Source organism: Tachyglossus aculeatus, chromosome 5, assembly GCF_015852505.1.
Source record: "Tachyglossus aculeatus isolate mTacAcu1 chromosome 5, mTacAcu1.pri, whole genome shotgun sequence".
Classification (NCBI taxonomy): Eukaryota; Metazoa; Chordata; class Mammalia; order Monotremata; family Tachyglossidae; genus Tachyglossus; species Tachyglossus aculeatus.
The window spans coordinates 54,396,806-54,466,512 of NC_052070.1; the positions used below are offsets into that span (position 1 = coordinate 54,396,806).

At 52.9% G+C, this 69,707-nt stretch overlaps 3 protein-coding genes across 3 annotated transcripts; 1 reads left to right on the top strand and 2 right to left on the bottom strand.

The window, feature by feature from the left end:
• Positions 1-5,959: 5,959 nt before the first annotated feature.
• On the bottom strand, positions 5,960-12,675 carry HSPB7 (heat shock protein family B (small) member 7; the record flags this gene model as incomplete). Its single annotated transcript, XM_038746515.1, has 3 exons — positions 5,960-7,144; positions 11,043-11,176; positions 12,447-12,675. Coding segments are annotated over 3 exons (543 nt in total), but the record flags the coding sequence as incomplete, so codon positions are not given.
• A 10,159-nt stretch (positions 12,676-22,834) lies between these two features.
• LOC119928897 (chloride channel protein ClC-Ka-like) lies at positions 22,835-43,872 on the top strand. The gene is made up of 21 exons (XM_038747407.1): positions 22,835-22,918; positions 23,012-23,088; positions 23,418-23,548; positions 27,579-27,707; positions 27,990-28,118; positions 28,446-28,585; positions 28,785-28,862; positions 29,351-29,429; positions 29,872-29,997; positions 30,277-30,361; positions 30,865-30,966; positions 31,420-31,504; positions 32,472-32,645; positions 32,941-33,010; positions 33,504-33,614; positions 33,991-34,204; positions 36,305-36,438; positions 37,135-37,223; positions 41,457-41,540; positions 43,058-43,144; positions 43,506-43,872. Exons 1-21 carry the CDS (start codon positions 22,847-22,849, stop codon positions 43,551-43,553), a joined length of 2,244 nt encoding a protein of 747 aa, XP_038603335.1. The 5' UTR covers positions 22,835-22,846; the 3' UTR covers positions 43,554-43,872.
• Positions 43,873-46,056: 2,184 nt separating this feature from the next.
• FAM131C (family with sequence similarity 131 member C) lies at positions 46,057-64,860 on the bottom strand. The gene is made up of 7 exons (XM_038746892.1): positions 64,691-64,860; positions 51,611-51,726; positions 50,355-50,390; positions 49,695-49,788; positions 49,243-49,425; positions 48,770-48,904; positions 46,057-47,495 (listed from the first exon to the last, which is right to left on the bottom strand). The coding sequence occupies exons 1-7, from the start codon at positions 64,710-64,712 to the stop codon at positions 47,155-47,157; spliced, it is 927 nt and encodes a 308-aa protein (XP_038602820.1). The 5' UTR covers positions 64,713-64,860; the 3' UTR covers positions 46,057-47,154.
• Between the last annotated feature and the right edge of the window lie 4,847 nt (positions 64,861-69,707).

Here is a 69,707-nt window from a genome sequence, read left to right on the forward strand (position 1 = left end):
AGACTGTGAGCCCCACGTGGGACAACCTGATCACCCTGTATCCTCCCCAGCGCTTAGAACAGTGCTTTGCACATAGTAAGCGCTTAACAAATGCCTATTATTATTATTATTAGCTAGAAAATCCACATGCCCTGGCTCCTCCTGGCGAACTTCAGCCGCCTCGACCCCCTCACTCCTCCACTGCAGCTGAATGGGTTGAGAGGTTTGGGAGGTTCGCTGTGGGCAGGAAACGTGTCTGTGATATTGCTATATTGTGCTCTCCCAAGTGTTTAGTACAGTGCTCTGCACGCAGAAAGCGCTCAATAAATACCACTGATTGATTAGGGGCTCAGCTGGCTCCCGGGTTAGGGTCCCTCCAGGTCCTGAGGCAGGTTCAGGGGCTAAGGGGCCCCAAGGCCCAGCACGGCAGGGACACGCGCTCACCGAGTCTATATTTAACCAGGCCAGTCAGGGACCCGGTGGGGGAGAGTGGGGGGCGGGTGGGGGGAGGAGAGAGTCGAGAGAGGCACAAAGCGTCTCTTGGCTGGCGCTGGGAGCCTGTCTGGGTGGAGCTGACGCAAAGCTGTTCCTGAGGGCCCGGCCTGCCAGATCCTTCAGCCACAGAGGTCACCTTGGCGCGAGGGCCAGCAGAGAAGAAGGCCAGACCAACGGCTTCCCCCTCCTCCAAACCCTCCCGATCAGAGGCACCTGCTCCTTCTCCTTTCCTCCAGTTGGTCCCGGCTTCGTCCCCCCAAACCCCTCTCGGACAACTGGGCGAAGGCCCTGATTCTTCCCTGAGCCACTGGGGTGTCTGGACAAGAGCTGGGGATGAGAGCAGGGTGGAAGTGAGCAGTTGCTGGCTTTCCTTTTTTTATGGCATTTGTTAAATACTTACTATATACCAGGCACTGTATTAATAATAATAATAACGATGGCATTTGTTAAGCGCTTACTATGTGCAAAGCACTGTTCTAAGCACTGAGGAGGACACAAGGTAATCAGATAGTCCCACGTGGGGCTCACAGTCTTCACCCCCATTTTCCAGATGAGGTAACCAAGAAGTTAAGTGACTTGCCCAAAGTCACACAGCTGACAAGTGGCAAAGCCGGGATTTGAATTTATAACCTCTGATTCCCAAGCCCGTGCCCTTTCCATTGAGCCACGCTTCTTCCCTGTATTAAACACTGAGGTAGTCAGCTACAAATTAGTCAGGTTGGACACAGTCCACATAATAAAAATAATAGTAATTATAATATTTAAGTACTTATTATGTGCCAAACACTATACTAAGCACTGTGGTAGACACAATATAATTGGCTCTCACATGGGGGTCACTTTCTAAATTGGAGGGAGCACAGGTATTTAATCCCCATTTTGATGAGGTAACCATGGCACAGAGAAGTTAAGTGACTCGCCCAAAGTCACACAGCTGACAAGTGGCAGAGCCGGGATTTGAATTTATGACCTCTGATTCCCAAGCCCGTGCTCTTTCCATTGAGCCATGCTGCTTCTCTGTATTAAACACTGAGGTAGTCAGCTATAAATTAGTCAGGTTGGACACAGTCCACATAATAAAAATAATAGTAATTATAATATTTGTTAAGTACTTATTATGTGCCAAACACTATACTAAGCACTGTAGTAGACACAATATAATTGGCTCTCACATGGGGGTCACTTTCTAAATTGGAGGGAGCACAGGTATTTAATCCCCATTTTGCAGATGAGATAACTGAGGTACAGAGAAGTGAAGTGACTTGCCCAAGATGACCCAACAGACAAGCGGCAGGGCTGGAATTGGAACCCAGGTCCTTCTGACTCCAAGTCCCGTGCTCCCTCTGCTAGACCACATTGCTTCTCAATCAATCAATCAATCAATCAATTGTATTTATTGAGTGCTTACTATGTGCAGAGCACTGTACTAAGTGCTTGGGAAGTACAAGTTGGCAACATATAGAGACGGTCCCTGCCCAACAGTGGGCTCACAGTCTGGAAGGGGGAGACAGAGAACAAAACCAAACATATTAACAAAATAAAATAAATAGAATAGATATGTACAAGTAAAATAAATAAATAGAGTAATAAATATGTACAAACATATATACACGTGCTGTGGGGAAGGGAAGGAGGTAAGACGGGTGGGATTGAGAGGTGGACGAGAGGGAGAGGAAGGAGGGGGCTCAGTCTGGGAAGGCCACCTGGAGGAGGTGAGCTCTCAGTAGGACCTTGAAGGGACAGTACTAGAAGGGAAGCTTCTCCTATTGAATGCTTACTCCGTGGAGAGCACTGTGCTAAATGCCTAGGAGAGTATAATAGAATTAGTGGACATGATCCCTGCCCTCGAGGAGCTTATAGTCTGGCTGCGGAGACAGAGACCCCTGCTGAGATCCCTGTCCTCCCTCCCCAACGGGACGATGGCCACGCCTGGGTCTCGGGGATCGGCTGCGGGGTGGCGGCTCCCCTTCGGGTCGTGCTTTCTCCAAGGTCAGCCAGAGCTTGGAGAGCTCTTCAGAGGAAAGGGGGGCTTTGGGGGACTGGCCGGGCCTATGTTGTGAACCGGCTCTGGCGGGGGCAGACCCCCCGGAAACCAAGGAGGGTTTGCTGTGGCCAGGGCCTGCGGATCCCTCAGAAAATGGCTCTCTGTCGGCCGCTCCTGAGTCCCAGAGAGGGGAATGCCCAAGGCAGACCCTCTAAATGCCCCATCTTTCAGGGTCCCTAGGCTCCTCGCTCTCTCAACTGTATTGTCCCCTTCCTAGAGTTTCATACAAGTGCTAGGCACAAAGCCAGCACTCAATAAATAAATAATACCACTGATTGATTGGCTGATTGAGTGATTGATTGATTGATAGGCCTCCCAGGGCAGAATATGGGCTCATCCTAACTCCTAGGTCTCTTCTTCCCTCGCCCATTCAGGGGTTCTGCTGGGAGTGAGGCCGTGCCCTGGGACATACCAAATGATAACCTGTTGGAGCGTTTCCTGGATATCAGCCTCCCTTCTGGATAGGATCTGGTCTGGGCTGGCTGCAGTTAACCAGTCAATCATATTTATTGAGCACTTACCATGTGCAGAGCACTGTACTAAGTACTGCACTAAGCATAGTACTAAGCACTATGCCCTGCTAAGAAGCAGCATGACCTAGTGGATAGAGCATAAGCGTGGGAGTCAGAAAGAGCTGCGTTCTATTCCTGACTCTGCCACTTGTCTGCTGTGTGACCTTGGACAAGTCACTTCTCTGTACCTCGGTTACCTTTGTTATGGTATTTGTTAAGCATTCACTATTGTCTGGCACTGTACTAAGCACTGGGGTCGAGACAAGCTAATCAAGTTGGACGCAGTCCCTGTCCCACATGGAGCTCACAGTCTCAGTCCCCATTTTACAGCTGAGGTAACTGAGGCCCAGAGAAGTGAAGTGACTTGCCCAAGGTCACACAGCTGACAAGTGGTTCAGCGTGGCTCAGTGGAAAGAGCCCAGGCTTTGGAGTCAGAGGTCGTGGGTTCGAATCGCGGCTCTGCCACATGTCCGCTGTGTGACCTTGGGCAAGTCACTTCACTTCTCTGAACCTCAGTTACCTCATCTGTAAAATGGGGATTAAGACTGTGAGCCCCACGTGGGACAACTTGATCACCTTGTATTCCCACCCAGAGCTTAAAACAGTGCTTTGCACATAGTAAGCACTTGACAAATGCCATCAAAAAAAAAAAGTGGCTGAGTAGGGATTAGAACCCAGATCCTTCTGACTCCAGGCCTGTTCTCTATCCATTCTGACATGTTGCTCCTCAACTGTAAAATGGGGATTAAGACGGTGAGCCCCATGTGGGACATGGATGGTGTCCAACCTGATTGTCTTTTATCTACCCTAAATGCTTAGTACAGCGCCCGGTAAATGTAATTTTAAAAAATGGAGTTTGTAGTCTCCAGACCTTTGCGGGCACCAGACTCCGTCTCCTTAATTGAAAGTTTCAGGATCAGGACTTCAGGTTCCAAATGATGTTAGCACATTAGGGGTGGACTGAGTTCCGACTGACCTTAACCATTTACCTCTCACCCTTAAACCCAATCCTCACCCCAGCCCCTGTCCCAGCCCCGAGCCCGTGCAATGGACATTGTTGGCTGGGCCTGCCGTTTGGGTGCCGTTGAGACTGGGGGTTATTCTGGTCAGTCTGTGCCCATAGTGCTCTGCCTGGGGTTCATCAGCCCTGCCTCTGGGTCCCCAATCTTGCCCCAGGAGTGCTCCACATGTCATCTCTCAAGTAGGCATCTCCCTACCCCAGTCCCACTGAGGAAAGCCCAGAGAGCAATCCTGAAAGTCATCAGGGGATGGGCTGAGTGGCCTCGGGGTCTCAGAGTTAGCCGGCCCTTGCAGCCTCGGGCAATCAATCAATCAATCAATCGTATTTATTGAGCGTTTACTGTGTGCAGAGCACTGTACTAAGTGCTTGGGAAGTACAAGTTGGCAACATATAAAGACAGTCCCTACCGAACAGTGGGCTCACAGTCTAAAAGAGTGGGATCACAGTCTAAAAGGCATTAAGTACAGTGCCCTTCAAACAATAAGTGCTTAAGATTAAGAAATAATAATAATGTTCATATTTGTTAAGTGCTTACTATAAGCCAAGCACTGTTCTAAGCGTTGGGATAGATACAAGGTTATTAGGTTGTCCCACTTGGGGCTCACGGTCTTGATCCCCATTTTACAGATGAGGGAACAGAGGCACAGAGAAGTGAAGTGACTTGCCCAAAGTCACACAGCTGACAAGTGACGAGAAGCAGCATGGCTCAGTGGAAAGAGCCCGGGCTTTGAGTCAGAGGTCATGGGTTCAAATCCTGGCTCCGCCAATTGTCAGCTGTGTGACTGTGGGCAAGTCACTTCACTTCTCTGGTCCTCAGTTCCCTCATCTGTAAAATGAGGATTAAGTCTGTGAGCCCTCTGTGGGGCAACCTGATCACCTTGTATCCCCCAGCGCTTAGAACAATGCTTTGCACATAGTAAGTGCTTAACAAATACCATTATTATTATTATTATTAAGTGGCAGAGCCGGGATTAGAACCTACGACCTCTGGCTCCCAAGCCCGGGCTCTTTCCACTAAGCCATACAGTTACTATTATGACTGCTCCTGCCCCATCATCCCCTCCCTCTTCCAACTCACTGCTCGCTGTAGGGGCTTGCGTTGTTGGGAGTTGGCTTGCGGTCCGGGCTCTGCATACTTAAGCCCCAGGATGTTGGGTGATGACCCCACCCCTACCTCAGCCTGCTGCTCAGGCCCCCCACAAATAGCCCAAAGGAGGGAGTGAGTCACAGGGGCTGGAAATAGCCCTGTCTCATAGACAGCCCTTCCCGGGGGAGTGCACAAGGGACAGGGACGGATGCAGATCTAATGGCTGCCCATCAGACTGCCCAGACAGGGGGCAGGACGAGATCCCTTTGGAGGATCCCTTTCAGGCTGGGCAGGGCCGGGAGGGTGGGGACGGAGGTGGTCCTTCAGGCCGTGGGGACCCACTGCTGTGGAGGGCGAAAGTGGGATTGCTGGGGAGGGAAGGGCTTGCTGGATAGGAGTTGGAAGATGGGTGGCACCAGGGAGAATCAGGAGGAAGGAAAAGGCCATTCAGTAGGCAAGAGTCAAAGCCTCCTCAGAGAGATCCCTGGGGGGGCAGAGCGGCCCTGTGCTCCTGAGAAGACTCACAGATATTAGGAAGCTGACACTCTCTTTAGGCCCCCTCCCAGAGGTGGTCGCTGCTAAATGCCACCTTGTCTACCTCCCGGCCTGTCCTCCTGGACCATCCTCTGCCATTCCCAGGAGAGGGGATGAGGGGATTGATTGATTCATTCAAGTGAACTGGAGTCTGGGCGAGGGGCCTGTTGCGGTGGCTGGGGTTGGGGGTTTGAGGTAGGGCCCAGGATCCCTCCCCATGACCCAGTCAGCTCTTCCCACCAGACCCCTTCCTCTCTAGTCAATCCCCAAACCAGCAGACGGCAGACGACAGTGGTTACAAATAATTTATCAGGAAGCCACCAGAGAAATCCCATCTATATACAAACGCAACTCCAGCTCCAGGCCCCTGTTCCTCTGGTCCTCCCCAAGCACCCCCTAGGCCAAGGGGCCACTCCCATTTCCTCCGGGTCAGCCTGCAGGCCTCCTGCCCCTCTGGTTGTCCAGCTCCATGGGGCCTCATCCGCCTCCCCAACCACCCAAGCCTGGGGCAGCTCGGGACTGGACTTCTATTCACAGGGTCAAGATTTTGTCCTCGAGGCTCTGGCCTGGCCCAGGGCCGTTTCTGGGCAACCGGCCCCCTCTTTCCTTCCCACGACCCGGCAGCCCCATATCTCCCTTTTTCCATCCCCTCTCTCCCTACACTGGGGACAGATGAGGTCTCGCTCCTCCCCAGGGCCAAGGTCTTAGGGTAGCAAAGCCTTCTCTGACCATTTTCTTCATCTGTCATGCCCCCAAACCCCCATGATGCTGCAGGGAATGGACAAACCAAATGCTCTGGTGACTCGATGACAGCATCTGGGCCACTGGTTTCCTGTGCCCCTCCCCACCTCCCCCCGTCCCACTCCGACGCGGACTTCCTGGCCTGAGGACTCTCTTGCCACGGCTGTGGCTTGCAGTTCCTTGGTTCCCCAAGGATAACAATCAGCTTTAAGGTGTCTCCCCAGGCTGGAACTCAGCCTCAGCTCTGAGACAAGCTGGAGCCACACTGGCAGTAGGACCTGCTCCTGGGGACCTGGGCTGGGAGGAGGGCAAAGGGAAACAGAGTAGGACTCGACCCCCCTGACCCCGGGCCCACCTCCCCGGCCTCCTGGGGTCCCCACCAAGGGCTGCAGGAAGGTGGAGGGGGCCGGGAGTTGAGGACTGGGGAGGAGCCGATGGATCTGGAAGTCACAGTCAGAGGCAGGGAAGACAAAGATGGTGGCTTAGTTGACCCGGAGGAGGCTGTGGGGGTGGGGAGGGAGACACCCTGGGCTGGCCCAGTGAGGGGCTTCTCAGATTTTGATCTCAGTCCGGAAGGTCTGCTGCACGTGCTCTGGATGCGGGTGGCGCCGGGCCCGGACGGTGAGGGTCCCGTCCTCCCCCAGGGCCGAGGTCACTGATGTAGGGTCCACATCTTCAGGAAGCTGGCACTTATGGGTGAAAGTGTTCATGACCGTCCCGTCCGTGGCCAGCTGGGTCAGAGGGAGATGGAGGAGAGGGTCAGATCAGCCTCTGCCACCTCCCTGTCCCCGGGCTCCGGCTGCCCTCCTTCCTGCCCCCAATGGGTCCTATGGGGGGTTCAGCAGGGGCCAGAGAGAGGGCAGGGACCCCCAGGGATCCGTGCCCACACTGTCCCCCCCCTTTCTTGGGGGCCTGGCCTGCTGCCTAAACTATCCCGCCTTTGTGATCCAATCCCAGGCAGGATTAAGAGCCCCTCCCCCAACCAAGCCCCTCTCCATATCGCCCCCCACAGCCCCTCTGGCTCCCCCATTAACTGCTTCCCCCCCCACATTGGGAAGCCTGGATGGAAAAAGGAGGGGAGAGGGGTGCAGAAGCTCATTTCTGGACGATCGCCACCCACCCATCTCTCCTCTCCAGAGCCAGAGAGGTGGGCAGGGGAGATTCAGACAGTCTCCAGAGCTGGGCCGCCCCTCCCTGTGGCCATGGGCCAGGACATAGTGTTCCAGAGGTGGAAGCACAGTGTATGAGTCATGCTCTCCCTCCTGTCTGCCCATCCGCCGGCCATTAGGCAGCAGGGCTGGCCCTTCAGCCTGGAGCCCTCTGAAGGGACTACCCCCACCTGAGGAGCCCCTTCCACCTCCCCACCCCGGCCCACCCTCCATTCCGCCCAGCCTGGAGGATGGAGCCCAGGATCCTAGAGCCACAGAGCACGTCTCTCAGCCTAGAGACTCTCACCCCAAGAGCCTTTCTTCCACCCCAGGCCCACCGGGCAGCAAAACAGAGCTCTCCTGACTGCACACAACACTCAGAGGACCTTGGGAGCTGCACCCTGAAACAGGGGCACAGACCCAAGAAGCCCTGTGATGTTCAGAAGGCCGGTGGTGGCAGGTACAGGGGGTGGGGATTAGGGGATACCTGTGGCCCCGGGGTGCATCTGTAGCCATACCACCCTGAACACACTTGATCTCATCTGGTCTTGGAAGCTAAGCAGGGTCAGGCCTGATTTGTATTTGGAAGGGAGACTGCCAGGGAATACCGGTCGCTGTAAGCTTCCTCTAGCTCTGTGACTTTGGGCAAGTCACTTCACTTCTCTGTGCCTCAGTTACCTCATCTGTAAAATGGGGATTAAGCATCTGGAAAGCGGGGATTAAGACTGTGAGCCCTCTGTGAGGCAACCTGATGACCTTGTTTGTATCTCCCCGAGTGCTTAGAACAGTGCTTGGCACGTAGTAAGCGCTTAATGAATACCATCATTGTAAATACAAATGAATGAAGACTGTGAGCCCACTGTTGGGTACGGACCGTCTCTATATGTTGTCAACTTGTACTTCCCAAGCGCTTAGTACAGTGCTCTGCACACAGTAAGCGCTCAAAAAATACGATTGAATGAATGAATGACTGTGAGCCCCCCGTGGGACAACTTGATCACCTTGTAGCCTCCCCAGCGCTTAGAACAGTGCTTTGCACATAGCAAGCACTTAATAAATGCCATTATTATTATTATTATTAAACTCATCTTTTAGGCTGTCAGCTCATCCTCTAGACTGCTCATTGTGGGCAGGGAACGTGTCTACCAACTCTCTCATATTAATAATAATAATAATAATGACATTTATTAAGCACTTACTATGTGCAAAGCAGTGTTCAAAGCGCTGGGGAAGTTACAAGGTGATCAGTTTGTCCCACGGGGAGCTCACAGTCTTAATCCCCATTTTACAGATGAGGTAACTGAGGCACAGAGAAGTTAAGTGACTTGCCCAAAGTCACACAGCTGACAATTTGCGGAACTGGGATTTGAACCCATGACCTCTGACTCCAAAGCCCGTGCTCTTTCCACTGAGCCATGCTGCTTCTTCTTATTTTGTATTCTCTCAAGTGTTTCATGCAGTGCTTTGCACGCACCACTGATGGATGCATTGATGAGGGGAGCCCAGCTGGGCTGGAACCCCGGGAACCTGACTGGAGGCTGGGTTTGGCTTTGGGATGTCAGACTGGAGGCTCTCCCCCTTCTCCCGACGCCCCTGGGTTAGGGGTTTCCCTGGTCCTCTTCCCGGCTAGGGAGGCTCCCAAGATCTTACTCCAGACCAGAGGTCCGAGGAATAACCCCGGGACCGCTGCCACCTCCCCGCTCCTGCTGCTGTACCCCTACTTTCCCCCAGTCCTGGGTTTTACCCAGCAAAATTTAAAGCTGTAGGGAGGTGAGGCACCCGGCAGGACTGAGATGCAGCCTCAAGCCCTATAATTGGAATAGTAATAATAATAACATATTATTATATTGTTACCTGTTAAGCATTTACTCTCTACCAAACAATGTTCTAAGCGCTAGGGTAGATACAAGATAATCAGGTTGGACATAGTCTCTGTCCCACTCAGGGTTTCTAGTTTAAGTAGGAGGGAGAACAGGTATTGAATTCCCATTTTCCAGAGGAGAAAACTGAGGCCCAGAGAAGTGAAGTGAGTTGCCCCAGGTCACACAGCAGACAAGAGCAGAGTCGGGACTAGGACCCAGGTCCTCTGGCTCTCGGGTCCGTGTTCTTTCCATTAGGCCACACTGCTGTCACAGGGTACTGGTCATCAGTTTGTGGAGGTCAGGGGGTATGCCCTCACACCCCTTGGAATCACTGGGGAGACATCAGAGGGAGCCGCTTCCCAACTCCTCTGCTGCCAGGATGCTTTGGGGGATGGGAAAAGCAGAAAAAGGAGGAGGAGGGATTAACACTGGGGTGACCTAGAGGCTACCCCCTTCCTGGGGTGTGAAGATCGAAGAGGCATCTAAGGGGCCCGCATCCAGGAGTCCGTCTTTACAGGGACAGGGCAAGTGGACCAATCTAAGGTAAGATAGAGGCAGAACCCACCATATTGTCAGGAGGGAGGAGAAGTGGGAAAATGAGAAGCATTGTGACAGTGGAAAGTGCACAGGCCTGGGAGTTAGAGGACCTGGGTTCTAATCCCAGCTCTGCTACTTGCCTGCTCTGTGACTTTGGGCAAATCACTTCACTTCTCTGGGCCTCAGTTCCCTCTTCTGTAAAATGGGCATTAAATGCCCGTTCTCCCTCCTACTTCAACTGGGAGTCCCACATGGGACAGGGACTCTATCTGTCCTTATTATCCTGTATCTACCTCAGTGCTTAATATAGTACTACATGTATAGTCAACACTAAACAAATACCATAAAAAAACAAAACAAAACAAAAAAACAACTCCCTCTACACTCTGGTCCAGTTGTGTCTCCCATTCCCTTCCTCCTCTCTCTTCATCTTCCTCCCTCAGGCTTGCCTCCCCTCCTCTCCCTCCCTTCTGCTTCTTCTCTCTTTCTCTCACTTCCCCTGCTTCTCTTTTCCTCTCTGTCCCATCTTCTTCATCCTAGGAAGGAGGAGTCTCCAGAAAGGGGAGAAGGGAAGTCAGTACAGGAAATCACACTAGGAATTTAACAACAATAATAATGATAATGATAACGACGGTATTTGTTAAGCACTTACTATGTATCAAGCACTGTTCTAAGTGCTGGGGTAGAGACGTGCTAATCAGGCTGGACACAGTCCCTGTCCCACATGGGGCTTACCGTCTTAATCCCCATTTTACGGATGAGGTAACTGAGGCCCAGATAAGTGAAGCGACTTGCCCACAGTCACACAGTAGACAAGTGGTGGAGCCTGGATTAGAACCCAAGTCCTTTCGATTCCCAGACCCACGGTCTATGTATTAGACCACACTGGTTGGAATGATGAGGAGGGCAAGTCAAGTGAGGGTGGCAAGAGAGGTGAGTTTATAATGACTCAGGCTTGGGAAGGGAGGGAGGGTCACGGGGGCAGAGGTCGGGGGGGGGGTGTCGTAGGTGCAAGGGACCCCCTAGGCCTTGGGGGCAGCAGAGCTGGAGGGTCCTGGGGAAAGCAGCCGGAGAGCACTCACCTTCTCAGCTCGCACCTCGATCTGGTTGTTGGAGGTGGTGACGATGATGTCCTCGGGGGAGAAGTCACTCACGTCAACTGCAAACTGGTAGGTGTCCCCCAGGGCCTTGATGTTGCCAGTGTTCCCAGTTCGGGCTATGGGGGAGGGGGCAGAGTGAGGAGGGCGTGGGGTCCTGGGACTCATGCCCCCTTCCCAGGACAGGGCCCCTGGCATCCACCTCTCCCTGTCCCGCAGCCCCTGGCCTCCCTGGCTCCCTTGGCCCTGCCTGGGCCCCCCTTTGCCCCATATCATCCCCTGGTTCCCTTGGCCCCCCTGCTCTGGCTCAACCACTGGCTCTCTCCCCTGCCCGGTTGGCCCATGGCTGCTCTGCCCACTCAGTTTTCCCACACCTCGCTCCCTGCCTCCACCCTGGCTCGTAGGGTTTGCAAGGCTCTGTGCTTTCTCGTCCATCTGTGGGAGAGACCAGCTGCCCCTCCAAGCTTCCTCCTCCTCCTCCTCCTCCTCCTCCTCCTCCTCCACCTGAGCCCCAAACACCCTCAGGCCTGGGGCCAGCCAAGATGCTCAGGACTGCCCGCTTCCCATCCTTTGCCCTCAGCCAACTTGGTCCTCCACAAGAGCCCAGCAGCCAGACAAAGCCAGCCCTCTCCCTGTGTGCAGCTGGCGCGCCTGCTCACCCCACCCTGGGGGCCTCCGCTGGCTGAATCCAGCTCTGTAGTCCAGAGACACCCTCCAACCTCTTGTCCCTCTCGCCTTTTGCATCCTGTTCCTACCCCTAACTCCTGCCCCTCGCCTCCTGCCTCTCCCTCCTCCTGCCCCTCGAGTCTTCTGCCCCTTTGACTTTCTGCCCCTCCATCTCCTGCCTCTCCTAATAATGATGATAATAATGGTATTTGTTAAACGCTTACTATGTGCCAGGCACTGTACTAAGCGCTGGGGTGGATACAAGCAAATCAGGTTGGATACAGTCCCTTGTCCCACATGGGGCTCACAGTCTCAATCCCCGTTTTACAGATGAGGGGGCTTGACACCCGTCTACTTGTTTTGTTTTGTTGTCTGTCTCCCCCTTCTAGACTGTGAGCCCACTGTTGGGTAGGGACTGTCTCTGTATGTTGCCAACTTGTACTTCCCAAGTGCTTAGCACAGTGCTCGGCACACAGTAAGCGCTCAATAAATATGATTGAATGAATGAATGAAGCGACTTACCCAAGGTCACCCCTGCCCCTCCCATCTCCTGTCTCTCCTACCTTCTGCCCCTCCGGCCTTCCTGTCCCTCCAGCTTTCTACCCCTCCCGCCTCCTGCATCTCCCACCTCCAGCCTTTCCCGCTTCCCGCCCCTCCCAACTTGTGCCCTTCCAGCCTCCTGCTTGGGTGGCAGAGCTGGGTCCCTCGTCACCCCCCACTTGCCTGGGAAGCCCAGGGGCTCAGTCCGGGGCCTCATGAAATTGCCGAAATCCTCAGAGAACATGCTCAGGGCCTTCTCCATTGGCAGGTTATGAGCGGGTCTGCAGGAAGCTGAGGCAGCGGAGGTCAAGAAGGAGCTCTGGTAGAAACTGAGCTCTGTTCTGAAGGAAGATGAGGAGGTGGAGGAGGAGGAGGAGGAGGAAGAGAAAGAGGAGGAAGAGGAGAAGGAGGAAGAGGAGGAAAAGGAACAGGAAAAGGAGGAGGAGAAGGAGGAGGAGGAGGAGGAGGAGGAGGAAGAGGAGGAAGAAGAAGATCTCAGGCTGGTCCACGAGCACTGAGGGCTGCTAGGGGCTGGTTGAGGGTGGGCCGGGAGAGCGAGGCTGGCTGGGGCCTGTCCAGATGGCGGGCGGGCCGGCAGACCAGGGGACGGGCGGGCGGGCAGGCAAGGAGCAGAGGGAGGCGCTGGGCCCCCCGGCTTTGGCTGCTTTATAAAGCTCCCGCCTGCCCTGGGCAGTTGGCCAACCCTCTTGTAAACCAGGCTAAATTTAGGCCCCCTCCCTTGGGTACTAGGTGGGGGAGAGATGCAAGGGATGGGCAGACAGGGGGGAGGGAAAGAGGGAGGGAGGGTGGGAGGGAGGGAGGTGGAAAGTTTTCCCTCTGAGATGTTGCTCCTGACACTCCAAACAAACGCTGGAAGAACAAGCCCAATGCTGCCAGCCACATTCCATTGGAACTGAACTGATAAAACCCGGGGGAAGGCTGGGGGAGGAGGGGGAGGGGAAAGGTGGATGGGAGATGGGGCGGGGGAGAGAGAGGACTAAGGAAGGGGGGATGGGGAGAGAGGCATGGAGAGAGAGGATGGGGAAGAGGGGCGGGGGAGATGGGACTGGGGGAGAGGGGATTAGGGTTTCAGGGGGGACGGAGCAAGAGGTACACGGGGTGGGGTTGAAGGGAAAGAGTGTGATTGGGGGCAGGGGAAATGGGGTGGGGTACCCAGGGGTGGGGATGGAGGGGAGAAGAGGGTTGGGGGGGCAGGGTCAGTGGGTATGGGAGGCCCCCACTGTGGAGAGGAGCCTCTCTAAGGTGCCCCAGGGTAGCTGGGGGGCAGGAGAGAGGGCTTCCTGACTCCATGGCAGCAAGCTCTGGAGGGCAGAAGCGGAAAGATTATGTCTGCAGGCTTGCCCTTCCCACTTCCCATCCTGGCCACCTTCCAAATGGTGAGCTGGCCCAACACTTGATGGGGCAGGAGGACATCTCTTATGGTCCCGACGGCCCCTCCTTCCCCTGTCTGGGCTGACCTTGACCCCGGGAGTGAAGAGTCAAGGTCACTGGCCACCCTCTCTGGCCCTGCTTAGCACTCCTATTGTGCACACAGGAATCTCCCCTGGTGGGCTTCTGCCTCACCCCAGCAGGTATCTAATTCTGAGCCTTCTCGGGCCTGGGGGGGGGTCCCAGCCCCCTCCCTCCTCTCACAGCCCCTTCCTCTGCTCCACTTCCCTCCCTCCACCCCACCCCTCCTTCCACTCCCACTCCATCCCTCTGTTCCCACTCTCTGCCTCCTCTCCCACCCCCTCATCCTGGCTCCGCCACTTGTCAGCTGTGTGACCTTGGGCAATCCACTTAACTTCTCTGTGCCTCAGTTACCTCATCTGTAAAATGGGTATTACGACTGTGAGCCCCAAGTGGGACAACCTGATCACCTTGTAGGCGCCCCCCCAGCACTTAGAACAGAGAAGCAGCGTGGCTCAGTGGAAAAGAGCACGGGCTCTGGAGTCAGAGGTCATGGGTTCAAACCCCGGCTCCGCCAATTGTCAGCTGTGTGACTTTGGGCAAGTCACTTCACTTCTCTGTGCTTCAGTTACCTCATCTGTAAAATGGGGATTAAGACTTTGAGCCCCACGTGGGACAACCTGATCACCTTGTAACCTCGTCAGCCCTTAGATCAGTGCTTTGCACATAGTAAGCGCTTAATAAATGCCATTATTATTATTATTTGCACATAAATACCATCATTATTATTCATTCATTCAATCGTATTTATTGAGCACTTACTGTGTGCAGAGCACTGTACTAAGCACTTGGGAAGTCCAAGTTGGCAACATATAGAGACGGTCCCTACCCAACAGCGGGCTCACAGTCTAGAAGGGGGAGACGGACAACAAAACAAAACATATTAACAAAATAAAATAAATAGAATAGCCAATATGTACAAGTAAAATAAATAGAGTAATAAATACTTACAAACATATATACAGGTGCTACCCCCTCCTTCCACTCCCTCCCTCTGCTCCTACCCCTCCTCCACCTTCCCCAGAGCCAGGGTGAGGCCTTTCCGATGCCCAACCTGGGTCTCCCGCAGTTGCTAGTCCCCTCACCCGGCTCTCCCCGCAGCCAACTAGGGAGCCAGCCCTGCTTGTTGCCAGCCCCCTCACCTTGCTCTTCCCACAGCCAACCAGGGAGCCAGTCCTGCTTGGTGACAGCCCCATCTCTCAGCTGGGCTGCGGCAAAGGGGACAGAATGTGCCTCCGACTTGGGGCCAGCCCTGCCAGGATGACAGGAGAATTCCTCCCCCTTCTTTCCCCTCTCCCCATCAGTCTCTCCTCCCTCCCTCCCTCTCCTCTCCTCCCTCCCTCCCTCCCTCTCTCTCTCCCTCCATCTCCTATCTCATTTTATAGCTGCGGGCAGGGAAGATGGTCCTCCAGTACAGGAAGGGTTTGATGAGAAAACACCCGTCACCTGGTCTCCCTGATCCATTGATAGATGCATTGGCTAGAGTGGAAACTCTTCAGGAGCAAGCAATGTATCTCTTATTACCCTTATTTTTATTATGGCATTTGTTAAGAGCTTACTATGTGCCAGGCACTGTACTAAGCGCTGGGATGGATACAAGCAAATCAGGTTGGACACAGTCTCTGTCCCTCATGGGGCTCACAGTCTCTTCTTCCTCTGTAAACTTCCCAAGCACTCGGTATCATGCATCTCCCCCACGATGGATGTTCAGCAAATACCCCGTTACTAACCAACCACCACCTGAGAGAATTGGGGTCATGGGGACGAGAAAGAGGGTGCCAAAGGGAAAGGGGTTCGTAATTGGCCAAGCCTCTTTCTACTAATCTCTCTCTCTCTTTTTAATGGTATTTGTTAATCGCCTACTATCATCAGCGATGTTTATTGAGTGCTTACTATCCATCAATCAATCATGTTTATTGAGCGCTTACCGTGTACAGAGCTCTATACTAAGCACATGGGAAAGTACAGTATGACAGTATAATGGACACATTCCCTCCCTTCATTGAGTTTACAGTCTATGTGCAGAGCACTACACTAAGCACTTGGGAGAGTACAACAGAACTGGCAGACACATTCCCTACTCACAGTGAGTTCACACTCTAGAGAGGGAAACAGACATTAACATAACTAAATACTATGTGCCAGGTGCTGAACTAAGTCCTGGTGGAAGACACAAGATCATCAGGTTAGACACAGTCCCTGTCCCACATGGGACTCACTGCCTTAATCTCCATTTTGCTGATGAGGTAGCTGAGGCCCAGAGAAGTTACGTGACCGGCCCAAAGTCACACAGCAGACAAGCGGTAGGGCCGGGATTAAAACCTAGGCCTCTAACTCCTAGGCCTGTGTCCTTTTCACTGGGCCATGACGTGTCTCCTTTTTGAGAGATCTTTGAATATAGCCACTTCTTCTCCTTGGGGCCAGGGGATTGAACCAGATAATCGGTTGAGGACCTCTCCAGCCCAGGGGTTCCAGGAGGCCTCACTGTGGAAAGTGGCCTGCTATCTCCCCCCTGCAAAGCCTTATTGAAGGCACATTTCCTTCAAGAGGCCTTCCCAGATTAAAGCCCCCCTTTTCCTCATCTCCCATTCTCTTTTGCGTCCCCCGACTTGCTCCCTTTGCTCTCCCCCTCCCCTCAGCCCCACAGCACTTAGGTATATACCTGTATTTTCATTTATTTGTATTGATGTCGGTCTCCCCCTGTCTAGACTGTGAGCTCACTGTGGGCAGGGAATGTCACTGTTTATTGTCGTACTGTACTTTCCCAAGTGCTTAGTACAGTGCCCTGCACACAGTAAGCACTTAAGAAATACAACTGAATTGAATTGGAGAACGGGGCCCGTGGGGCTGGGGGATATTGCTGGCTGGAGGTTGGGGCCCAGTAGCAGGTATGAGGGGGTAGAGAGTGGGGTCAGCATGCAACCTAAGGGCAGAGCCTGGGCATGTCCAGCTCAGCCATGCAGGGGTCTTGAGAGAGGACAGTCCTTGACAATGATAATAATGATGGCACTTATTAAGCACTTACTATGTGCAAAGCACTGTTCTAAGCGCTGGACAGGGGACATGTCACAGAACCCCACTCAAATCCCCAGACCCCTCTGTCAACACCCAGCCCAGGATCTCTGGTCTTGCCTGCTGTAGGAATGTAGGGAGAGGGGGAGGGCAACATCATCAGGGGAGAGGAAGATGGGAGAAGGGAGAGGAGAAGAGAGGAGGATGGGAGATGGGAAGAAGGGGAGCAAGGGAGCAGGGGAGCAAGGGAGCAGGGGAGCAAGGGAGTAGGGGAGCAAAGGAGTAGGGGAGGGATCCATCTCTGCTCGTCGCAGTCGCTGAGCAGGCAAGCTAAAATGGGGCTGCTGAGGTTGATCTTTGAAAACTGAGTAGGGGACTGGGTGGCTGTTAGGAAGGGAGTTGGGACTCCAGGCACTGGGTTCCTCCAAATCCCCGACCCCCTCTTTTCCTCCCCAACTCCATTCCTTGCTCCGGCCAAGAAGGCTGCCCGATCCTGAGTCAAAGTAATAATAATAATAATGATGGTATTTGTTAAGTGCTTACTATGTGCAAAGCACTGTCCTAAGTGCTGGGGGGATCCAAGGTGATCAGGTTGTCCCACGTGGGGCTCACAGTCTTCGTCCCCATTTCACAGATGAGGGAACTGAGATGCAGAGAAGTTAAGTGACTTGTCCAAAGTCACACAGCTGACAATTGGCGGAGCCGGGATTTGAGCCCATGACCTCTGACTCCAAAGCCCGGGCTCTTTCCACTGAGCCATGCTGCTTCTCTAAGTAGCCACTGGGAGGAAAAGGGAGAAGCTGGGGAAAGGCAGGAGTAAGGGAGGATCTGGAGATGGGCAAGGGGGATGGAAAGAGCTGGGGAAAAGCAGGAGTGAGAGGAGGAGCTGGGGAAAAGTAGGGGTAAGGGGAGAAACTGCAGCAGGCCAGGGTGAGGAGAGGAGTTGGTCAGGAGGTGGGGAGGAGGGGAGGGGGGAGGGATGCCAGCAGGGAAACAGGAGCAGGGAGGCTAAATGCAGACCCGCCGTCATGGTGGCGAGGCCCTGAGTCACTGTTCCTGCCTGGTTGCTCACATTACCCGGACTGGACCCTCTTCCCCTCCCCTTCCCTGCAAGACCTCCCCCTTCCCCAGCTCCCAGCACCATTTCCTCACCCTCTCAGGCTCCCCAACCACCTAGTAGCCTCTCACACACACAGGGTCCCAAGTGACCATCAGCTCACCCCAGTGCTGCCCCAAGCTGGCCTACCCTCAGTGAGCCCAGACAGGTGGCCCAGTCAGCCCCATGCCTGAAAAATCATCCTAGAACCCTAGAATGGAAGGGCGCTCAAGAGGTCATCTAGTCCAGCCTTCTGCCTCCGGACAGGTGACCCATCATCACCCCACTGCAAATGTTCTAGTAGTATATCCCTGGAGTTTTCTTGGTAAAAATATGGAAGTGGTTTACCATCGCCTCCTTCCATGCAGTCACCTTGAGTCTCTGCCCTTGGCTCTCTCCCATGCTGCTGCTGCCCAGCACAGGTGAGTTTTGACTTTTAGCAGATTGCCTTCCACTGACTAGCCACTGCCCAAGTGAGGAATGGAATGAGCATGCCTCTGCTTGACTCTTCCCCCTCTCCCCACAGCACTTGTATATATCTGTACAGATTTATTACTCTATTTATTTTACTTGTACATATTTACTATTCTATTTATTTTGTGAATGATGTGCATAGAGCTGTAACTCTATTTGTTCTGTTGATTTTCACACCCGTCTGCATGTTTTGTTTTGGTGTCTGTCTCCCCCTTGTAGACTGTGAGTGCGTTGTTGGATAGGGGCTGTCTCTATATGTTGCAGACTTGTACTTCCCAAGCGCTTAGTACATTGCTTTGCATACATTAAGCGCTCAATAAATACGACTGAATGAATGAATGAATGAATGAATTAATGAATGAATAGTCAAGACTGGTAGAGTACCAGAAACTCTCCAGGTGCCATCCTGAGAGGGGCCAGACAAAATAGGGAAGATGAAACAATGCCAATTCAAAAACAAAGTCCTTGGAGAGTTGCTGTTAAGGGAACCTTCAGAGGGCCTCAGGGTGGCCCTGAGTCCTGGCACATCCCCAACCGGCCAATGGGCGCAGAGACTACGAGCTGAAGATGGCTCACCCCTCCCTGTGCCCCCCAGCTCCGGTCAAACTCTCTGCCAAGAAGTTCCCTTACTAGCTTGATTCCCTCCTGCTGCTGACCCCACTTGGGGCAGGACTTCCGTTTGTTTATTTTATGGTATTTGTTAAGCTCTTACTGAGCATCAAACACTGTTCTAATCACTGGTTTAGGTGCAAGTTACTTAGGTCAGACACAGCCCCTGTCCCATGTGGGGCTCACAGTCTGAGTAGGAGGGAGAACACGTTTTAAGCCCCATTTTGTAGTTGAGGAAACAGTTAAGTGACTTGGCCAAGGTTGCGCAGCATGCGATTGGCAGAGCTTGAATTAGAACCCAGGTCCTTCCGATTCCCAGGCCCAAGCTCTAGCCACTAGGCCATGCTGCTTCTCCTTGGCCTCACTGCTCTTCTCCTTCCCTGTTCGTCTCTTTGGCAAATGCCCACGGGCTTCTGGCCTGCCGGGTGGCAGTGGCCGGGGGCAGCTTGGGAGGGGAAGGATCACTGGGTTGGGAGAAAAGGGTTCTAGGGGGTCGACATTCCCCTGGCAGCGGGACCCAGGCAGGGCTCCAGGCTCAGGCCCGTCCCTGGTACCACCAGTCGGCCGGCTGGGCAGGGCCCCGGGCAGTAACCCGATCGACCCCGACTCCCGTGTGCGTCTCCACACGGGCCAGAGGAGTGGCCTGCAGCCTGGAACTGGGGATCTCAAGAGCGGGAACCACAAGCAGCCAGAGGTACCAGGGAACGCCCCGGGATCTTGTTACTGTACACAGAAAGCCAGCCAGGTCAGGGCGGCCTGGGCCAGGGGACGCCACAAGCCCCTGGGGCCTGGGCCTTGTGGCGGCCTGAGCCAGGGAGATGGAAGGACTGAAAGAGGAAGGACAGTCGGGGGAGAAGGAGCTGAGGTCTGTGACCTTCAAAACCACTCTGGAGAATAATTCATTCATTCAATCGTATTTCTTGAGTGCTTACTGTGTGCAGAGCACTGTACGAAGAGCTTGGGAAGTACAAGTTGGCAACATATAGAGACAGTCCCTACCCAACAACGGGCTCACAGTCTAGAGATGAGACGAGGGATCACAGATTGCTGAGACATGTTCCAGATGGAGAAATGAAGTATTTGACTGTAAACATTTTTTACAGAATGGATTCGTTGTCGATTTTTACTCATACTATTTTCCCCTCATGTCTGCGCAAGGAAGGTAATTGCAGAGATTCAAGTGGGAAGGAGACACGTAATCGGCAGGATTTGAACCCATGCAGGGAAACCCCAGTGAATTTTTAGTCCATCGCCTTAACCACTCAGTCACGAGTGCAAGCTAATAGTAACAATAATAACAACAACAGTCAATCAATCAATGATATTTATTGAGTGCTTACTGTGTACAGAACACTGTACTAAGCTCTTGGGAGAGTGCAATACAGCAGAGTTGAAAGACATGTTCCCTGCCCACAAGAAGCTTTCAGTCTAGAGGGGACTGCGTCTAGTGCTGTGGTAGATAAAAGATAGATTGGACACAGTCTCTGTCCCACAGCCTAAGAGGAAGAAAAATCAGGCATTTATGCTCATATTTCAAATGAGGAAACTGAGACATAAGAGAGGATGTGACTTGCCTAATCCTCTAGACTGTAAGCTCTTTATGGGCAGGGAAAGTGTCCGCTGATTCTGTTGTATTATACTCTCCCAAGTGCTTAGTGCATTGCTCTGCACATAGGAAGCATTCAATAAATACCATTGATTGATTGTTCAAGGTCACAAAGCAAGCTCGAGGCCAAGCCAGGACTAGAACTCAGGTCACCTGATTCCCACTCCCGTGCTCTTTCCACTAGACCACACTGCTTTCTCAAAGTCCTTCAAAAAAACCATCTCCTCCAGCAAGCCTTCACTAATTAAGTCCCAGGTCCCTACCCAGAATAAACCCAACAGCCAGTCTAGCACTGAACTCACTTATCCCCACCCTCAGAACTAGATTGATCAGTTTATTCAATTTTGCATTATTTCTCCCGAACAGACTATTTGTCAATATTTTTGTGTCTGCTTCCCCGGTAAGCATGGAAGCTACTTGTGAACAGGGAACTTGTGTCACTTCTTGGTTTTGAGTAATAATGGTGGTATTTGCTTGACACATAGTAAGTGCCGGGATAGATGCAAACTAATCAGGGACACAGTCCCTGCCCAACATGGGGCTCACTGTCTTAATCCCTATTTTACAGATGAGGTAACTGAGGCACAGAGAAGTGAAGTGACTTACCCAAGGTCACCCAGCAGACAAGCAGTGGAGCTGGGATTAGAACCCAGGTCACTAAGCCATTTGAACTTCCCAAGTGTTTACTACAGTGCACTGTGCTAAGTGGGGATTCAAGTACCACTGCTACTACTATGGGGTAGTAATTAGGGGAGGCCAGTGGGTGGATTCATTCATTCAATCGTATTTATTGAGCGCTTACTGTGTGCAGAGCACTGTACTAAGCGCTTGGGAAGTACAAATCGGCAACATATAGAGACGGTCCCCACCCAACAACGGGCTCACAGTCTAGAAGATGGAGGTGGATAGTTCTTGCTCCCGGGCCAACACTTGGGGATGGCTAGGCTTGACTACTGGACTGTATGCTCTCTGAGGGCAGGGATTGTTTCTACCACCTCTTGTACTCTCCCAAGTGCTTACTACAGTCATCTGCACATGGTAAGCACTGAATAAATACCACTGATTGATTGAGGCTGGTGAGATGCCCTTTGCTAGGCTATCTGCAGATCTAGGATTTTTTGTGGGTTTAGACCCTGGTGGTCCTTGACGGGTGGGCAGGTAGCACTGTCTATTTGGGACCACTATTCGTTCAATCGTATTTATTGAGTGCTTACTGTGTGCAGAGCACTGTACTAAGCGCTTGGGAGAGTACAGTACAACAATAAGCAGACACATTCCCTGCCCACAGTGAGCAGTCTAGAGGGGGCCACCAATCCTAGCAATGTTTCTTTCTACAAAGTGTACAGGACTGGGAGTTAGGACCTGGGTTCTAATCCTCCACACTGCCAACTTGACTGCTGTGTAGCCTTGGGTAAGTCATTTAACTTCTTTGGGCCTCAATTTCCTCATCTGTCTCTTGTCTTGTTTTATGTGTCTAGTTGTTTCCGACCCATAGTGACTCAATAATAATGATGGCATTTATTAAGTGCTTACTATGTGGAAAGCACTGTTCTAAGCGCTGGGCACTGTTCTAAGCATCTCTCCCAGAACGCTCCACCTCCATCTGCAATCATTCCGGGAGTGTATCCATAGAGTTTTCTCGGTAAAATTCCAGGAGAGGTTGACCACTGCCTTCTTCCGCACAGTCGACTTGGGTCTCCACCCTCAACTCTCAGTCATGCTGCTGCTGCCCAGGACAGGTGAGTTTTGACGTGAAGCAGATTGCCTTCCACTTCCTCTAATAATAATAATTTTGGTATTTGTTAAGTGCTTACTATGTGCAAAACACTGTTCTAAGCGCTGGGGAGGTTACAGGGTGATCAGGTTGTCCCCCACGGGGCTCACAGTCTTCACCCCCATTTTACAGATGAGGTAACTGAAGCACAGAGAAGTGAAGTCACTTGCCCAAAGTCACACAGCTGACAATTGACGGAGCTGGGATTTGAACCCATGACCTCTGACTTCCACTGAGCCATGCCACTTCTCAGCATGTCTACTAACTCTCTACCAACCAGCCTACCAACTCTGTTGTGTTGTACTTTCCCAAGTGCTTAGTACAGTGTTCTGCACACAGAAAGTGCTCAGTAAATATCACTGATTAATTGACTGGCTGTCCTGCTCTATAAATGGAAGAACCGGGCTTGAATCGGGTACCCCACCCCTGCCCTGAGCCCTTGACCCCTCTTTCTGGGGCCCAGGGGGGCTTCCCTATCTCCCCCTCCTCTTCCCACCCCCACAACCTTCACCTCTTCTCTCCCTCCCCAGTTTCTGTCACAGATGCAGCAACTGGCCAGGCTGGTTCCGGCTGACTTCTCAAGGACATTTTTAATAGCGACTGTAAACTTTCCGGTGAGCTTCGGGACAGAGGGGGAGGCTGGGTGTGGGGTAAAGAGGGGGATGGGAGGAGGAGGAGGCCGACTGTTGTGGCTGCCACCTGTCCAGGTGCAGCACCCAGGGGCCAGAGGCCACAGAAGGACCTGCTCAGTGGCAGGAGAAGGAGGAGAAGGAAGGTGGAAGAGGTAGCAGGGGGTGAGTCTGCTGTCCGGGGCTGGGGTTCGGCCAGTTCCCCCCTCAAATGACAGGGAGGAGGAGAGGCTGGGGGAGGGAGGGTCTCTGTGAGGGGGCCTGTGGTGTCCACTGCCTGCTGGCCTCTGGGGTGACTTCCAAACAGGAGCAGGAAGGGGGATAACAAGTGGTAAGGGGGAGGTGGGAGCGGGCAGAGGAGAGGAGTCCATGGCCGGCTCTTAGGGGACAGGATGCCTGGCCACTCCAGTTGTCTCACAGCCTTACCGAAGAGGAACTTCCCCACCTCAGTGGCTGCCCACCTTCTGCCTCTTTCTTGCCTCAGGCCCGGGAGCGGCAGGGCACTGGGGCTGACCATGCAGGAGCTGGTGGGTCTGAGGGAGGGGACCCCGGGGAAGCCCGTGGCCCTGAAGGAGCTGTGGATGCCCTGCCCACGGGCCCGACGCCAGGTCCGAGGTGAGTGCGGGAGAGATGGGGGCTCATGGGCCTCCCAGTGTCCTGGAGGGGGCCCAGACTGGGTGGCCATGAGAGCACAGAGCATCTTATTTCTGGTCCTAATTGGCTGGGTCCCCGGCCCTTTCCTTCTCAGCATCCAGTGGAAAAAAATTTTTATGGTGTTTGTTAATCGCCTACTTTGTGTCAAACACTGTTCTAAGCCCTGGCATAGATATGTTAATTAGGTTGGATGCAGTCCCTGTCCCACATGAGGCTTACAGTCTAAGTTGGAGGGATAACTGGAGAACTGAGGCACAGAGAAGTTAAATTACGTCAAGTAAGCCCAAGGTCACACTGAAGGCACTCAGCAGAGCTGGGTTTAGAACCCAGGTCCTCTGGCTCCCAGGCAGCTGATCTTTCCACTAAGCCTGTGAGCCCGTTGTTGGGTAGGGACCGTCTCTATAAGCTGCCAGTTTGTACTTCCCAAGCGTTAAGTACAGTGCTCTGCACACACTAAGTGCTCAATAAATACGATTAAATGAATGAATGAATCTTCCTGGGTGGCTGTGGGGGAGGCTTGGGGAGCAGGTGCCAGTCACTAGTGGTGGTGGGAAAGAGGCTGAGGGAGGGAGAGAGGCTGAGAAAGGGAAGAAAACTGAGGGAGGGAAGGAAGGAGGGAGTCTGAGAGGGAAAGGAAGGAGGCTGAAAAAGGGAGGAAGGCTGAGGGAGGGAGGGACGATGAGAGAAAAGAAGGCTAAGGGAGGGAGGTTGAAGGAGGGAGACTGAGAGAGGGAGGGAGGCTGAGGGAGGGATGTTAAGAAGGAGAGGAAGGAATGCTGAAGGAGGGAGGCTGAGGGAGGGAGAGAAGCTGAGAGAGGGAGGAAAGTTGAGGGAGGGAAGGAGGTAGGGAGACTGAGAGAGAGGAAAGGTAAGGGAGGGAGGGAGGTTGAGGGAGGTTGCGGGAGGGAGCCAGAAAGAGTGAAGCTTAGAGGGGAGAAAAGCTGAGAGGGAGGAAGGCTGAGGGAGAGGCTGAGGCTCAGGCCCAGATATCTCCTGTCTGCCCCAGCTCCCCAGGGCACATGGTTGCTATGCTAGGGTCTGTTTGCCCTCCTGCTTCCTTTTTTAGTGTCGGACTATGTGGCCTCCTCCTGCCACCTCAACCCTATAAATAATCCCGGTCCGCCCCCTGGCCAGGGCCTTATCTGGGCCCAGATAGCCACTGGCCAGACCACCTCCCTCCCAGCCCCCATCACTGCCCCATCCCGGCTCTGAGCTGCCAGGATTCTTTTATCTGCCTGGTCCTGTCACCACAGACTTGTCACCTCCAGGGGCCCTCATCCCTCTAGGTTGCCGGTCCAGGCTGGATGGTCCCAGTACAATTAAGGGAGGGGCACCGCTAAGGTTGGCACCTCTCCTCCACCCCAGTCAGTTCCCTGAGCCGCTCTTTCCCAGAGGCCTTCACTTTCCCCAGGGCTCTTCTCTGTCCAGCCTCATCTCTCTCTCTCTCTCTCTCTTAATGGTATTTGTGAAGAGCTTACTATATGCCAGGAACTGTTCTAAGCACTGGGATAGATACAACGTAATCTGGTGGACACAGTCCATGTCCCACAGGGGGCGCACAGTCTTAAGCCTATTTTACAGATGAGGTAACTGAGGCACTGAGAAGTGAAGTTACTTGCCCAAGGTCACACAGCAGAGAAGTAGTGGAGTCGGAATTAGAACCCAGGTCCTTCGGATTCCCAGGCCCATGCTCTCTTCACTAGTCCACACCGCCCCAGCCCTGTTCTCTCCCCGTCTTCCCTCCCAGCTGTACCCCAGCCCCATACTGGTCCCTCTATGCCCTGATGACATTTGGTGACGTGACTTGAGGCTTGGTTTCACTATGGTCTCTCCTGCGGCCCCACTAAAGCTGACTCGGATCTGACTCTCAGACCCCATTGTTTAGGGGGTTAGAAGACCAGGTCACTCATCAGTTTATGTCAGTGGACTTTGGCCCAAAGAGGCAGATGGGTATTTTCCTGTCCCGAGCCAACTCTACATGCCCAGTTGGTGCCCACAGAAGAGATCGAGGGGTTGTGTGGGAGGGGTTGATTGAATGGACTCTCGAAGGTCGCAGGCTTACCAGGCTGAGTGGGTCTGGAGGGCCTCGTGGCAGGAGAGGTCTCCATTGCAGAGGTCCCGCCGCTGCCCTGGCCTGGAAAACCCAGGCAGCAGACGTACATTGCCACCCTGCATTCCTCTAGCACTTACAGGGAAACAGGGAAGAGCAGGGAGGAAGATAGATCAATCAATCGTATTTATTGAGCGCTTACTGTGTGCAGAGCACTGTACTAAGCGCTTGAAGGAGGGGAGTCTGAGAGGGAAATAGATAGATCTCTCTGGATCTAAAGATAGATCTCTCTGGATGGCATGACTGCCCCCTCCCCCAGGCTCAGGACTGGAGAACAATATACTGGACCCAGGTGTCCTGCTTCCCCACCCAAGGCCCAGCCTTCAGGCCTCATATCCCTCTCCCAAGGGGGCTCTATCCCCCCGTTCTGCTTCATGGGTTTCTGGCTCCGGAAGTCTCCTGATTAGCAGTGCCTGCAGCTGGGTATTTATAAACCCGGGCTTCTGCCATGGGCTCTGCCTCCCTCTGCGTCACTTGGTTATAAATAACCCAATTCAGGCCATAATCTCCGGGGATGGCAGGGCAGCTCACAGCTGCACCTGTCTCCATGCAACAGTTCAGCCGGCCGGGCACAGCTCTCTCTGGGCACGGTGCCTACTTGCTCTGTGCCCTCGTGGGCCCACAGTGATGCCCCCCTCACCCCTGCTGCTTCTCCATCCTCCTGTGGCCCTTCTGGCATGGCTCCCATTGCCATTCTGGCAAGAATAATAATTGCGGTATTTTTTAAGTGCTTACTGGGTGCTAAGCCCTGTACTAAGTGCTAAATAGACCAGATATGAATCCTGTCCCACATGGGGCTCGTGGCCAAAGAGGGAGGGATAATAGCTATTTTATCCCCATTTTACAGATGAGGAAATTGAGGACCGGAGATGTTAATAAAAATAAAATAGTAATGGTGGTAATTGTTATGCACTGTCTATGGGCTAACCACTGCACTAAGCATCCGGATAGATATAGAAGTATCAGGTCAGACACAGTACCTGTCTTACAGAGACAGAGAAGCAGCGTGGCTCAGCGGAAAGAGCCTGGGCTTTGGAGTCAGAAGTCAGGGGTTCAAATCCCGGCTATGCCAATGGTCAGCTGTGTGACTTTGGGCAAGTCACTTCACTTCTCTGTGCCTCAGTTACCTCATCTGTAAAATGGGGATTAAGACTGTGAGCCCCCTGTGGGACAACCTGGTCACCTTTCATTCATTCAATCGTATTCATTGAGCACTTACTGTGTGCAGAGCACTGTACTAAGCGCTTGGGAAGTACAAGTTGGCAACAGATAGAGGCAGTCCCTACCCAACAGCGCGCTCACAGTCTAGAAGGGGGAGACAGACAACAAAACAAAACATGTTAACAAAATAAAATAAATAGAATAATAAATATGTACAAGTAAAATAGAGTAATAAATCCGTACAGACATATATACAAGTGCTGTGGGGAGGGAAAGGAGGTAAGGCGGGGGGATGGGGAGGGGGAGAAGAAGGAGGGGGCTCAGTCTGGGAAGGCCTCCTGGAGGAGGTGAGCTCTCAGTAGGGCTTTGAAGGGAGGAAGAGAGCTGTAACCTTGTAACCTCCCCAGTGCTTAGAACAGTGATTTGCACATAGTAAGCGCTTAATAAATGCCATTATTATTATTATTACATGGGGCTCATAGTCCAAGTGGGAGGAAAAACAGGTATTTAATTCCCACATGGCCAATGAGAAAATGAGGCACAGAGAAGTTAAGAGGGCAATGAAAAAGTGGCTAGGCTAAGATTAGTAGCCAGATCCTCTGACTCCCAGGGTTATGCTCTTTCCACTGGACCAGGCCGCTTCCGTAGCCTCTCTCCTGGCCACTCTTAAGCCTCCCCTACTCCCCTCACCCCTTAATCCCCACAATGTCCCCCTTGCAGGCTGTCTGGAGTGGGCGAAGCAGCAACTGTTCCGTGTGGGGGAGGACTGGTACTTTCTGTTTGGCCTGGGAGTGCTCATGGCCCTCATCAGCTTCACCATGGACTTCACGGTCTCCAGGGTGACCCACGGTAACCCCGGCGATGGCCATCCTGGGAACCCCCAGTTCTGGGCTCCTCCCCGAAGGGCAGCCCTCTCCCTGGCCCTCTAGCCATTGCCCCTGACACCTTCTGGGTTCCTCCATTCCTTCAAGATTTCCCTCTCCCTCCATGGCAGCCCAAGACAGTGGGCTCTGACTCCCTCCCCACTGGCATCTGCTGAGCCTGGGCCAGGGCTGAGGGGTGGTCCTCACTTCCTCCGGTGCCGACAAGCCCCTGGCTGCCCTTCCTGCAGACCCCCTGTTCTTCCCCCAGCACACAAGTGGCTGTACGAGGAACTCCGAGATCACCAGCTGCTGCGCTACCTCTCCTGGACGGCCTACCCCGTGGCCCTCGCCTCCTTCTCCACTGGCTTCTCCCAAAGCATCACCCCACACTCTGGAGGTGAGCCCTTCCCCGCCGCAACCCCTCTCTCTGGCACCTGCTTCCTGTTGATGCCTCTTCCTTCTCAGGGCTCCAGAGCTCAGAGGTCTAAGTCCAGAGGATTTGAGTCAAGCCTGCTTAAGTGGGCACCACTGACTGAACATGGGGAGCGTGGGAGGAAGGGTGCAGAGATCCATGAGCAGCTGCCCAGAGGGGTCACCCTGTGGGTCTCTGTTCTGAGCTTGGAGGCAGTGAGGGTGGCCCGGAAGGCACTTCAGCCTGGTTGCCCAGCGGAATCAGCGGCAGTGCCCGGCTCTGATACTCCTGCTACCCTGCTCCCCACCTCAGGCTCTGGCATTCCCGAACTGAAGACCATCCTGTCGGGGGTGATGCTGGAAGAGTACCTGGCCATCAAGAACTTTGGTGCTAAGGTGGTTGGTCTCACCTGCACCTTGGCCACAGGCAGCACCATCTTCCTTGGCAAAGTGGTGCGTGCCCTCTGCAAGGGTGGTGGGGAGGGGGAAGGGTGAGGCAGGGGGTACGGGCAATCCCGGGGCAGAGGTAAGAGCGGCTATAGAGATCGGGGGCTGTGTGTGTGTGGGGGGGGGGATGCTCATTCCAAGGAATTTCCCTGCTCCCCCGTGGCCTGGACAGGCCCTCTTCTTCCTGTCTCCTCTACCCTCCTAGGGCCCTTTTGTGCACCTCTCTAGCATCATGGCTGCCTTCCTGGGCAAGGTGCGTACGTCAGTCACTGGGGAGTATGAGGTAAGTCTGGGGCCCCAGGGTGGGGGGAAGGAGGTGGTACCCTAACTCCCCACCAGATGCCTTCATTGGATCTGACCCCAGGGCAGTCCGTGGGGGCCAGGGAATAGAGGTCCTTGAACCCCATGGGACCTCAAACCTGCTGCCCGTCTGAGGCCACTGGGGTTGGAGTTGGGGGCGGAGTCCGGAAAGGAGCCATGGCAGGAGGGAGTCTGGGATCCAGGGATTCTCCCACCCTCTTCTTGGCCATCAGATGGGGCTCAGCACACGGGAAGAATCCTGGTGGCAGGGCTGGGGGTGGGGCTGGGAGGCTTGCAGGGGGACATGACATGGGAGGGAACCGGAGGTTGTGTGGGGAGGGGGAGATCTGAAGGCAGAGGGGGAGGAGAAGCCTGGTAGAGGGTCTTGGCAGACAGGGCCAGAGTCTGCCACCGAACTCCAAAGTTTGGAGGTGGGGGACAGGCATCGGGGTTTGTGTCCGCCTCCTTCAGAACCAGAACAAGCAGAATGAGTTGCTGGTGGCAGGCGCCGCAGTGGGAGTAGCCACAGTGTTTGGAGCACCCATCAGCGGTGAGAGCCGGACAGGCCGAGGGAAGGAGCCAAGCCCCCCGCCCTCTCCACCAGTCCCCACCAGTACCTCAACCCTGGGGACTTGATGGCCCCCTGCACCCTCTCCAGCCCTATCTCTTCCATCTGACCACCCACTCTCCTTTCCATCTTCTCCCGCTCCTCCAGTTCCTGGATTGCAGGGACCCAGACATCCCTACCTCCAACGGGGTGGCCAAGTTACCCTGGGTCTCATTCCTTGGAGCTAGCTCTCTTGGGCAGGGGGCACTCTGTGGGGCTGGAGGCCATGACCGGGGCAGTGCCACTGGGCAGAGTTCTCCTCTGAGGGTCCCAGGTTCCCTGGGGCCGGTCACCCTGCAGCAGGCCTCCCTTGAGAGTGTCAGACGCTGGGGAGAGAGGGACTGGGAACCTCCATCCACCCCCGGCCCTCTCCTCCGCCGGCCAGGGGTTCTGTTCAGCATCGAAGTCATGTCCTCCCACTTTGCCGTCTGGGATTACTGGCGTGGCTTCTTCGCGGCTACCTGTGGAGCCTGCATGTTCCGCCTTCTGGCCGTCTTCAACAGCGAGCAAGGTCAGCAAAGAAGAGGCGTGGGTGAGCTGGGGGGCTGGACTCCTGGATCCCAGCTCTGCCCTTGATGGGCGAGGGAACATGGGCAAGCCCTCAGTGGCATCATGGGGCACTTCCTGCTCCTAGAGCCCCAAGATCCTGCAAAGCACTCTGGGGTAAAGTTCCTGAGCACCCTGGGTTGACCCTTCTCCATATGACAATCCAAGTTCAGGTCAAGCCGGGGACCTGCAGCCCAGTGTCCAGAGGAAACAGATGTTGACCTTTGACCTCTCCCTCCTCCAGAAACCATCACGGCGCTCTTCAGGACCAACTTTAAGATCGACTTCCCCTTTGACCTCCCAGAGATCTTCTTCTTCATGGCTCTTGGGTGAGGCAGAGCATCAAGGACCAAATAAGGAGGCTTGGTGGTCCTGGTTATGTCATGGGGTAGAGCCCACCCAGAGCCCTCCATTCCTTCCTCCCGACTCTTCCCTCCCATTTCTCTATGGACAGTCTCCTAATCAAGGTCAGATTGTTCTAGAGGAAATGAGGGCATTTTCCAATGAGTCTGTGGGGTCAGCTGTACTTTGAGGGTGGAGGGAGCATCAGTATCTCAAGCCTGGTGTTGACCCTGCCTCTATGCCTCAGTCCCCAGAAGTCTCACCCCAGTGGGCTCACCCCCTGAGAGGCCTGGTGTCCCAAGAATCTGCTGGCACTGCTGGTGGGAGGTACTGGGCCCCAACCATAACTGGCCCAGAGAGTTCAGGAGGGACGAAGGATCTGGGGAAGAATCAGGCTTCCCTCTGCCCCTCCTGGGGGCTCAGAGAGGGAGGAATAGGTGGCTGCCGTTGACCAACCGATTGACTTGATGTCGGGTTCCTCTCCCCGCAGTGTCCTCTGTGGGGCCCTGAGCTGTGCCTACTTGTTCTGCCAACGCTGGTTCCTGGGCTACGTGAGGAGGAACCCGGTCACCGCTAGGCTGCTGGCCACAGAGTAGGCTCCAGGGGTGGGCAGGGAGTTGTAAGCTCACGGCAGGAGGGGTTAGGTGGGACCAAATGGGGAGGGGGGCAGAAAGGGAAGGAGCCTGCCAGGCCTGCTTCCCTACAGCAGAGAAGTCCTCTCTCCTTTCATTCTTCCACCTTTGCTGCCCTCTCTCCCCTCCCACCATCACCCTCAAACATGCCTGGAGAGTAGCTGGCCCTCAAGGCATTTACCTTAAAATTGAAAGGGGTATAAATGCCAGGGTGAGGTCTTTCCTCTCCCTTTTCCCAAGCTCCGACACCCTAACATCCTTCCTGCTCCCTCCGGCACCTCCTTGACCCCCTGGTGTCCTCCTATCTCTCTCTCCCTCTCTCTGCACCCCTTCAGCCCTGTCCCGACCCCATCAGACAGATGACCTCCAGGGGCCCAGAGCAGTGTCATCTGACCTGGCTCTCCCTCCCGCAGCAAACCCGTGTATTCCGCCCTGGTGGCTTTCCTCCTGGCCTCCATCACCTACCCACCCAGCCTGGGTCGCTTCATGGCATCCCGGGTAAGGAGGGCACCTGAGACCCAGGCTCCTGGGGTTCAGGATTGGCCCAGCTTCTCCAGCTTCGGGGGAGATAGGGTGGAGGGGGTTGTGCAGGAGAGGAGGGGAGGGGAAGGCAAGAGGAGACAGGACCAAGAGCAAATCCAAGATGGAAATCACACAAGCAAAGTTTCCGGGGACCCTGTAGAGGGCAGACAGCCTTGTAATGCAAATGACACTTCCCATCTTTCTCCCCAAAGGAAATCCCACGGGATAGGGCCTTCCAGAACTGAGGTGGGGGGGAAGGGAGGGGAGCAGAGAAAGGACGGGGAGAGCCCTTCTCACTGGGCATCCAGCTGGATGAGGTCTCACAAAAGGGTCAGGTGACCTATACTCAACAACCTGGGCGAAGGCCCAAGTTGTGATGCCACTGGACAGAGCATTTGGGTGGAAGAGGCAGGGCTGGGGTACACTGAGTTAAGAGAATGAGTAAGTAAGAGGGAAAAAGCTGACTGAATCCCTTAAAAGCTAATGGTCTGGTGTTTGCTTGATGCAGAGAGGGACGGGCAACCATTGGAGGTTTTCAAGGAATGGGGTGATGTGCCCAGAACGATGTTCTGGGCGGCAGAGTGAAGTGTGAATTGGAGAGGGGGGAGGATAGAGGCCGGGAGTCCTGTGAGGAAACTGATGTGATAGTTGAGGCAGGTTATGACAGGTGCCTGGACCAGCATAGTGGCTGTTTGGAGGAAGAGGAAGGGATGGGCTCTGAAACTGACCCTGAAGAAAAACTCAACAGGCCTGGGATTGTGTTTGTGGAGTGGGAGGGCTTGGGGGCGGGGGGGTCAGCCCTCCTCTCATCCCCCCCACCCCTTTGCTGGGACACTGAGAACCTCCTCTTTGGCAACTAGACAGATGCTCAAATGCCATCGGAGGCAGTCTGATCCTGCTTAGTGTGACCCTGTCATCTCTGTTACACTATTCCTTCCTCTAGCTGACCATGAAAGAGCACCTAAACTCGCTGTTCGACAACCGTTCCTGGGCCCTGCTGTCACAGAATGCCTCTCTGGCCTGGCCCCCTCAGCCAGACCCCCAGAGCCTGTGGCTGGAGTGGTGGCACCCCCGGCTCACCATCTTTGGCACACTGGTCTTTTTCCTAGCCATGAAGGTACCCACCCCGGCTCCCAGAGCCCTGCAACCGCCCACCTCCCATCTCCAGTCCCCAAGCCGTCAGGCTGCCCAAGGCCTCAGACCATGGAAAATTGTCCAAATCCTGCTCTCCATTCTCCTCCCAGACTCTGTGCCCCAGGATGAGGAACTGCAATTGCAGCCAGGGGACGGGGCATCCCCAGATATTGCCCTTGGGGAATTGAGGTTGGGGAGTCATTGACCAACCTGGTCTCCCTTCCCACCCACCTGACCCTGTTCAGTCTCCTCCCTCACAACTGTCGTCCCTTCCGCAGTTCTGGATGCTGATTCTGGCCACCACGATGCCCATGCCTGCAGGGTATTTCATGCCCATCTTTGTCTATGGTGAGATCGGAGGCCCCTGAAGGTTGATTTGGACCTCTCCCACTGGGAGGGGGAGCCAGGACCCCGGCTGTGAGTCAAGGCCTCGTGCCTGTCTGGCAGTGCCTGTTCCTTGTGTGAACCAGGGTTGTGGGAGCATAATAATAATAATCATAATAATGGTATTTGTTAAGCGCTTACTATGTGCCAAGCACTGTTCTAAGTGCATGGATCCAACCCACCTGGATCTCCTTATCTGCTGCAAGAATGTGGCTAGAAGATGGGGGCCAGGACGGGGAGGGAATGGAGCCGGGGAATGTAAGCTCGTTGTGGGCTGGGAATGTGTCGTTTACTGTTGTATTGTACTTTCCCAAGCGCTTAGTACAGTGTTCTGCACATGGTAAGCTCTCAGTAAATGTGATTGAATGAATGGAGAAGGGTAAAGAGGAAGTGGCTCTTAGGGAGCAAGAAGGCTCCCCTCCCCAACCCCACGAACTCAGCCAAGACCTTTCCTCAGGGGCTGCAGTGGGTCGCCTCACAGGAGAGACGATTGCTGTGCTTTTCCCGGAGGGCATCCAGGCGGATGGGGTGGTGAACCCCATCATTCCCGGGGGCTACGCCCTGGCAGGTGAGTATCCTAGGGCAGTTGATCGAACATCCTCCTGGCTCGTGCTACGTCCAGTCTTAAGGACAGGGCAGGGCTGGTGGGAGTTTGTTGCGGTCTGGCAGTTGTCTGGGACAGAAAGTGGCACTCAGGGACCCCAGAATGTTGGGCCCAGGAAAGAACACCCTCTATCCTGTGACCTGCCAAGTGGAGAATACCTCATGCCCCCCACCCTGGGATGCCCTGAGCCTCAGTCCTCTGTGCAAATCATCACTTTTGGTTCCATGCCCAGCTGCTGGGTCCCAACACCCAGGGGCAGAGCCAAGCAAGAGCAAAAGTCCTGGTCTCTGGCCAGAGGAGGGGAAGAAAGGAAGGACATGAACTTGTCCTGCCCCATCAGGAGCTGCGGCCTTCTCTGGAGCAGTGACCCACAGTGTGTCCACCGCCCTGCTGGCCTTCGAACTGACGGGTCAGATCGCCCACGTGCTGCCCGTGCTGCTGGCCGTGCTGCTGGCCAACGCCATCACCCAGAAGTGCCAGCCCTCCTTCTACGATGGGACTATCATCGTCAAGAAGCTGCCTTACCTGCCTCGCATCCGGGGCCGCCGCCTGGGGTAAGATGGGCTGTGTCTGCAGTCATCCTGGCAACCCTTCAACAACCCGGGCGACGGGCCTGCTGAGGAGATGGGATCCTTGCTGAAAATTGGGCCAGCTGGGGGCAGAGAAGCCTAACGGAAAGAGTGTGTTGGTCTGGGAGTCGGAGGGCCTGGGTTCTAATCCCACCTCTTCCACGGGCCTGCTGTGTGACTTTGGAAAAGTCACTTAACTATTCTGGGCCTCAGTCTCCTCATCTGCCAAATGGGGACTCAATGCCTGTTCAATTCAATTCAATCGTATTCACTGAGGGCTACCGTGTGCAAAGCACTGTACTAAGAGCTTGGGACAGTATAGTACTGTTCTCTCTCCTACTTAGACCGTGAACCCTATGTGGGACAGGACACTTTCTGAGCTGATTATCTCGATCCTTCCCCGGTGCTTAGTTACAGCGATAGCAATTATGGCATTTGTTAATGATGATGATGATGATGATGGCATTTGTTAAGCGCTTACTATGTGCAAAGCACTGTTCTAAGCGCTGGGGGGGATACAAGGTGCTCAGGTTGTCCCGCATGGGGCTCACAGGCTTCATCCCCAGTAGTTGGCACATAATAAGTGCTTAACAAATATCACAATAATTATTGCTAAGAACCTCCCATCCTACAACTGATTGACTGTCCAACCAACATTAAGTGAATGTCACCCCACTAAGGCAGATTGGCCAATCGGAGGCGAACCCTCCCTCTGCCCTACAAACAGTCTAGTGTCTAGAGGGGCGCCTAGACTGTAAGACTCTGTGCACAGGTAATGTGTGCACCAATTCTGTTGTACAGTACTCTTCCAAGCACTTAGTACAGTGCTCAGAACAGGGTAAACACCCAATAAATATGATTGATCGGTTGGCCAATTGACGGTTGTTCACCCCTTCCACCCCCAACCATTTGTGGCGTCTCCCCACGCCCCCCTCATCCCCTTGATGATGATGATGGTATTTGTTAAGCACTTACTATGTGCCAAGCACTGTTCTAAGCGCTGGGGTAGGTACAAGGTAATCAGGTTGTCTCACGTGGGGCTCATAGTCTTAGTCCCATTTTATAGATGAGGTAACTGAGGCACAGGGAACTTAAGCGACTTGCCCCAAGTCACACAGCTGATAGGTGGCACAGCCGGCATTAGAACCCCAGAAGTTAGAGGGGGGATATATCCTCATCTGTTTTTGGAGAAAATATTACTTTTTCTTCCTTAGGTTGCCTCGGCAATATTGCAGGAGTAAATTAAACTGGGTTTTTGTTGCGTGAGCTCTTTGAGCCCACGGAGTGAGAACAGGACTCAGTGCGTGCCAACTGGCAGGACAGTGCAAGGTCTCCTGTGAAGAAATGAGAACTTTGATTAAAAAAACATAAGTATTTCTCTCAGAGTCTGCAGGAGTAGATGTCCATTCTCAGCCCTGTAACCTCAATCTCAATCTCACCCATCTACGTGTTTTGTCATCTCTCTACACGTTTTGTTTTGTTGTCTGTCTCCCCCCTTCTAGACTCTGAGCCCGTTGCTGGGTAGGGACCGTCTCTATATGTTGCTGACTTGTATTTCCCAAGCGCTTAGTGCAGTGCTCTGCACACAGTAAGCACTCAATAAATACAATTGAATGAATGAACCCACGACCTCTGTCTCCCAAGCCCCTTCTCTTTCCATTAAGCCACACTCGAGGCCCAGATGGAAAGGCTGGCCAATGGGAAGGGGAGGGAGAGGCAGGATTGCTGAGCTTTTGGCTGGGACCCCCCCCAAATATCACCAGGCCCAGATGGCTCCCTTCCTCTCTCTCTCCCTCCACTTCTCTCCCCTAATAATTTCAAGAGTCCCCAGTACTTCTCTAGTCTCTGGCTCCAGGTGCTGCGATCCCTGGGGGATGTCAAGCCGGGTTTCTGCCCAAACAATGCCCTAGCAATGCCCCTTCCTTTTCCTCTCCTCCCCCAGCGCTGCGCATCTTAAGCCTGGCCAGCCGGGACTGTGTCTAGTTGGTGGGGAGAGGATGGGGGAGAATTCAAGGCACAGCAGGGACTTTCCAGACCCCACTCTGGCTGACCGCCCCCCTCCCCTGTCCCCCCCACCCACTGCAGTTCCTACCAGGTGACCACAGCACGCTTCATGAGCCCGGTGCCCACCATCCTGGCTAAAGACACTCCCCTGGACGAGGTGGCCAGGATAGTGACCTCGACTGACCTGGCCGAGTTCCCGCTGGTGGAAAGTGCAGGTACTGGGTGGGCACCCAACCCGGGGGGGATTGGCCGGAGGTGGGGGAAAGCGAAGGGGGATGAGGACACAGGGTTTCATCCTGACACACACCTCCCAGCGCCGACCCCCTCCCTCAGAAGCCCATCAGCCACCTACCCAAGCCAGCTGAGTCGCCTACATCACTATAGTGTGGCTCAGTGGTAAGAGCCCGGGCTTTGGAGTCAGAGGTCATGGGTTCAAATCCCGGCTCCGCCAATTGTCAGCTGTGAGACTTTGGGCAAGTCAGTTAACTTCTCTGTGCCCCAGTTACCTCATCTGTAAAATGGGGATTAAGACTGTGAGACCCACGTGGGACAACCTGATCACATTGTAGCCTCCCCAGTGCTTAGAACAGTGCTTTGCACATAGTAAGCACTTAATAAATGCCATCATTATTATTATTATTCCCAACCCTTGGCCCAGGCCAGCCCGGCACTCCACCACTTGCAAGCCCAGCCATCAGTGCCAGAGCTTTCAGATCAGAAGCCCCAGGAGGCAGAAATGGCCGGAACAGACGGGCCACTTCACACCCCACCTCTTTCCCACCATCTTCCTTGCCAGCTTCCCCCTTTCTTTTGTTCCTGTTCTCTCCTGTTCCCCCTTGGACTCCCTGCATTCCCTCCCACCCAGAAACCCCCGCTCACTCCACCCTCTTGTCTCTGCTCCTCTCGCCAAGAGTCAAAGCTGCTGGTGGGCACTGTGAAGCGGGCCCATCTTGTGTCCCTCCTGGAGGCTGTGCTGCCCACCTGCACTCCTGGACACCGGGTGAGTTCTAAGTGTGGGCCTGGGGCAGAAGGGGAGAAACCACAAAGCCAAACCTAGCCTTCTCATGACTTTACTATCACTACACACAGAGCCACCATATTCCCTCTCACAAACCCCTAACCTCGGCACAATCCTTGACTCATCTCTCTCATTCAACCCACGAATTCCATCTGTCATTAATTCCTGTCAGTTCTACCTTCACAATATCTCTAGAATCCTCCCCTTCCTCTCCAACCGAACTGCTACCATACCGATTCAAGAACTTATCACTTCCCGCTTCGACTACTGCATCAGCCTCCTCCCTGACCTCCTTGCCTGCTGTGTCTCCCCTCTCCAGTCCATGCTTCATTCTGCTTCCTGGATCATTTTTCTAAAAAAAAAAAGCATTCAGTCTATATTTCCCCTCTCCACAAAAACCTCCCGTGGTTGCCCATTCACCTCTACACCGAACAGAAAATCCTTAAGGCACTCAATCAGCTCTCGCCCTCCTACCTTAACTCACTGATCTACTATAATCCAATCCGCATACTCCTCTAACACCCTGACCTATTCTCTGTACTTCAATCTCAACTATCTTGCCATCCACCACTTGCCCACATCCTCCCTCTGACCTGAAACTCCCTCGACCTTCGGTCCGGCAGACCACCACTCTCCCCAACTTCAAAGTCCTCCTAAAATCACATCTCCAAGAGGCTTTCCCTGACTAAGCCCTCATTCCCCTACCCACACTTCCCTCTGTGTCACCTATGCACTCAGATCTGTACCCCTTAAACACTTTACATTCACTCTACTTTCAGCCCCATAGCTCATATATGTACATAGCTTATGTACATATTCATACACTCTGCCGTTTCCCCTATCTGCAATTTATTTTAATGTCTTTCTCTTCTAAACTGCAAGTTCCTTGGGGCAGAAATCTTGTCTGCCAACTCTACTGTATTGTACTCACTCAAGTGCTCTGGACACCAAAAGTGATCAATAAATACTACTGATTGATTGACTGGGAGTGACTGCAAAATAAAATCAGTCAATCATATTTGTTGAGCGCTTACTGTGTGCAGATCACTGTATTAAGCACTTGCGAGACACATTCCCTGCCCATAATGAGCTTACAGTCTAGAGGTTGAGATAGCAAGAAGCCCAACAGTAACTCCAAAGCCCTGCAAATCCACATATTTTTAATAGTTTTATAAGGCCTGTGGTCCTTAGGGGCAGCCCACACCCTGGGAAAAGTAGAGTAGAGGGGAAGTGACGTGGCCATCACCCTGGGAGTGACCCTAGAGTGGGAGGGGGTGCCCCCCTGGGAAAAAACACAGAGCAGGGTTGTAGGAGGTGGCCCTCAACTTGGGAGCAACTATAGTACCTCAGAATAGGAGCCTCTGGTAGGAAGCTGTATCGGGTGGGAGGAATGAGCTGGGACCCCCAGTCACTACTCAAACCAGGCACTGACCCTGCAAGAGGGGCTACTTTGAAGAGCTCTGAGCATTATTAACCACTAATCAGTTGCTAAATTCTGTCAATTCTACCGTCACAACATTGCTTAAATCCGCCCTTTCCTCTCCATAATAATAATAATGGCATTTATTAAGTGCTTACTATGTGCAAAGCACTGTTCTAAGCTCTATCCAAACTACTACTATGCTGATCCAAGCACTTACCCTATCCCACCTTGACTCCTGCATCAGCCTCCTCGCTGACCTCCCTAATTCCTGTCTCTTCCCACTCCAGCCCAGATCATTTTTCTAAAAAAACCCCATTCAATCCATGTTTCCCCACTCCTGGAGAACTTCCAGTAGTTGCCCAGCCACCTCCACATTCAAAAGACATTCCTTACCATTGGCTCTAAAGCACTCAATCACCTCGCCTCCTCTTACCTTGTCTCACTGATTTCTTATTACAACCCAGTTCACTTACTTCACCCCTCTAAGTGCCAACCAAAACAGTACTTCGATCTCATCTATCTCACTGCCATCCCCTTGTCCACTTCCTTCCTCTGTCCTGGAACTCCCTCCCCCTTCATATAATAATAATAATGGCATTTATTAAGCGCTTACTATGTGCAAAGCACTGTTCTAAGCGCTGGGGAGGTTACAAGGTGATCATGTTGTCCCTTGGGGGGCTCACAGTCTTCATCCCCATTTTACAGATGAGGTAACTGAGGCCCAGAGAAGTGAAGTGACTTGCCCAAATTCACACAGCTGATACTTGGCAGAGTCGGGATTTGAACCCATGACCTCTGACTCCAAAGCCCGTGTTCTTTCCACTGAGCCACGCTGCTTCTTTCTGACAGACCACCACTCTTCCCATCTTCAAATCTTTCTTAAAATCACATCTCCTCCAAGAGGCTTTCCCTGGCTAAGTCTCTCCTACTCCCTCTCCCTTCTGCGTTGCCTACTCACTTGGATCTGTACCCTTGAAACACTTGATTCTCATGCCAGCCTCAGCCCCACAACATTCACGTTCATCCCTGCACTTTATTTTAATGTTTGTCTCCCCCTCTAGACTGTAAGCTCATTGTGGGCAGGGAAGGTATCTACCAACTCTGTTATATTGTACTCTCGCAAGTGCTTGGTACTTTCATTCATTCATTCATTCATTCGTATTTATTGAGTGCTTACTGTGTGCAGAGCACTGTACTAAGTGCTTGGGAAGTATTCATTCGTTCATTCATTCAATCGTACTTATTGAGCACTTACTGTGTGCAAAGCCCTGTACTAAGTGCTTGCAAAGTACAAGTTGACAACATATAGAGACGGTCCCTACCCAACAGTGGGCTCACACTCTAGAAGGGGGAGACAATCAATCAATCAATCAATCGTATTTATTGAGCGCTTACTGTGTGCAGAGCATTGTACTAAGTGCTTGGGAAGTACAAGTTGGCAACATACAGAGACGGTCCCTACCCAACAGTGGGCTCACAGTCTAGAAGGGGGAGACAGAGAATAAAGGGGGAGACAAAATAAAATAAATAGAATGAATATGTACAAATAAAATAAGTAAATCAATAGAGTAATAAATATGTACAATTCATTCATTCATTCAACTGTATTTATTGAGCACTTACTGTGTGCAGAGCACTGTACTAAGCGCTTGGGAAGTACAAGTTGGCAACATATAGAGATGGCCCCTACCCAACAGTGGGCTCACAGTCTAGAAGGGGGAGACAGAGAATCAATCAATTGTATTTATTGAGTGCTTACTGTGTGCAGAGCACTGTACTAAGTGCTTGGGAAGTACAAGTTGGCAACATATAGAGACAGTCCCTACCCAACAGTGGGCTCACACAAAACAAAACATATTAACAAAATAAAATAAACAGAATAAATATGTACAAATAAAATAAATAAATACATAGAGTAATAAATACGTACAAACATATATACATACATTCATTCATTCATTCAATTGTATTTACTGAGCACTTACTGTGTACAGAGCACTGTACTAAGCACTTGGGAAGTACAAGTTGGCAACATATAGAGACGGTCCCTACCCAACAGTGGGCTCACAGTCTAGAAGGGGGAGACAGAGAACAAAACAAAACATATTAACAAAATAAAGTAAATAGAATAAATATGTACAAATAAAATAAATGAATAAATAGATTAATAAATGCATACAAACATATATACATCTATACAGGTGCTGTGGGGAGGGGAAGGAGGTAAGGCGGGGGATAATAATAATAATAATAATAATAATGATAGCATTTAATAAGTGCTTACTGTGTGCAAAGCACTGTTCTAAGCACTGGGGAGGTTACAAGGTGATCAGGTTGTCCCACGGGGGGAGGGGGCTCAGTGTGGGAAGGCCTCCTGGAGGAGGTCTTCTAGACTGTGAGCCCACTGTTGGGTAGGGACCGTCTCTATATGTTGCCAACTTATACTTTCCAAGTGCTTAGTACAGTGCTCTGCACACAGTAAGCGCTCAATAAATACGATTGATTGATTCATTGAGGTGAGCTCTCAGTAGGGCTTTGAAGGGAGGAAGAGAGCTAGTTTGGCGGATGTGCGGAGGGAGGGCATTCCAGGCTAGGGGGATGAAGTTGGCAACATATAGAGACGGTCCCTACCCAACAGCGGGCTCATAGTCTAGAAACAGTGCTCTGTACACAGTAGGTGCTCAGTAAATATGATTGATTGATTGACGGGGGTGGGGGGTTCCAGGCTGGCCCACCCATGGGGGTGGAGAACGCAGAGAAAACCCCTGACCAGGGCCTCCCTATCCACCCAGTGGCATCTCCAGGAGGTGTTGGCGGAAGGCTGCCCCATGGAGCCGGTGACTCTACAGCTGTCCCCGGAGACCTCCCTCCACCAGGTGAGGGAGGATGCCGAGCCTGGGGGAAGTGTGTGTGTGTGTGTGTGTGTGTGTGTGTGTGTGTGTGTGTGTGTGTGTGTGTGTGTGTGTGTGTGTGTGTGTGTGTGTGTGTGTGTGTGTGTGTGTGTGTGTGTGTGTGTGTGTGTGTTGGGGGGTGGGAGGGCTGAAAGGGGACAGCAGGGCCTGGGAAGCAGGAGGGACAACAGGTCTAGGGCTGGGGTTCCCCACTTCTTCCTCCTGGGGGGAGGGTGGTGTGGGATAAGAGCACCCCCCGGTGCTCCGAGAGAGTACCACAGGGCGCTATTGTTGGTCCTCACCCTTGGTGACATTCATTTATTTCATTCATTCAATCGTATTCATTCATTCATTCATTCATTCAATCGTATTCATTCATTCATTCATTCAATCGTATTTATTGAGCGCTTACTGTGTGCAGAGCACTGGACTAAGAGCTTGGGGAGTACAAGTTGGCAACATAGAGAGACGGTCCCTACCCAACAGCGGGCTCACAGCACTGTACTAAGCGCTTGGGAAGTACAAGTCGGCAACATATAGAGACGGTCCCTACCCAACAACGGGCTCACAGTCTAGAAGGGGGAGACGGACAACAAAACAAACCATAGTAACAAAATAAAATAAATAGAATAGTAAATATGTACAAGTAAAATAAATAAAGTAATAAATCTGTACAAACATATATACAGGAGCTGTGGGGAAGGGAAGGAGATAGGGCGGGGGGGTGGGGAGGGGGAGAGGAAGGAGGGGACTCAGTTTGGGAAGGCCTCCTGGAGGAGGTGAGCTCTCAGTAGGGCTTTGTAGGGAGGAAGAGAGCTAGCTTGGCGGATGTGCGGAGAGAGGGCATTCCAGGCCAGGGGGAGGACGTGGGCCAGGGGTCAACGGTGGGACAGGCAAGATCGAGGCACAGTGAGGAGGTTACTGGCAGAGGAGCGGAGGGTGCGGGCTGGGCTGTAGAAGGAAAGAAGGGAAGTGAGGTAGGAGGGGGCGAGGGGATGGAGAGCCTTGAAGCCGAGAGTGAGGAGTTTTTGCCTGATGCGTAGGTTGACTGGTAGCCACTGGAGATTTTTGAGGAGGGGAGTAACATGCCTAGAGCGTTTCTGCACAGAGATGATCCGGGCAGCGGCATGAAGTATAGACTGAAGTGGGGAGAGACAGGAGGATGGGAGATCAGAGAGGAGACTGATGCAATAATCCAGTCAGGAGAGGATGAGAGATTGAACCCTCAGTGCCAGGCAGGAGAATCAGAAGCCCAGGGACCAGAAGGGGCTAGCCCAGGTTAGCCAACGAGGGCTCCCAGGAGTCCCACCCCATTGTCACCCAATCCTTTTCTCACCACCTTGGCCCGCTCTTCTTTTCTGGGAATTGCCATACTATGCTTAGTGTTCTCCTGGAACTGGGGAGGCCTGTTCTCCGGAGGGGTGTCCGGCCCAGGGCCTGGGGGTGGGGAAGAGTGGGAGAGGGACTCTGATGAGCGGCCTCCTCCCCACTTCCTCTGCCAGGCCCACAACCTCTTTGAACTACTGAACCTGCAACATGTCTTCGTGACATCCTTGGGACGGATCGTGGGCTACGTTTCTCGGACTGAGGTGACCGTCAAGGCTGGTAGGGGGTAGGCCCAGGGCCGAGGGAAGAGAGTCATCCAGGGAGAAGAGCCCAGATTTCACCTTGCGCCAGGTGGGCCCGAACAGGGCGGCAGTTGGCCGGCAGACCCAGAGCCGGAAGGTTCAGTTTCTCTAGCCCAGTGACGGGAGATGTGAGGGTAGTTCCTGGTCTCCTCCCTCCCAGAAATCTGTGTCCCCTTGGGACTCCACCATGGGCTGAATGTTTTCTTGAGCATCACAGCCTGGGGCTTGGGCAAGTGACGGTGATGGGATCAACCATTGTTGGTGGGTTGGGTTGGGGGGAGGCGGGGAGAGGGGAGGACTATCGCCTCGTCTTTCCCCGTAGCTGAAAAAGGCAATTGCAGACTTGGCCAACCCGCCACCTCCCAAGTGAGAAGCTCCTGCTGGGAAGACTCCAGGAGCAGCTGGGGGTACCCCGCCCTGTCGGCATCAGGACCCCTGGGAAGTGGGGGACACCAGCAAGGAAATACTCACTACAATACTAGAGTACCAGAGTACAAAAGTACGGCAGTACTACAGAGAACTAGAGTACAGAAGTTATAGAAAGTAATATAGTAGTCTAGTTCTAGAGAACTGGAGTTCAGAAGTACTAGAAAGTACTAGTGTATGAAAGTAATAGAGAGTACTGAAGTACTAGACTGTAAGTTCCTGGTGGGCAGGGAATGTGTTCTACCAACTCTGTTATACTGTGCTCTCCCAAGTGCTTTGTACAAAGTAAGCTTTTGGACTGTGAGCCCATTGTTGGGTAGGGATTGTCTCTATTTGTTGCCAAATTGTACTTTCCAAGCTCTTAATACAGTGCTCTGCACACAGTAAGTGCCCAATAAATAAGATTAAATGAATGAATGAAAAGTGGCAGGGCTGAAATTAGAAGCCAGGTCCTCTAACTCCCAAACTCGGGCTTTTCCCACTAGGCTTGTACTCTCCCAAGTGCATAGAACAGTACTCTGCTTAAAGTGCTCAATAAACATTATTGATTGATTAACTGACTGTACTTAGTACAATTGATTGATTACTAGAGTATTAGAGAGTACTAGCTTCTGAGTTCTACTCTAGCACTCTACTATTCTATTATTTTTTGTTAAATTCTATAGGGAGCTATTATTATAATACTGCTTTGTGTAATGCTTAAGTCTGTAGGAACAATTACTCTATTTTTATTGTTACATTTTTATGTCTCTAATTTACTCTCCTCCACATTATCTCCAGCTGAGCAGCCGCCAAGCACTGAATGTTCACATCAACCACTGAGATAGACAATTGTTGACTTTAACAGAGATCTAGAGGTGTTTCCCCCCGCCCCCCACCATTCCCGTCCCCTGCTCTTTTGAACTGGTCTGGGAAAAGGGGGACCAGGGAGATTGAGTGTGAGAGAGGGCAGCTGGGAGGCCAGGGGAAGCAGATGGAGTCTGGTGGAGGCTGAAGGCCAGTGAAATGCTGAGCTTTGGGCAGGTCTGCCCAACAATGCATTGGTTTCAAGTCTGCATTGATCACTCTGGTTGACAGTACCCGCTCCACGCCCCCGTCCCTAGTCTTGTCTCCCCTCCGCAGCCCTCCTGCCATTCTGCTAAGGATGTGCTCAATGAAGAAGAAGCCCCAGGGCTGTGCACTTCATTTTAGCCCCTATCCCTCTCTTCCTGGGCACGACCTGAAAAGTCCAGGAGGAATAGCTTAGGCCATGGAGGGCTGAGGGCCCAAGCCCGCAGCTGAGACAGCCTCAGGACAGGCCGCGGAGGAGTGAACTGAGGAGCCAGGACTTTGGTGGGTGTTTGTGGCCAGAGAAAAGGGGATATGGTGCTCACAGATGACTTCTGGTTTGAGTCCAGAGCCTCTGAGGGAGTCTCCGTCTGGAACCGGCGGGCACAGTAGACTCAGCAATCCAAGAGCGGACCACCTTTTCGTGAACTGTCCATGGGAGAATGGTGCATTCTCACCTGCAGCCAGCCCCGGCCTGCTGGTGCACCCAGCCTCCTCTCTCACAGTGGGGCATCGGTGGGCCTCAGCAGTGGCTCTTTCCATCCCCACTGACCCCAAACTGTGGCTTCCTTGTGGAGGCTGGATGGATTCTGGAGCCTCCTCCCCGGGTGCCCCCTGGGCTCCCACTAGCCTTCCTGTCTTTTCTCTCCCCCTTCATTTTCCTTTATCCAGATCATCACCGACCTCCCTCCAGTGTGGTTAATTCCACCAGGGAAGCAGCATGGCCTAGTGGATAGAGCATGGGCTTGGGAGTCAGAAAGATCAGGGCTCGGCTTCATAACTTGTCTGCTGTATGACTTTGGGCAAGTCATTTAACTGCTCTGTAACTCAATTACCTCATCTATAAAACCGGGATTAAGACTGAGCCCCATGTGGGACAGGGGCTGTGTCCAACCTGATTAGCTTGTATCATACCCCAGTGCTCAGAACAGTGTTTAACATATAGGAAGCACTTAACTATTGTTATTATTATTGTTATTTTATTATTATTATTAACTGACCATTGGCAAACTGCCCTAGATTTGGCTACGAACTGGGTCGAGGCTTCTCTGACAGCCACGTACCCCAAACACTGGCCACCATCTCTGCCACGACTCAGCTTCCATGCCTCTCCCAGGAGACAGGCTGGAAGGAGTAAGCGTGGGCAGGGTCTTCAAAGGAGAACATTCAGCACTTGATCTGGTCCCTTGAAGTCTGACCCCACGGAGAGCACTGGGTCCCCTGCAGACCAGCCTGTTTTCCGGGCCCTGCCTCCTCCGCCGTCCCCAACCGCTTCCCCTGGCCTGCATCTGCTCCGAGGGCCCAGCCAAGCAACCCAAGGAGTTCTAGGCCCCCGGCCCCCGCCCCTCTCTCTGGCCCCCAAAGCTCCCCAGAAAGCAGAGATGGCCGCACCACCAGAATCAATCCACCAGACCACTTTAATGTCTTCAGAGAACATCAAGAGGAAGGGAGGGAGACACTGTCACCAGCGAGAGCAGGGACTACCCACCCCAGGCCCCAGCCGAGTGGTCAGCGGTGGTCATGGTCACTGTGGGAGGGTGGGGGGCACGTGTAACGTGTACGGACCTCGGGAGACCAAGGAGTCGCTTTCAGAGAGTGAGGACCAGGGCCCCCGGCTCAAGGACAGATGGACGGACGGTCACAGTGAAGTGTCATGGAGAGGGAGGGAGGGAGGGTCTCAGCTGCCCGGGGTGCGTGGGGGGTGGGGGGCATTTTAGAGACAGGAGTCACAGGGTGGGGAGAGGAGAAGTCTCTCCCGGAAAACCTGCCAGTTGCGGGGCAGAGTCAGGCATGGGATCCAGGAGAGAGGGCTCCCAGTGACCCCTTTGCCAACCTGGGCCCCCGTCACTGGCAGTTAAGCAGCATCCGGCAGGGAAGGTTTGTGCCAGGGGCAAAATCCCAAGTGTACGAGAGGCCCTGTTATTGACTCCCCTTCCTGGCATCAAAGTTGGGGAGGGGTAAGAGCACCCATAGAGGGAGGGGAGGAACATGGAGAGCTGTGAGGGGCAGGTCACAAATCCTGCCTCCCTTTCTCCTCCATTCCTGGACAGAGGGGTGGAGGGAGAGGGCTTGACTCTCATGATCTGGGGGGTAAACTGAGGCACCGATTCCCAGGAATCTTGGCCTTTCCCATCCTGTTCCCTGCTTGCCCTTCTTCCCATCTTCCTTAGAGAGGGCAAGGGACTCATGAGGTCTACTGGGCCCAGAAGACAAGGTCAGACCCCTTCACAGGAGTATCCCCAGTCCCGAGCTGGAGGATTGGGGTAACTGAGGCACTGCCCAGACATGGGATCCCTACCCACCACCTGGCAGGCCCGGGGGTGGGGGTCCCCACTACCAGGCAACACTCCCGCGCTGGAGCCCCGGGGCACGGCTCTAGTCGGAGGCACCACGACTAGGCCCCAGACCCCAGCTCATCCATCCCGCTGGGCTTCCTGGGCCTCTGGGTGGGATCCCACCTTCATTACCCTATTGTCCCTCCCCCTGTGCCCCCGGCCTCAGTTGTAGAACACTTCATCCTCCGAGAGGGAACTGCTGTCCACGTAGCGGAGGAAGCTGGTCAGTGGGAGCTGGACGTCGCCACTGTCCACGGGGGCCAGGGGAGGGGCGGACTCTGATTGCCATTCCTGCTTCTCCAGACCCTCTGGCTGGGATATCTGGTGCTCCAGCCCCGCCAGGGGCCCCTGGCATAAGTCCCATTCCCCTGTCAGGGGGTGGGCCTGGGGGAGTGGGGAGTTGAGAGAAGAGGAGAAGGCCTGTAGGCTGCTATGTAGGGTGGAGTTACCCTGTCTCTGGGGGCCACTCTGAAGGCTGTCTTGAAGGAAGTTGTTCTCCAGGTCTGGAAGGCAAAGCAAAGAGGGTGGTAAGGGGGTTGAGGGGAACGGATTTAGCCTACTCTCGCTAGCCTCTGTGGCCCTGGCCCCTTCCACTTCCACCTTGAGAAGCAGCGTGGCTCAGTGGAAAGAGCAGGGGCTTTGGAGTCAGAGGCCATGGGTTCAGATCCCGGCTCTGCCACTTGTCAACTGTGTGACTTCGGGCAAGTCACTTCACTTCTCTGGGCCTCAGTTACCCTCATCTGCAAAATGAGGATTAAGACTGTGAGCCCCACGGAGAAGAACTTGATCACCTTGTAACTTCCCCAGTGCTTAGAACAGTGCTTTGCAAATAGTAAGCACTTAATAAATGCCATTATTATTATTATTATTGTGCCCCTGACCTCAAGCTCCAGTCCTCTCTCCTTGCTTTTCTGGTTTCCTCCGTGGCTGGGGGCAGGCAGGGGCTGTTTAGCCAGTGGCCCCAGGCCCATCACTTCTGCCCAGGAGTTCCTTGTCCAAGAGGCCTGGGCTCTGGGCTGGTCCAGTCCTAGATGCTTGGAGCCATGGTGGCCCAAATCCCCACCCAGGCCAGGGTGCCCGCCCCGGGCTCCACACCCACCTGGTGTCGGACAGCTCAGGTGTTAGGGAGTGCACGGGGGCACTGGATTCAGGATGAGCTCAGGCACAGGCAGGAAGTCCTGCAGGCCAGCCTCCACCGGGCTTCCCACTGCAAGGGACTCTCACATTGCCACGGAATCCTTGCACATAGGACTCCGAGCCTATGCTCTTCCCATTAGACCACGCTGCTCTCTCTTGCCTGAAGTAAGATCAGGTCTGTCCAAAAAAAAAATCGAGCAACAGGTCTCAGGTAGGGTGTGGGAAGCATGGCTATGGGAGACTGGTTTTCAGTTTCTTCTACTTCCCATCCGGTAACAATATGGGGCCAGACACTTTCATTTTCAGCATCGAACCTTCTTCCGCCCCAGGGTCCGACTCCCACAGTGTGGACACTGGCCCGGATTACACACTGGCCTGGGTGGGGAACACAATGGTTCTGGAGCAAGTAGGGAGTTCAGGGATTTCCCTGGAGAAACGCTGCAGGATCACAGGAGATTTGCCTACCTCTGCAAAATGATGCCCGGGACGTTAGGCTGTATGCCTGGCCCAAAGATGGCATCATGGGCATTTCTCTGTTCAGAATTTTGGAGGGGGCCATTGGTAGCTGCCAAGGGTGGGCCCAGCTTGGGCCCAGCAGCGTTCCCCGACTTGACCCCAGGCTGGGCTTTCAGCATGCTACCTTGGAGCTGAATGGCATCCTGGGCATGGTCCCTGTAGTGGTCCCCGTAGCGGTCCCCGTAGAGCATCGCGTCATCATCCAGCGAGGACCAGGCGCTCAGCGTGGCTTCCGTGATGGCAAACTGCTCGGCCACCCCTGCTCAGAGAGGAGCCAGTGTGGGTGAAGGAGTGGTCTCTGTAGGAAGGAAGAAGGGGACCCCACTCTTTGGGCCCTGGGAGGGATTGAATTAGCAGCCAGGCAAGGCTGGCACCCAAGAGAGCAACTGTCAAGACAGTTGTCTCCGTGGGATCCTCACCTCAATGCCCCTCCGTTACCCCCATGCCCATTCAGCACCCTGAGGTTGGATATACCCCATCCCGGCCAGGTCTTCCTGAGCAAGGGGCATGACTGAGGCTGTCAAGTGCTGGCCCCTTGGCCCTGAGCCCCTTATCACTCTTCCTCACCCCTGCGTCAGCTCCCACCTCCTCACTGACCTGCTGCAAAGCGGGCCTCCCGCAGCTCATCGGGAAGGTGACAGTAGTGTTCTTCTTCAGCCGGCGAAGGGGCCCAGCCCGCCCCAGGGGCGCTCCAGCCCTTCCACTCGATGAGGTGGGCCACGCGACCCCGAGCCATGGCCGTGGGCTTGGTGATGTGGTCCTTGATGCTCTGGACGACCCCTGGGGGGGCACAGATGAGCCAGAGTGAGAGCCCCAGCCGATCCCCCTGCTCCTCCACCTCTGCGACTCATCTCATCAACAGGAAAGTTCCTTCTGCGGCCTAACCTACTTCTCTCTTGCTGCCGCCGTCCAGCCCACGCTCTGCAGTTCTGTCGTCCGAGCCTGCCCGCCCTCCTCTGTGGCCCCTCCCCCGGCCGTGGCCCAGGAAGGATCGTGGGCAGACTCAGTTGAGCAGAGGTGGGCAGACAGGAACTTTGGTCACTACCTACCCACCAAGGAGGAGGTTGCTAGCGCGGCCACATTGTAGTTGCCAGAGCAGGATTGGGACTCCGAGAGGATGAGGTTGGAGGTCTTGAAGCACCTCTGCAGGAAGGAGCAGATGAGGGTGAGCAGTCAGACCTGGTTACCCCACCAGCCCAGAAATCCCCAATCACCTAGAGCCCTGAGCCTCAGGGTGTAATAATAATAATAATTATGGCATTTGTTAAGTGCTTACTATGTGCAGAGCACTGTTCTAAGCGCTGGTGGGGATGCAAGGTGATCAAGTTGTCCCACATGGGGCTCACAGTCTTAATCCCCATTTTACAGATGAGGTAACTGAGGCTCAGAGAAGTTAAGTGACTTGCCCAAGGTCACACAGCAGACATGTGGCAGAGCTGGGATTTGAACCCATGACCTCTGACTCCAAAGCCCGTGCTCTTTCCACTGAGCCATGCTGCTTCTCTGGCCAGGGTCATGCCAGGGGAAAGATTGAAGATTAGTATCCAGCTAAGAGGGCAGATACTCAGATTCCCAAATGGCCCCAGGCTCCTCCAGGGCTAAACCCATTGCCCCAAACTCGGGGACCCCCTTGCCAGCAACAGGTGGGGCCATCCAGCAGGAGAGGAGGGCGAGGGCTACAGGATGAATGAATGAAAAAGTCAACTGACCTGCCAGGGATCCCAGCAGAAATCCATCCGTTTTTCCTAGAACAAGAGGAGAGAGGGTTCAGGTGAGACCCGAAACCCTTTCCCTTCCCTTCTCTGATGCCACTCCAAGGCCTCAGCCATTTTTCTGAGGTGGGTGAAGGGAAGGAGGGAGAGAGGCTGGGCACTAAGGAATGAGCATTTCCAAATTCCCACCTTTACCTCCCTGCATTTGAATTGGGCACCTGGCCCATCCAGTTCCTGCCCCCATTTGTCGGGCAGAGCAGAGACGCTGGGGGTTAGGGGACTAGGAGGCCAGAGCCGGAGCCAGAGCCAGGACTCTCCCCAATTCTGTAGCTCAGGAACAGGGGGATGTTCAGCTTCTGGGCTGAACAGTTGCTCATCGCAAAGAGACCCCATCTTTCCACTCCCCAAGGCCTCAACTCAGAGGGGTCCCCTGCGCTCAGAGACTAGGCCTCCCCCCTCAATCTGCTTTCCACCTGCAGGACCAGTTCCAACTGCCCTGGGGGTCAACTAGGACTTCCTCTGCCTCAGACCCTTTGCAAACTGATTCCTGGTTTCCATCCACCTAGGAAATCTTCCGTCTAAGCGTCAGGCAGCTTGGGGTCTGCTGGGGAGACACAGGATGGGGCTGGGGCACCCTCACCAGGGTTCAGGAGTCAATGCTTCTTTTTGGTAAGTTGAGGCTCATTTCTGAAGACCACCGTTTTCCCCCAATTCCAACCTTTCTCCCTAACAAAATGGCCTGGCTTGAATACAGCTCCCTCTCCCACATCCCTGACCCCACAAGCCCCTCTCCAACGCAGCGTGGCTCAGTGGAAAGAGCCCGGGTTTTGGAGCCAGAGGTCATGGGTTCAAATCGCAGCTCCGCCAATTGTCAGCTTTGTGACACTGGGCAAGTCACTTCACTTCTCTGGGCCTCAGTTCCCTCATCTGTCAAATAGGGATGAAGACTGTGAGCCCCATGTGGGACAACCTGATCACCTTGTATCCCCCCAGTGCTTAGAACAGTGCCTTGCACATAGTAAGCGCTTAACAAATACCATCATTATTATTATTATTATACACATACAAACACACCCTCTACTTCTGTTGGGAACACAGCTAAATGGAAGATGGCAGCCGGAAGCACAGAGCCTGGATAATTAGCCCCGAATAATAGAGAGCTGACCTTGCTGGGGGCAAATTCCACAGACCATGGAGGTCCTGAGCCTGGTAGTGTTTGGCCGAGGGAAAAGGGTCAGAAGGGATCCAATTACCTTCCCAGAGAGAGGTGGTGGAGTGGCGGGTGGCAGGCAGCAGATGGGGGTGCCCGGCGTGGGGTGGGCCACACATCCAGGCATGGAGTAATCCTTGTGGACCCTCGAGACAAATTCTGAAAGAGAAGGAGAGAGATTGGGGTAGGAAGGGGTAGGAGAGTGAGTGACAGAGAGAGCAATGGGGGGCTCAAGTAGTTTGAGGTGGTGCTTTGGGCTCCTTGGCCCAAGGGTGTGACTCTGAGCCAACAACCCACCAACATCCTTGCCTCACAGCCGCTCTTTCAGGTGTTTGAAAATCCTGAAATGGGAAGCAAAGGCAGCAAGGCCTCGTAGCTGAAAGAAACATTAGCTGGAGAGCCAGGACACTTAGGACACTTAGGCCTCAGTTACCTCACCTTTAAAATGGGGATTAAAGCTCTGAGCCTCATGTGGGATATAGACTGTGTCCAACCTGATTAGTTTGTATCAACCCCAGGGCTTAGTGCAGTGCCTGGCATATAGTAAGTACTTAGGAAATACTATTTTTTTTAAAAAAAGATATGGCTGAGGTCCCATAGGGCAGAAATCTGGGACGGGGGTCCAGCTGGGTGGTATTGATACACCTTCCTCCTTCCAGAGACAATCCAGGAGTTGAGCACCAGCTGGAAGGTGGTGAGGAAATTGATTAATTACTGAGCCCCTATATTGTGCCAAGCACTGTACTAATCCCTTGAGAGAGAATGATAGAATAGGTAGACATGATCCCTGCCCTTGAGGAACTTACAGTCTAGTGGGGAAGACAGATACTAAAATAAAGTCCACATCGGGGGAGCAATGGAGTGTAAAGACAGGTACTTAAGTGCTTATTGGGGTGTCTTGTCTCCAACCCAGAGTGACGCCATGGACATATCTCTCCCAGAAGGCCCCACCTCCATCAACAATTATTCTGGTAGTGCATCCATAGAGTTTTCTTAGTAAAAATACAGAAGGTTTATCATTGCCTTCTTTCATGCAGTAAACTTGAGTCTCCACCCTCGACTCTCTCGCGTGCCGCTGCTGCCCAGCACAGGGGAGTTTTGACTTACAGTGGATTGCCTTCCATACACGAGTCACTGTCCAAGCTAGGAAGGGAATGGAAGGGGAAGGTCTCTGCTTGACTCTCCCTGCCATATTCAAGACTGACAGAGTACTGGAAACTCTCCAGGTGCCACCCTGAGAGGGTTGTTGGAGTGAGGGTGGGATCAACCAGTCAATCAGTCATATTTATTGAGCATTTACTGTGTCCAGAGCAATGGGTGAGTGTCAAAGAACTTAAGGGTACAGACCCAAGTTTGTAAGTGGTGCAGAATCAATCAGTGTTATTATTGAGCATGTATTGTGCGCAGAGCCCTGTGCTAAGCTCTTGAGAAAGTACGATACAACAGAGCTGGTAGACATGTTAAATGAATTGCACACTTAAAATGTGCCAGACTCTTCTCCCACTCCCTTCTGTATCGCCCTGACTTGCTCCTTTCATTTATCCTCCCTCCCATCCACAAAGCACATACGTACGTATCTGTATTTATTTAAATAAGCACTTAGTACAGTGCTCTGCACACAGTAAGCGCTCAATAAATACGATTGAACTGAATGAATGAATTTATGCATTTGAGTATATTAACGTCTGTCTCCCCTTCTATTCATTCAGTCAGTCATTCAATCGTATTTATTGAGCGCTTACTGTGTGCAGAGCACTGTACTAAGCACTTGGGAATTACAAGTTGGCAACATATAGAAATGGTCCCTACCCAACAGCGGGCTCACAGTCTGGAAAGGGGAGACAGAAAACAAAATAAAACATATTAACAAAATAAAATAAATACAATAAATATGTACAAGTAGACTGCGAGCCCTTTGTGGGCGGGAAATGTGTCTGTTAGTTGTTGTATTGTACTCTCCCAAGCGCTTAGTGCAGTGCTCTGCATACAGTAAGCGCTCAATAAATATGATTGAATTGAATGAATGAATTTATGTATTCATTTAAGTATATTAATGTCTGTCTCCCCCTCTAGACTATGAGCCCTTTGTGGGCAGGAAATGTGTCTGTTAGTGGTTGTATTGTACTCTCCCAAGTGCTTAGTACAGTGCTCTGCACACAGTAAGTGCTCAATAAATACGATCGAATTGAATGAATGAATTTATGTATTTATTTAAGTATATTAACGTCTGTCGCCCCTTCTAGACTGTGAGCCCTTTGTGGGTAGGAAATGTGTCTGCTAGTGGTTGTATTGTACTCTCCCAAGAGCTTAGTACAGTGCTCTGCACACAGTAAGTGCTCAATAAATACGATTGAATTGAATGAACGAATTTATGTATTTATTTAAGTATATTAACATCTGTCTCCCCTTCTAGACTGTGAGCCCTTTGTGGGCAGGAAATGTGTCTGTTAGTGGCTGTATTGTACTTTCCCAAGCGCTTAGTACAGTGCTCTGCACAGTAAGTGCTCAATAAATAAGATAGAATTGAATGAATGAATTTATGCGTTTATTTAAGTACATTAACGTCTGTCTCCCCTTCTAGACTGTGAGCCCTTTGTGGGCAGGAAATGTGTCTGTTAGTGGTTGTATTGTACTCTCCCAAGCGCTTAGTACACTGCTTCTCACACAGTAACCACTCAAGAAATACAAATGAACACGTTCCCTGCCCACAACAAGCTTACAGAAGGGAGGGAGACTAAGGTGGGGAGATGAGAGAAGGGAATAAGCATTTGCCTAGCAACCGGGGTTTTTTCGGAGACCTCCCCATCAACCACCCCAGCACCTGTTACCACCAGAGCTATGGGAACAGCTGGGAGCCCCAAGACAGGCAGAACCTGGAGGATTGTTGTCACAGCAGGTGTTGTGAGAGAGGCCGTGGGAGAGGGCAGGGGACAGAAGCAAGGATTGGGAGCACCGGAGGGAGAAAAGCGGAGCTGGAATAACCTCCCTGTGCTTTACACAACCTGCATGTTCTGGACAGATACAATCAGCAGCCATTACTTTTGAGCCAAGATTTGCCACTACATTTTCCACTAAGAAGGAAGTACTGTTCACCGTTGCAGTCTGGCGAGGGGGTACGAACAGCAGAGAAGCAGCGTGGCTCAGTGGAAAGAGCCCGGGCTTTGGAGCCAGAGGTCATGGGTTCAAATCCCGGCTCTGCCAACTGTCAGCTGCGTGACTTTGGGCAAGTCACTTCACTTCTCTGGGCCTCAGTTACCCCATCTGTAAAATGGCGATTAAGACTGTGAGCATCCTGCGGGACAACCTGATCACCTTGTAATCTCCCCAGCGCTTAGAACAGTGCTTTGCACATAGTAAGCGCTTAACAAATACCATTATTATTATTATTATTATTACTTTGGGCAAGTCACTTAACTTCTCTGTGCCTCAGTTCCCTCATCTGTAAAATGGGGATTAAGACTGTGAGCCCCCCATGGGACAACCTGATCACCTTGTAAATGCCCCAGCGCTTAGAACAGTGCTTTGCACATAGTAAGCGCTTAACAAATACCATTATTATTATTATTCTTACTTTGGGCAAGTCACTTAACTTCTCTGTGCCTCAGTTCCCTCATCTGTAAAATGGGGATTAAGACTGTGATCCCCCCGTGGGACAACCTGATCACCTTGTAAATGCCCAGTGCTTAGAACAGTGCTTTGCACATAGGAAGCGCTTAATAAATGCCCTCATTATTATTATTATTATTATAGCATTTATTAACTGCTTACTATGTGCAAAGCACTGTTCTAAGTGCTGGGGAGGTCACAAGGTGATCAGGTTGTCCCACGGGGGCCTCACAGTCTTAATCCCCATTTTACAGATGAGGTAACTGAGGCACAGAGAAGTGAAGGGACTTGCCCAAAGTCACACAGCTGACAATAGGCGGAGCCGGGGTTTGAACCCATGACCTCTGACTCCAAAGCCCGTGCTCTTTCCACTGAGCCATGCTGCTTTGGGCGTATCACTTACCTTCTCTGTGTGAGACCTCATCTATGAAATGGGGTTTAAGCCTGTGAGCCCCATATGGGACATGCACTATGTCCAACTGGGTTTGCTTGTTCAGTTCTTGGCACATAGTAAGCGCTTAGCAAGTACCACGATTAGTATATTATTAACAATTACCACAAAAAAGTCCACCAATCCCACAGCCCACCAGTCATCAGAAGACCACCAAAGATGACATATCCGGGGAGGCCCCTGGTAACCAATCAGTGGTACTATTGGGCTCTTACTAAGTGCAGAGAACTGTATTGAGTGCATGGGGGAGTACGGGATAAGCAATTTCTGCCCTCAAGGACGTTACAGTCTGGTGGAAGAGATAAGAGACCGTGCCCCCTCCCCCATCACTCCACCTTTACTTTACATAACTTTTGAGGAATCTCCAATCACCCCCTCGTTCCTCACTTGTGGGAACGACAGAAAGTACCCATCCCTTTCCTCTAGGATTATGAGGTACACACTCCTCAAGTATCCAATAAACACTTACCAAAATTATTATTATTATTAGTGTGAGAAGATATTTACAAAGCTTTCTTCTACTATGCTCTCAGTATCTTCACACTTTTCTTTTCCAATGGTACTTAAGTGCATACTACATGCCGGGCATTGTATTAAGTGCTGGGGTAGATACATGGGGCTCACCATCTAAGTAGGAGAGAGAGAACGGGTATTGAATCCCCAAAGTGACTTGCCCAAGGTCACACAGCGGGTATGTGGCGGAGTCAGGATTAGAACCCAAGTCCTCTGATACCCAGATCTGTGCTCTTTCCACTAAGCTATGCATCCCTTTTTGGAGATTGGAAAACCGAGGCTCAGAAAAGTTGAGTAACTTGCTCCAGTTCACAGAACAAGTTAGTGATGGGACTGGGACGAGAACCCAGATTTCCTGTCTGCCTTCCCAACTGTTAGGAAGCTGTGGCAGTTTGGAAGCAAATGGATTAATCAATGATATTTACTGAGCACCTGCTGTGTGCAAAGCACTGTACTAAGCACTTGGAAGAGTCCAATTCAACAGAGTTGGTAAATGTGTTCCCTTCCCACAAGGAGCCTACAGTCTAGGGGAGGCAAAGGCTAAAAAACAGCAGTACCGCTCTCCTGCCATTTTTCAACGATTTTGCCCTCTATTTTTGATTTCTTGTATTTGTTGATGCTCCCACTATCTATAATTTTTTTTTCCACGTCTTCCTTCCCTAACTTATAGAGCCCCTTGTGGAATAAATCCATGACATAACTGTTTATCTCGTCGTCACCCCAACACCGAGCACAGTGCCGGGCACATAGTGGGTGTGTAATAATGCCGTAACGAACCAGCTCTGTTGTTATGTACAAGCCCCCCAGCCCGGGTCATAACCACTGTTCCCCAAGTCCGGGGAGCAACAGACAACGGAAAACCCCACCTCCTTCCCCCTCAGAACTTTGGTCCTGTGACATCATGGATCTGTTGCCATGGTGATGCCAGAAATGAACCAGCCCTCTGTGAAGTCACTGGCTCTCCTTGCCCTGCTGGGAATAAGGCCTGCGGACGTCACTGGGATTGGAAAAACACAGCTGAGGGGGCTCGGAAGAATAGGGGAGGGAGGAGCCAGCGATTGAGACAGGGAGTGAGATCAGAGAGAGCGGGGGTCAAAGAGAGGACCTACAGAAAATCAAACTGCAGCCCCCTCCTTCCTCCCCGACAGGATCCAAGGAGATCACCTGGCCTGGCTCACTGGCTCTACTCACCCAGCCAACCCCACCGGCCAGAGACCCCCAGACTCCTTCCCAGCCCGCTCCCTCAGGGTCCTGGCTCCTCAGTGGGTGGGCTCTGTCACCGTGGCAACCTGAGGGCAACCTGGGGGAGACCCAGGTTCCACCATCCCTGAGCGAGGCTGGGGAGGGGCGCTCAGCTGAGGGGAAGTGGCATGACCTGGTGGAAAGATCATAGGGCCGGGAGTTGGGAAACCTGGGTCCTTATTCCAGACTGCTACTTGCCTGTTGGGTGATTTTGGGTAATTCATTTAACTTCACCGTGCCTCAGTTTCTTCATCTGTGAAGTGGGGAGTTTGATACCTGTTCTCCCTCCTCCTTAGATTGTGAGCCCCATGTGGGACAGGACAATATCAGATCTGGTGATATTGCTTCTACCCCTATGCTTGGCACCTGGTAAGAATTTAACAAACATCTCAGTTATCATTATTATTAGCTTGAGAAAGCACCACAGCCTAGTGGATAGAGCACAGGCCTGGGAATCAGAAGAGCCTGAGTTCCAATCCCGGCTCCACCATTTGTCTGCTGTGTGATCTTGGGCAAGTCACTTCACTTCTCTGTGCCCCAGTTACCGCACCTGTAAAATGGGGATTAAGACTGTAAGCCCCAAGTGGAATAGGGACTGTGTCCAATCCATTTTGCTTGTATCCAACTCAGCTCCTAGTTCAGTGCCTGGCACGTAGTAAGCACGTAAAAAATACCACAGTTACTATTATTATTATTATTACCATGCCCTGACCTCCAATGAGTGAGAAAGAACAGAATCATGAAAGAGGCAGCGCCCACGGACCTGGGCAGCCCAGCCAGAGGGGAGTTTTGAGAGGGATGAGGTGGGACCTTCGTCTAAGTCAGGACTCAGACTGGCTCAGCACAAGGAGTCCAAATTCTAATCATCAGAGCTTCGAGCTGGAAGGGACTTGAGCAATCACTTTGACCGTCTTCCTGCCTTGGCAGGCTGACACCTAAACCTTCCCAGTGAATGAGACGACTGTCTCATTTATTTTTTATGGTATTTACTATATGCCAGGTACTGTTCTAAGCACTAGGGGATGATACAAAGTAATCAGGCTGGACATAGTTCATGTCCCACACGGGACTCACAGTCTCAATCCCCATTTTACAAATACCACCACCATAACCTTCCAATTCTCAATCAATCCATTCATCAACCAATCAACTATATCTATTGAGTGCCTGCTCTGTGTCAAGCACTGTACTAAACGCTTGGAAGAGTAGACTAGAGTTAATAGGCCCGATCCCTGCCCTCAAAGAGCTTACCGTGGAGCAGTACAACCTCTAGTCTGGGTAGTTATTATCACTATTGACGGGGGCAGAACTGGGTCTCAAGACGGACACCTGCTATCTCTGGGGAAGCCAATGGGACTCTGCAGCAGGCGGGATTCTAGTGTAACTCAATGTTCCCCAAGGGTGAGTCATCGCCACAGGTGCGGTGCCCAGACCAACAGACAGGCTGCCTGTCAGCGATGCCAAGGCTGTTACTAACACTAACTGGCTCTCCATAACAGATATTTTTAGGACGCATTGTTGGCAGGGTGGTACTGTCTTGAGTTGCCCCTGATGATTTTCAGAGCAGGCGGCAGCTGCCTCCCCTCCCCCAAAGATTAAACTGCCCCCAACTAAGCATTAAATGGTTTAAGAGCTCTTCTGGCCCCCATGAGGGATGGGGTTGTGGGGGGGGGGGCGGGGGGGGGGTCCCAGATTGGATAGATGAGTCTCATCTCTTTGGTCTTCCTGCTTCCCTGTGCAGAGTGAGATTAGCTGCCTGACGTTCCTCCAAACCTGAATTTCACAACTTCCCCGAGTCAGACCCAAACTAATCCGGTTGACCCCAGGGTGATGGAGCCCAGGTGTTTGGCCTATGATGACGAAGCCTCTGGATGAGGGGGCTGGGGAATCATCACAGTGGGAGAGCAGGTTAGGACAGAGTCAGGGCCAGCCAGGAGTTTGCCTCCTACGAGACCGGGGAAGGCCAGGTTGAGGACCAGATAAGGGACCATTTCCCCCTTTCTAGCTCTCTTTCAGCCCTGCCTACAGCAGACAGAATCCATCATTTAGAAAGATGTCCTGAAACAAGTCTGGGACCAATCTTCCCCCAACCTCTAATAATTATAATGGTGGTATTTGTTAAGCACTTACTATTCGCCAAGCTGTGGAGTGGATAATCAGGTCAGATACAGTCGCTTCCCATGTGGGGTTCAAAGTCAAAGTAGGAGGGAGGGAGAACTGGTATTCCATCCCCATTTTACAGTTGAGGAAACTGAGGCCCAGAGAAGCGGTATGACTTGCCCAAGTTCCCACAGCAGGCGAGTGTGGACATAGGGTTAGATCCAAGGTCCTTTAACTCCCGGATCTGGGCTCTTTCCATGGTACTAGGCCATAATGCTTCTGTCTGACAGCCGATTGTCAGAATTCCCAGAGTAGAGGGGGATTGTCTTCATCCCCGGGCCAACCTGTTGGACCAATCCGATCCCAAGGTTGGTCAGTGGGATGAACCTGGAGCAAGAAAATGATGATCGGTGACAAGGGGACCCTCTGAGATCTCTCAGCGGGATGAATTCCTCAGCTTTTGGGCTTTGTTTTCAGACCAAGGCAACATTGGCTCAATTTGGACTTGGCAAATCCAGAGTCAAACATTCCTGGCTCTCTGTCATGCTGATGGAGTGCAGGTTGGGAAAAATGAGAGCCTGGAGGCCAAGTATTCTTCCCTCAATCCTGGGGGTCAGGAGCAAATCTCAGTCCCCAGTTTGCTGAGTGACCTTGACCAAGGGGCGGCACTGCCCTAAGCTTCAGCTTGCCTTATGGCAAAATAGGAAAGTGAGTCCATCCTTCTTCCTGGGTGGCTCAGGGCTAATGGTGGTTCATCGTGGGCTGGAGAAAGCTGTTAAGAATCATAGCATTAGACCTGGAAGCAAAAATCAGGGGTCTGCGGTTATTCAATTCGCCTCCATGTCGCAGACGCAGGCACGATGTGGAATCTGAAAATCATTTCTTCTCTTCCTGAGGGGGTAAGAGCTTACTCAGGGATTTTTATTTTTATTCACTTCTCCTCTCAAAAGCTGGTTGCAGCACTGCTGTATAAAACAACAAAGAAACCATAGGAGATTCTGCACAGGTTCCTGGACCTAACAGAGGAGGGAGAGTAAATCCAACGGTCTCGATTTCTGACTCAAGCATCCTTCAGAAGGCAATTTGGAACTCAGCTGGTGAAACGATTTGTACAGAGGAAATAGATTCTCCTTCCCCTCCCCCTCCCCCCAGGGATAACTTGAACCAGAAACCCAGAGGACATCGAGGACTTTAAGCAACCTTCCAAACAATCATTCGCTCAGGGAAGACGCCGTAATGATTTTGCCCAGTGGTTGGTAAACCCCCAGCTCTTGGGCAAGGATCAACTGGAAAAGTATTTGTATGGGCTGGTAAACTATAAGGCTATTTGCAAGGCTGGGTTAACCTGAAACTTCTGCTGGTTTTGAATTTTCCACGTCAGCGTTGATTGCGTGGAGTTCTTTCACATCCGCTTTGAAATCGATGCAAATCACAGACAAACATGCCCAAATCCCCGCAAGCAGTCAGCAGCCTGTTTCTTGCTAAAACCTTGCTGGATGCAGTGAGCCAAGCTTCCAAAAGTTTTCTTTTGTTGTTCTCTGGTGCTAGGAGATCAGGGGAAACCCTTCCCTGGCTCACCGGTCCCCTCAGTCTTTGCCACGCAGCCCCGGGGTTTGGGAAGTAGAAGGGTCTTGCCCAGCACTCCTCTTCTGATAGAAGCTCCCAACAGGAGTTAGACCAGTGATCTAGAAGCCCGCATTGGAGCAGCCCCCAAATGCTGAATCCTTGGAAGCTGGAGGGGGTGGGGGGCGCTCAAAAGAGAGGTCAATGCTCTGCATACAATAAGCACTCAATAAATACCACTGGTTGATTAAATTAGGAGCCCCTGCACACCCTCTTCTCCCATGGTGAGAAGCAGCGTGGCACAGTGGGTAAAGCACGGATCTGGAAGAGCTCGATAAGGTCATGGGTTCTAATCCTGACTCTGATATATGTCTGCTGTGACCTTGGGCAGGTCACTTCACTTCTCTGGGCCTCAGTTACCTCATCTGTAAAATGGTGATTGAGACTGTGAGTCCCACATGGGACAGGGACTGCATCCAACCCATTTCGCTTGCATTCACCCCAGAGCTTAGTACAGTACTTGGAACACAGTAAGTGCTTAACAAATACCATCATCGTCATTATTATTATTATTATGGTGGGCCATTCTGGTGAGGCAGGGTGGCTGAGGGGAGAATAGGGGAGAGGGCTCTTCTCCAGCCCCATTTCTTTGAGGGGAGGAAGGCAACCGAGGGCTTAGGACCCTCCAGGGGCCACATCAAAGACACTGCTTGGAAGGTCTCAGGCCCCTGAGCCCCAACTGAGGCGAGTCAAAGGTTCTCATCTTGGATCAAAAAAATCAATCAATCATATTTACTGAGCATTTACCATGCAGAACAATATAACAGAGTTGGTAAAACCCATTCCCTGCCCACAACAAGCTTACTATCTGGAGGAGGATGTCAGCGATCCAGGGCAGGGAGAACTGGGCTGGCAGAGGGGGCTACTGGACCCATGAGTTGGTTGGCCAAGCTGGGGATGACCCCCACTTCTCTCTCCTTACATTCTGGGTCCCAGATTGTGCCATTTGTAGGGAGGAACTCAAGACCATTCCTCTGAATTGCTCTGCCCTTCCCAGGCCTTCCCACTGGCCACTGCTGGGATGGAGGAAGAGGCCCAGATGGCGAGGCGAAGACCCCAGCCTGGTGCGGGTCTGGGTCCCAGTGGGCCTCCCTCACCTGCGCCCTCAACAGTGGGAGGGTCTGTGTCCACAATATGCATGAGCCCACCACCATTACCCTGTAAACCTTATGGAGAGTCAGGGGTGGGGGATCATTCTGGAGCCCTTGGCTCTTGGATTCAATAAATAAGAGTTCTATAAATACGATTGATTCATTCATTCAATAAATCGTATTTATTGAGTGCTTACTGTGTGCAGAGCACTGTACTAAGCGCTCAGGAAGTACAAGTCAATCAATTAATTGATTGACTCCATCCACGGGCTCCACACGGAGGCTTGAACCTTTCTAGGAGCAGGCCTGTGGGGCAAGGAGCAGTGTAAATCGTTAGCACCTCGGGCTCCAAAGGGCCTTGAGAGATCATTGGATCTATCCCACCTGAGTTCTCCTGTCCATAAACAACAAAAGATGGGATTCCCTAAATCCAGGTTTTGCTGTGGAGTTTCCTTGACCTGGGGGCCTTGGAAGGGGAGGAAAAGAGTGGAGTCTACCATTTTTGGGGGGAAGCCTGTTTGGAGTTCCTTTACCCTGTCTGGAAGACTGGGGTGATGGAGAGGATTGGGAGCTGGGGAGGTAGGGCGGGAGCTATGTACTGAATTCCTTCCCCCAGCTCAGGAGCCGGGACTGGGGAACGTCTTATCTGCCCCGAGACCCCCGGTCACAGTGGACAGCAGATACAATCGCCCCACTGGACCAGTGTGAATGGGGCTGGGGCTGGGCTGAGGTTGGTTGGGGCCGGAGCAAGGGCTGGGCTGGGGGTGAGTTGAAGTTAGACTGGGCTGGGGCTGGGTTTGGGCTGGACTAGATTGAGCTAGACTGGGCTGGGGTGGACTGGACCAGGATGAGGCTGGACTGGGCTGGGGCTGGACTGGGATAGGGTGGACTGGGCTAAGGCTGGACTGGATTGGGCTAGGGCAGACTGGACTAGGCTGAGGCTGGACTGGGCTGGGGCTGGGTTGGACTAGAGCTCTACTGGACTGGGATAGGGTGGACTGGACTAGGCTGAGGCTGAACTGGGCTGGGACAGGACTGGGCTAGGCTGAGGCTAAACTGGGCTGGGGCTGGACTGGGCTAGGCTGAGGTTGGACTGAGCTGGGGCTGGACTGGGCTGGGGTTGGACTGAACTGGGCTAGGGTGGACTGGGCTAGGGCTGTACTGGACCGGGCTAGGGCAGACTGGACTAGGCTGAGGCTGGACTGGGCTGGGGTGGACTGGACTAGGCTGAGGTTGGACTGGCTTGGGGCTGGACTGGGCTGGGGCCAGACTGGGATAGGGCTGGACTAGACTGGGCTGGGGCAGGCTGTACTAGGCTGAAGCTGGACTGGGCTGGGGCTGGGTTGGGCTAGGGCTGGACTGGACTGGGCTAGGGCAGACTGGACTGGGCTGGGCTGAAGCTAGACTGGGCTAGGGCTGGGTTGGGTTGGGCTGGACTGGACTTGGCTGGGGTGGGCTAGGGCTGTACTGAAGTGGGCTAGAGTGCACCGGACTAGGCTGAGGCTGGACGGGACTGGGGTGGGGTGGACTGGACTAGGGTGAAGTTGGACTGGGCTGGGGCTGGGTTGGACTAGGGCTGTACCAGACTGGGTTAGAGCAGACTGGACTGGGCTGGGCTGAAGCTAGACTGGGCTAGGGCTGGGCTGGGTTGGGCTGGACTGGGCTGGGGATGGGTTGGGCTAGGGCTGGACTGGGCTAGGGTGGGCTGGACTGGGCTGAGACTGGACTGGGCTGGGGCTAGACTGGGCTAGGGCTGGGCTGGGTAGGGCTAGGGTGGACTGGACTGGGGCTGGGTTGGGCTAAGGCTGGACTGGACTGGACTAGGGTGGACTGGACTAGGCTAGGTTGGACTGGGCTGGGACTGGACTGGGCTAGGACTGGACTGGGATGGGGCAGACTGGACAAGGCTGAGGCTGTACTGGGCTGGGGTTGGGTTGCACTAGGGCTGTACTGGACTGGGCTAGGATGGCCTGGACTGGGCTGAGACTAGACTGGGCTAGGGCTGGGCTGGGGCTAGGGCTGGGCTGGACTGGGGTGGATTGGACTAGGATGAGGCTGGACTGAGCTGGGGCTGGGTTGCACTAGGGTTGTACTGGACTGGGCTAGGATGGACTGGACCGGGCTGAGACGGGACTGGGTTGGGCTGAGACTAGACTGGGCTAGGGCTGGGCTGGACTGGGCTGGGGCTAGGGATGGGCTGGGCTGGTCTGGGGCTGGACAGGACAGGACTGGGGTTGGGGCTGGACAGGACAGGACTGGGCTGGGGTTGGGGCTGGACAGGACTGGGCTGGGGTTGGGGCTGGACAGGACTGGGCTGGGGTTGGGGCTGGACAGGACCGGGCTGGGACTGGGGTTGGGGCTGGACCGGGTCTGCGTCTGGTCTGGGGAGGCTGGCCTTCTGCCCGCGCTGAGCGAGGACCACCCACGGGCCCGTGTCTGTCCCCTCGACCCCCAGCCTCCCTCCCTCCGTCCCTCCCTCCGTCCCTCCGTCACTCACCGCTGGACACGCAGGAGCCCATCACGGGGCGAGCGGCGGGCGCGGGCACCAGACCAGGGACCAGGGACCAGAACCGGGACCAGGACCGGGGGAGGGACCCGGAGCGGGAGCGGGAGCGGGAGCGGGAGCGGTCCTAGGAGCCTTCCCGGGGGTCATGGCTGTCCAGCCGCGCTTCGGGGGCCGCTCCCGCTCCGCACCACCGACCGCGACGACGACCCCGCCCCCAACCCCGCCCCCGCCCCGAGTTTGCGGGCCGGAGCGGGGTCACAGCGGGCCCGGGGGGGGGGGGGACCGGGGCGGGAGCCGGGCGGGAGACGATGGAGATCGGGCCGGGCCTGGCAAGGACGGACCAACCCCCCCAGCCCCAGGGCCGCCGGCCCCGCCAGACTCACCTGTTGCTCCAGGGACCAGAGGACAGAGACAGTGAGAGACACAGAGAGACACCGGGAGAGACAGAGAGAGAGAGAAGGGGAGCGGGGAGATGGAGGGAGGGGGGCGGGAGAGACCGTGGTGGGGGGGGAGGAGGACAGAGAGGAGGATGGAGAGGGAGAGACAAAGCGAGGAGAGAGAGAGAGAGAGAGAAGGAGGAGAGAGAGGAAGGAGGGAGGAGGGAGACAGAGAGGAGAGAGAGCAAGGGAGAAGGAGAGAGAGGATGGAGAGAGGGGGAGAGAGAGGATGGAGACAGAGGGATAGGAGAGAGAGGATGGAGAAAGACTGAGAGAGGGAGGAAGGAGGGAGGAGGGAGACAGAGAAGAGAGAGAGCAAAGGAGAAGGAGAGAGAGGATGGAGGGGGGGAGAGAGAGGAGAGAGAGGATGGAGACAGAGGGAGAGAGGGAGAGAGGGAGGAAGGAGGAAGGAGGGAGCCAGAAGAGAGAGAGAGGGAGAAGGAGAGAGAAGATGGAGAGAGAGAGAGAGGGAGGGAGGAAAGAGAGGATGGAGAGAGAGATGATGGAGAGGGAGAGGAGAGAGAGGATAGAGAAAGAGTGAGAGAGGGAGAGAGGGAGGAAAGAGGATGGAGAGAGAGATGATGGAGAGAGAGAGGGAGAAGGAGAGAGGAGAGAGAGAATGGAGAGAGAGGAGGGAGGGAGGGGAGATGGTGGAAGGGAGGAGGCGAGAAAGGGATGGAGGGGGGAGGAAAGAAGGGAGGGGAAAGGAGGAAATTCGGGAGGGAGGAGGAAAGGAAAGAATACATTGAAGAGCGGTTGCAAAAGGGCTCTATGTCTCCAAGATGTGCCCAGGAGCAGGGGGGAGCGGGCAGAGCGGGCACAGGTGGCAGGAGCCGGGGCGGGCCGGGGAGGGGAGCGGACAGAGGCGTCCGGGCCTTGCCACAGATCCCTCGCAGTGAGGCCGGACTGCCCCACCTAGCCCTGCCCAGCCCTGCCCAGCCCTGCCCTGTCCTGTCCAGCCCCATCCTGCCCTGCCCAGCCCTGCTCTGCTCTGCCCTGTCCTGCCCCTTCCATCCCAGCAAGGACCAGCAAGGGCGGTGAGGCGGGGATGGGCAGGGCAGAGGTGGTCCAGGAATTTCCTGACGACTTAAATGAACGTTGCAGGCCAAGAAGAAGCCAAGAAGCACTGATTAGTGTGGAGTCGACAGCTCAGGAGCTTTGGCCCTGAGATCCCAGAATTTCCCAGGTTGTGGGTGCCTGGTCTCAGGCTGAAAGATCATGCGGAACCAAGAGAAGCAGAGGGCTCTAGTGGGTAGAACACAGGCCCGGGAGTCAGAGGACCTGGGTTCTAATCCTGGCTCCACCGCTTGTCTGCTGCGTAACCTTGGGCACATATTACCTAATTGCTCTTTGCCTCAGTTAACCCATCTGTAAAATGGGGAATACAACTGTGAGCCCCATATGGGGCATGGACTGTGTCCAACCTGATTAGCTTGTGCCTAGCCCAGAATTTAGTACAGTGCCTGGAATATAGTAAGCAATTAGCAAATACCGGAACAATTCTTTTTTAAATAGCCGCATCTACTGTGAGGGCACCCTGGGAAATCTATTTTCATTATTGTTGTTATTGTGGAATGTTTTCCTATATTGTTGATTCATTGATTCATTCAATCATATTTATTAAGTGCTTACTGTGTGCAAAGTACTGCACTAAGTGAATGGTAGAGGACAACAAAACAATAAACAGACACATTCCCTGCCCACAGAGAGTTAGTTGATGGCTATAGAGAACAGTGGTTTAGTGGAAAGAGCACAGGCTTGGGAGTCAGAGGACGTGGGTTCTATTCCCAGCTCCGCCACTTGTCTGCTGTGTGACCTTGGGTAAGTCACTTCAATTCTTTGTGCCTCAGTTACCTCATCTGTAAATGGGGATGAAGACTGTGAGCCCCACGTGGAACAACCTGATTACCCTGTATCTACCCCAGTACTTAGAACAGTGCTTGGCACACAGTAAGCGCTTAACAAATACCATAATTATCATTAGTATTATTATTATCCTTGTCCCTCACACCATCAAGACTTTGTGTCTAGAAAAGATGAAGGGACTGGGGGAACCCCCCGTATCATCCCCCTACCCAGACCCACAGCACTTAACGTGCATATCAGTAATTTTATTTATTTACATTAATGTCTGTCTCCCTCTCTAGACTGAGAAGTGGCATAACCTAGAGAATAGTTACAGGACTGGGTTTCAGAAGGACCTGTGTTCTAATAACAGCTCCACCACTGTATATATGTATATATGTTTGTACATATTTATTACTATATTTATTTATTTTACTTGTACATATCTATTCTATTTATTTTATTTTGTTAATATGTTTGGTTTTGTTCTCTGTTTCCCCCTTCTAGACTGTGAGCCCACTGTTGGGTAGGGACTGTCTCTATATGTTGCCAACTTGTACTTCCCAAGCGCTTAGTACAGTGCTCTGCACACAGTAAGTGCTCAATAAATACGATTGATTGATTGATTGATTGTCTGCTGTGTGACCATGGGCAAGTCAATTCACTTCTCTGGATCTCAGTTCCCTTATCTGTAAAATGGGGATTGAGACTGTGAGCCCCATGTGGGACCTGGATCATGCCCATTGTGATTGGCTTGTATCTACTCCAGTGTTTAGTGTTCTCCTAAGTGCTTAGTACAGTGCTCTGCACATAGTAAGCCCTCAGTAAATATGACTGATTGACTGACTGACTGTCTCTACTTCTGAGGCACAATGTGGTGAGCTGCAGGGCTACAGGTGTGGGGGCAGGACCCTTCCCCCCACTGGCCATCTCCCCTGTTATGTCCCACGCTTCCCGGGCAAGGGAAGAGAGTGTTGGTGGCAATAATAATAATAATGGCATTTATTAAGTGCTTACTATGTGCAAAGCACTGTTCTAAGTGCTGGGGAGGTTACAAGGTGATCAGGTTGTCCCACAGGGGGCTCACAGTCTTCATCCCCATTTTACAGATGAGATGACTGAGGCCCAGAGTAGTGAAGTGACTTGCCCAAAATCACACAGATGACAAGTGGTGGAGCTGGGATTTGAACCCATGACCTCTGACTCCCAAGCCCAGGCTCTTTCCACTGAGCCACGCTGCTTCTCGACCCCAACAAGCAGCAACATCATCTCCTGGTCCAATGCCAGATGCTGATGCCTGGGACCATTCATTCATTCACTCGGTCATATTTATCGAGCACTTACCGTATGCAGTGCACTGTACTAAGTGCTTGGTAGGGTACCATATAACAATAAACAGGCACATTCCCTGCCCACCACAAGCTTACAGTCTAGCGGGAGAGCAGCACAGCCCGACCATGCCCAGCTCCTCCTGTAGACTTCTGCCTGTCAGCATGGAGGGGTGACCTATCAATTGGCCCCTCCATCCCCTCCTCCTCACCCTTGACCGAAGGGCAGGAAGGCAGAGGGCAGCAGCAAGCTTCACTCCTCAAACACCAACCTACTCACTGTGCCTCCATCTCGTCTCACTCACCATCAACTTCTTGGCTACACCCTCCCTCTGGCCTGGAACTTCCTTTCCCTTTATATCAATCAATCAATCAATCAATCAATCAATCAGTAGTCTTTACCAAGCACTTACTACTAAGCTCTTGGGAGAATACAACAGAATTAGCAGACATGTTCCCTGCTCATAATGAGTTTTCAGTCTAGAGGGACCAGCATCTACCCATCTTCGAAGCCCTACTAAAATCATATTCATTCATTCATTCATTCAATTGTATTTATTGAGTGCTTACTGTGTGCAGAACACTGTACTAAGTGCTTGGGAAGTACAAGTTGGCAACATACAGAGACAATGCCTACCTAACAACGGGCTCACAGTCTAGAAAAGGGCCAACAACGGGCTCACAGCCTAGAAAGGGGAGACAGACAACAAAACAAAACATATTTACAAAATAAAATAAATAGAATAGTAAATATGTACAAGTAAAATAAAAGACTTCCCTGCTCACCTTCCTACCCTATTCTCCCTCCCTTCTACTTTACCTACGCCCTTGAGCCCACACCCCTATAGTGAGTCTTCTAGACTATAAACTCATGGGCAGAGAACATATCTACCAACTCTGTTATATTGCACTCTCGCAAGCGCTTAGTACAGTTCTTTGCACACAGTCAGTGCTCATTAAATAAGATTGATACCCTCAAGTACTCTGACACCCATTCAATGATATTTCTTGCCTGCTTACTGTAAGCAGAGCACTGTACTAAGTGGTTGGAAGAAGACAGTAGAGTTGATATAGACTATCTCTGCCTTCAAGGAACATATAGTCCCAAGTTTATATATCTATTTGTATACCTGTTGCTTCACTTACCTGTAGTATTCATTCATTCATTCAATCACATTTATTGAACACTTACTGTGTGCAGAGCACTGTACTAAGCGCTTGGGAAATACAAGTCGGCAACATCTAGAGACGGTCCCTACCCAACAACGGGATCACAGTTTAGAAGGGGGAGACAGACAATAAAAAAAAGCATGTAGACAGATGACAAAACATGTTGGTTTCTCTCACTAATTTGTAAGTCCCTTGAGCGGGGACTAATAGATAAAGCACAGGTCTGAG

Bases quoted from the DNA above. Each gene is read 5' to 3' on its own strand.
- LOC119928897 (XM_038747407.1), top strand. From the start codon at position 22,847: ATGCAGCAACTGGCCAGGCTGGTTCCGGCTGACTTCTCAAGGACATTT. The intron at 28,863-29,350 runs GTAAGTCTGGGG...CGCCTCCTTCAG, and splicing joins CAGTCACTGGGGAGTATGAG to AACCAGAACAAGCAGAATGA. The intron at 43,145-43,505 runs GTGACCGTCAAG...CTTTCCCCGTAG, and splicing joins GCTACGTTTCTCGGACTGAG to CTGAAAAAGGCAATTGCAGA.
- FAM131C (XM_038746892.1), bottom strand. From the start codon at position 64,712: ATGGGCTCCTGCGTGTCCAGCG. The intron at 50,391-51,610 runs GTAATTGGATCC...CTCTTGTTCTAG, and splicing joins CACCACCTCTCTCTGGGAAG to GAAAAACGGATGGATTTCTG. The intron at 49,426-49,694 runs GTAGGTAGTGAC...GTGCCCCCCCAG, and splicing joins AGCAACCTCCTCCTTGGTGG to GGGTCGTCCAGAGCATCAAG.